At 33.0% G+C, this 58,672-nt stretch overlaps 5 protein-coding genes and 1 long non-coding RNA gene across 6 annotated transcripts in view; all 6 read left to right on the forward strand.

The window, feature by feature from the left end:
* The window catches only part of LOC112744419 (cationic amino acid transporter 9, chloroplastic), a 4,250-nt gene extending 2,414 nt beyond the window's left edge, over positions 1-1,836 (forward strand). Inside the window, exons 5-8 of the mRNA XM_025794040.3 lie at positions 1-135; positions 459-686; positions 1,005-1,094; positions 1,226-1,836. The exon at positions 1-135 is cut by the window's left edge and continues 42 nt beyond it. Of these exons, the coding sequence (XP_025649825.1) occupies positions 1-135; positions 459-686; positions 1,005-1,094; positions 1,226-1,369 (597 nt within the window). The 3' untranslated portion in view covers positions 1,370-1,836. The remainder of the gene's footprint in view (positions 136-458; positions 687-1,004; positions 1,095-1,225) is intronic.
* A 9,328-nt stretch (positions 1,837-11,164) lies between these two features.
* LOC112744420 (putative UDP-rhamnose:rhamnosyltransferase 1) lies at positions 11,165-12,815 on the forward strand. Its single transcript, XM_072215151.1, has one exon. The coding sequence runs from the start codon at positions 11,256-11,258 to the stop codon at positions 12,579-12,581; it is 1,326 nt and encodes a 441-aa protein (XP_072071252.1). The 5' UTR covers positions 11,165-11,255; the 3' UTR covers positions 12,582-12,815.
* Positions 12,816-19,494: 6,679 nt separating this feature from the next.
* LOC112744421 (uncharacterized) lies at positions 19,495-21,213 on the forward strand. The gene is made up of 3 exons (XR_003172786.2): positions 19,495-19,973; positions 20,467-20,673; positions 20,999-21,213. It is a non-coding gene; the product is annotated as an uncharacterized lncRNA (long non-coding RNA).
* Positions 21,214-26,636: 5,423 nt separating this feature from the next.
* On the forward strand, positions 26,637-28,157 carry LOC112744422 (putative UDP-rhamnose:rhamnosyltransferase 1). Its single transcript, XM_025794042.3, has one exon. It carries the CDS (start codon positions 26,778-26,780, stop codon positions 28,101-28,103), a length of 1,326 nt encoding a protein of 441 aa, XP_025649827.1. The 5' UTR covers positions 26,637-26,777; the 3' UTR covers positions 28,104-28,157.
* A 19,801-nt stretch (positions 28,158-47,958) lies between these two features.
* LOC112744423 (putative UDP-rhamnose:rhamnosyltransferase 1) lies at positions 47,959-49,642 on the forward strand. The gene has a single exon (XM_025794043.3). The coding sequence runs from the start codon at positions 48,017-48,019 to the stop codon at positions 49,403-49,405; it is 1,389 nt and encodes a 462-aa protein (XP_025649828.1). The 5' UTR covers positions 47,959-48,016; the 3' UTR covers positions 49,406-49,642.
* Positions 49,643-51,362: 1,720 nt separating this feature from the next.
* LOC112743300 (uncharacterized) lies at positions 51,363-52,679 on the forward strand. The gene is made up of 2 exons (XM_025792517.1): positions 51,363-52,039; positions 52,250-52,679. Exons 1-2 carry the CDS (start codon positions 51,363-51,365, stop codon positions 52,677-52,679), a joined length of 1,107 nt encoding a protein of 368 aa, XP_025648302.1.
* Positions 52,680-58,672: the final 5,993 nt, after the last annotated feature.

Raw genomic sequence — 58,672 nt, forward strand, 5'->3', positions numbered from 1 at the left:
TCGATATTTGCCAGAGTTAACTCCAAACGGCACACTCCTATTCATTCACAGGTCTGGGTTGGATGTGTTGCCAGTGTTTTGGCTGGACTATTGAACGTAACAATGCTTTCACACATTCTCTCTGTTGGTACACTGGTAAGTGTTTCTAATTTGTTGGTCCTGAGAGTGTGAACCAAATCAGTGTATGAATGTTTTGTTAAAGGAAATTTCTTTGGTACAAAGTGAAGTTGGGTAAAGAGGGAATATTGTAATTGAATTTGTGAGAAGAGTGCTATTTTTTTTATTTTTTTCTCCTCCATCGTTAAAAAAACAATTTGCACTCTTCATTGAAAGTTGCTTTGCACCATAGCAACACTTTGTTAAATTGTTACTTATGTCTATAACTAAGGAAAAGTGGAATTTTGCTCAGTGGTCTATGCTAGTTAATACAGTTCATCCCATATTTTCTCTTATTTCAGACTGGCTATTCAGTTGTCTCGGCATGTGTTGTAGTACTTCGCTGGAAAGATAGGACAAATAGTCAATTATCAACTTCAGCTAAGCAGGAGGGTGTAATTTGCCTCGTTGCTATTGCCGCTTGTGGATTTGCTACTGGGCTCTTATTCCGTTATGATGCCTCACCTATTTTTATGATTCTAGCTATACTTGTTGCAGTAGGTGCTTCTGCTGCTCTTCTTATCCGCCAGGTGCTTGTTCTTTTGGAATATTATATTTTATTAATAGTCAGAGACAGTGTTTCGATAAAATTTTATTTTAGTTGTTGGGGGAAAGGAACCTGGAATTATGTGTTGTGTTGTTTCCTGCAAATACAACGAAGTTACAACATAATTTCAGTGGAATGAGTCAAACTCACCAAAAAGAAAAAGCAATGTAACAGTCATGAGTTATACTTCTTGGTCTTCATAACATTAGAAATTGTGAAATTCACTAATGTGTTTGTTGTATTTAGATGTTCTGTTTTTCCTCCCATTAATTCTGTTTTGCTCCATTGTTTTCTATCCCAGGCTTATTCAGATGCGCCAGGATTTTCTTGCCCTGGAGTTCCCCTTCTGCCATGCCTTTGCATCTTTTTTAATATATTCTTATTTGCTCAGGTATGCCTCATGAAACCATGATGTTTCTGAAAAGTCAGTAAAATTAAAATATTACCTCTGTGAAAAGGTTATAGTTGATTATTTTATGTAGTAAAAGTGGCATATAATTGATGCATTTCTTCCATTTACAGTTACATCATGAAGCGTGGGTGAGATTTGTGGTTCTAAGTCTTGTCATGGTTGGTGTTTATGCCATCTATGGCCAGTATCATGCTGATCCCAATGCAGCAGATACCATCATGTATCACCGGGCACCAGAGGATGAAGCTCAATGAGTCTTAGGAGAACTTTGGGTTGGGGCTAATGTTGTATCTATCACTTTCTTTGACTTTTTCCCTCTTGGGATAGATTCTTGGGTGCTCCCAAAAAAACAAAAAAATTTATGGTCCGATCCATTTAGTGTTCGACACTTAGTTTTATAGGTCATTATTGTCTGCAATCATAAGTAGATTTTTTTTTGCAATTGGTGAAGTGTCGAACATGTAACAGAGTGGAGCACCAACTATTTCTTTCTTTTGACTGGGGACGTAACCAATGAATGTAGCAAATCATGAAAGGAATGCCCACTTTATATAAATGATGAATATGTGGGTAAAGTTTGTAATAAGAATCTTCAATGTATAAGGTGCATTTCTAGTCTTCTACTAGTGTTATAATTCAGTCAATGTAACAGTTAGAAAGATTACTCATAAGCTTGTCTCTCTTAATCTGCAATTGAAACATTACTATTTTGGTGGTCAAATATATAGTCATGAACATATGATGATTGAGGAGTTAGAGAAATAATTGAATTAGCAGAAGAGTTGTTTATTTTATTAACAAGAATTTTATTTGTTTGCGCTCTTGTGATTTATTTGAAGAGAGCCACTAATATGCCTTTTGATTAATGGTAATGATGCTCTTGGATGATCACAAGAATGAGTACAAATAAAACATTCAACTAAGTCTGGGTTTTCAGATGCTCTTGCTTTTGTTGATGCATTCTTTGACAAAACTTTTTCAAGATCTCTGCAGGAAACCAGTTATTCCAGTTGGGTTATTGTCCACCCTCACTAGACTTAAAAGAATATATAGCAAGAGTGAGAATTGGATAACACTTCTTGATTGGTTAGACAAAGATGAGAAAATGATCAATGTTTATGCACCATTTGGGAGTGAGGTAGTATTAAGTGAAGATGGTTGACTAAGATACAGGGCCAACGTTAGTGGGTTACGGATAGCATACAAGTTTTTTGGGATTTTAGTTCAAAATGTGCACACATGACTTAATAAAAAGTAATACATATTTATTGAATATCCTTTAAATTCATCAAATTTGTTTTATATTTTTTTTATAGAATGAATTTGAGATAATCTTACATTATGACTATTTCTAATAATTTTTTAATTCCTAAAATTTTATCACAACTTCCATATCTCTCGTATCAAGATTACTGAACAAAAAATATTTAATTTTTCTATTCTTCCAAAATAATACACAATACCTTTATCATTATTAAATTTATTATATGGGTAATTTACTTAAAAAATCAAATAGAGTTTAAAATGATCAGATTGTTCTATATCAGAAAGGACAATATTTTTGTCTTTCCAAATTTTATGTAAACCATTTTTTTAATATTAGTTTTAATAAAAAAAAAAGTATTAAATTAGTTTTTTACGTTAGGGCGTAATTCTGTTTTGGTCTTTAAGGTTTAAAATGTCTTATTTGAATTCAAAAAAGTTTTATTTAGCTTCAATATAGTCTCACCATGAGATCAAAATTAAATAATTAACGGAATATCCTACGTGGCAGCAGTACAAGAATAAGGTCGATAATATGGAGAACAAGTACAAGTTACAGGGGCACAAAATCAACAGTGGATGCATTAATACATTTATTTATCATTTTTCTTACAATTTAAATGAAATATTTTCTATAGAACTAAAGAGAATGATAAATAAATGTTTGATGCATGGAGTACTTGTTCTTAAGATTATCGACCTTGTTCTTGTACTATTGTTATGTAGGACTACATTGAAGCTAAATAAAACTTTTTTGGATTCAAATAAGACACTTTAAACTTTAAGGACCAAAACAGGATTACGCCCAAAATGTAGGAGACTAATTTAGTACTTTACCCTATATATAAAACCTTAAGAGAGACATCGATATATGCTTAAATAGACAATGTGATGGACAATGTGATACACAGTGTGATTATGAATATATTGGTCAGAAAGAAGCTTACCAAATAACTCCCAAAACCATATTCGTGCTGGTCTTCCTTCAAGCATATACTGCTCAAATTCTGACAGATACCCACTCACAGAATCATCATTTATTGGAAGTTCAAATTGGTACACAATATCCTACAATATGATTGTGTACTCTCTAAAAGTCATATAGAAAGTATGGGTCTCTAGATATTATCATTCTATAAATGCACTAACAATTAACAAGAGCCTTATCAAGCTTAAATTAGTATTCGTGAAGTCTAGCGACATAGTACACCTAACAGCCTAAAAGTAAGGGATGATGTGTTTGTGTAATGACATCTTCTACTACCTCCTTATAGTAACAACATATTGACTCATCTATAAAATCAATATCCAACCATGTACATGATTTTAGACTAGTGATTTATTTCATCTTTCTATTTATTTAACATGCACTAACTATACGTGTTACAATCGAACACAACAACAACAACAAACAACAACAACAATAAAGCTTTGTTCCACTAAATGGAGTCAGCTACATGAATTAAATAACATTATTGTGTTCTGTCATGTATCATGTTAACAGATAGACCGTTTACATGTAGATCTCGTTTGACCACCTCATGGATGGTTTTCTTAGGTCTTCCTCTGCCTTTCGCCTCTTGTCCATATCTTCCATCTCATCCACCTTCCTGATTGGATGTTCTATCGGTCTTCTTCTCACATGTTCAAACTACCTGAGACGCGATTCAACTATCTTTTCCATAATAGGTGCTACTCCAACTCTCTCCCTTATATCTTTGTTCCTTATTTTATCCAATCGCGTATGATCATTCATCCATCTCAACATCTTCATCTCTGCCACACTCAGCTTATGCTCGTGCTCCCCTTTAGCCGCCCAACACTCCGTACCATAAAGTATAGCCGATCTTATAGCGGTGCGATAGAATTTACCTTTAATTTTAAAAGCATTTTTTTGTCGCATATAAAACCAGATGCACTCCGCCATTTTGACCAACCTGTTTGGATCCTATGATTTACATCATGTTCAATCTCTCCATTATCCTGTATGATGCACCCAATATACTTAGAACTTTTAACTTTTCGTAAGATGTTTTCTCCAATCTTCACCTCTATATTAGGGTTTTCCCTTCTCAGACCGAACTTACATTCCATATATTCCGTCTTGCTACGGTTTATGCGTAGACCATACATTTCTAGAGCTTCTCTCCATAACTCCAACTTCTCTTCCCTTGACTCTCCCATAAGGACGATATCATCGGTAAAAAGCATGCACCATGGCACAGGCTCTTGGATGTGCTCTGTGAGTACTTTCAAGACTAACGTGAAAATGTATGGACTTAAGGATGATCCCTGGTGTAATCCTATACCAATAGGAAATTCCTCTGTCACACCACCTTGAGTCTTCACACTAGTTGTGGCCCCATCATACATGTCTTTAATTGCATGAATATATACGATCCTTACTCTCTTCTTTTTTAAAACCTTCCATAAGACCTCCCTTGGTACTCTATCATACGCTTTTTCCAAATCAATAAACACCATATGTAGATCCCTTTTATTACTACGATACCTCTCCATCATCCTTCTTAATAAGTATATCGCTTCAGTGGTAGATCTGTCTGGCATAAATCCAAATTGGTTCTCTATTACTTGTGTCTCTTTTCTCAACTTCCGTTCTATCACCCTTTCCCATAACTTCATGGTGTGACTCATAAGCTTGATCCCTCTATAGTTTGCGCAACTTTGTATATCTCCCTTATTCTTGTAGATAGGTACCAATGTGCTCTTTCTCCATTTCATCAGACATCTTCTTTGACCTTAAAATCTCATTAAAAAGTTTGGTTAACTAGTTGATACCTTTTCCTCCTAATTACAATCAAACACAACTGTACAAAATTCTACCTAGCATTAAAAGTTCACAATATCATCACATTTATCATAGTCAAAGCACTAAAAAAAATTTTAAAATTACTAACCTCTTTATTTATATTGTCTGCCACATAAACAATCTCATTTAGTTGGTATTGTTGATCCGAGTAATTCATTGCAATTTTTTAATGTGCGATGCACCCCACTAAACTCTCCAGTTGTCTCAGAAATATAACTCGTTGTCTATGGTTTGAGTTTTCTTCGTTGAAATGACCCAGTAGAAACGCTGTCATCCTCCTGGTTTTATATCTTACCCGCATCCATGAATAAATCGTTGGCATTTCTTGTGTTTTAGCCAAGTTCAATGTAAATAATGGGAATAGCCCATATTTTACATGTTTCACTTAAAACCACAATCTATGCTCTTGCGCATCCACGGATTGTCGCTCTCGACCATGATTTTTTATTACCACATAAATCGTGGTCTCTCCTAATTTGAACAAAGAACAATTTGATCAATTTTTTATGCTATTGGCTAGGGGGTTTATCTTCAACTTAATTAATTTGTACATCTTATTTTTTAATGCATAAAATATTATTTTAGTTTTTAATATTTGGATCAAATTCTAATTTAGTTCTTAATGTTTCACACGTATTATTTTTTCTTAAAATTTTTTAAAGAAATCCAGTGTTGTTTTGCTGGTAAATTTGATACGGATAATTATTAGAATGAGTGACGTAGACGTTAACAATGTTATTAATTAAGTTATATCTTCTTATTTTTATATATTAGAGAAATATAACCAAAACTTTCTTATAATATAACAATTCCTCTTCTCTTAAAAATACTCAAATCTTAGCAATTAATCATCAATGTTCTATAATCAAAGGGAAAGCTTTTACATGGTGATCGTTGGTAGATCGATTTTACTTATATATTAAAATAAAATGTTATTGACTCTTCAATATGTTAATTATTTGTATCAAAGCGTGAGATAATATTAAATCTTTTAAATATTTTTTAGACTAAAATATGATGTTTAAAATGTTAAAAATTAAACTAGAATTTGACTCAAATTCAAAAATATTATTTTCACATCCATTTGAGAAATGACAAAATTAAAAATTGAGGTGAGTGTTATAAATACACTAATTATAGCAATTCTTATCTCTATATTAAAATAGTCAATTTTTTTCTTTTCTACAAATCTGTTAGGAACTAACCATGCTTTGAACTTATCAATAGTTCCTTTAACTTTCAATTTTTTTTTTTTAAAAAATTCATTTAAAACCGATAGCCTTTGAAACTCACTCATTTCCATGCATTGTTCTTTATTAGTTGAGTCCATTTTATCATGTATTGCTTTCTTCTAAAAAGCTGAATCTCGAGACTTTATTACTTCTTCATAGCTCTCAAAATTGCCTTCCATTGGAAGGCATTGGATGCAATACTATCTATTGAGTATTGACTCTCTTATCCTTTTTACAAAGAACATAAAAAAATTTGGTCCATACATCTTATTTTCCTACTCTTACTTTTTTTAGATTCCAAACTTTCTATTGTATTTTCAATCGAATTATTTTTTACATTATCTTTTACTTTTAACTGAATTTTATTTTTGGATTTTAGAGTTAGATTAAATCTATTTTAAAAAAAATATATCTCTTAATTCAATTATTGTATTAACAAAATATAATTCATTATATTTAATAACTACAAATTTATAACGAAAAAATACCTTCGCCAATGAGTTATAACTCAAATGGCATAGTCTCCTCATACTCAATTAAAAGATTGTGGATTCGAGTCTTATATCTTTGGTAAAAAAAAAAAAAACGAAAAAATACTTTTTTTTCTTTTTTTGTCATTTTTTTCTCAAGCAAGCAGACCTTTCATGTGGAGCCGAAATTTAATATTTCAATTTTCAACAACCAGTTATGGAAGGGTATTAAGCCTCTCATTAATGAAGGGAACACTAGAAATCACACTATATAGTATATACTATATACCTATAAAGCAAATAATTAATGTATATTGCCGTCAACCACGAGTTGTATGTGAAAAAATAATGAAGACTTGGTAGAAATATTGTTGTTTAGACAAGTGGACTAGAGAAAGGAAAAAGAAAAGTAGAAATTCACAAAAATAGATGTGTTCCATTTTGGTTCATACAAAAAATGGGACAGAAAACATCTAAAAATTAGTGTGTATCTATTTAAGCGTAAGCGGCAACAGAGTTAGACACGGTGAGTAAATTTGTTATTTGCAAAAAAAAAAAAAAAATGGTAGCTTTTGGTAAATTTCTAAAATACGAAGAGTGAATTAGAAACATTAGAATGATTTAAATTTTTTATTTTAAAAATTATGAATTTTCTGTGGGCGGTTTTAATTTTAAAAAATATAAAAAAAACGAAATTATCTATAAACATGCGTATTGTTAATTAGACACGTGAATTAGAGAAAGGAAAAAAAAAAGATACATTCACATAAAAAGAATAAATTATTATTTTTATTCACAAAAATTTAAAATGTTAACAAAATTAATTTACAAAACAATAAAATTGAAGTTGTATTTATGAAAGATGAATTCTGTACAATAAAATTATCTAAACCCTAAAAAACTATCTAAAACTCCAAATTATCCTTTTTAACCTAACCTAACCGCCTTAATCCCTAATCCTTTACCACCACTAAAATTCTTTCTCTTCAACTCTTATCTACATCTATCGCAACCGCCAATGCCACCATTACTATAACCATCACTATTGTCGCTTCCTTCTCTTTATCACCATCACCATCCTCTCCTTTTCTTCGTCTAGAAGACAAAAGCTCGCCGATGAAATTAGATCTAATGTGGTTGGGTATACCATGGCATAAAATCCTCACTGCTATAGCTGATTTTGCTCGGAAGAACTTCATCAACTGTTGGGAATAAGTAGTATGACCACAATTCAATCAATCACGTGTCAAATAATTTGTTATTGTTATTATATTAAAATGTTAATATAATAACGTCCTTGATTAAATTTAGAGATTTATCATTGTGATAGTGATCACAATATTGAGAGATAAATATTTTATAATTTAATCTAAATTGTTCTTGGTCATAGGATTATTAAAAAGGACATTAATAATCCGGAAAGATCAATATATATATATATATATATATATATAATGGTCTTCATTGGATGAAGATTAATAGATCTCATTTATTAAATTATATATATAGATGGTGCATATAGAGATATAACCATTGAACTGACTCACTTTGAGAATTCCTAATGGTTATAATTACCGTATATTTGTCAATAGGATATTCTCAAGATGAACACAGTAATAGAGTTTCCTTTGACCTGCGACTGTCATAGTAATTAACAATGTATTTATTATACTTTGATTCCGGACACCTAATACCCTAGGGTGCTAGTTGAATGGATATTGGGTATGATTTAAATACTTGTAGAATTAATGATTAGTCAATAAGGAATCCGTCAACTCTCGGTAAAGAGTTTGAGCTCTATGATTATAATGACTGAGATGAATAAAACCTTGGCCAAGGGGATTGAATGAATGAAGAAATGAGTTTCTTAGGTCATTCACAGTTCATTATAATAATGGTAACAAGTTAGAGTTTGACAATTAAACCATACTCTAAGGGTTAACCAAGAGCTGGAAAGATGGAAGGAATTATACTTTGTTCTTCTGAGGTTCTTAGTAAAAATATATTACTTCATACTATCGGGTCGTTGAGGAGTGTTGTTAGACGCCAACCTTGATTAGTAAATTTAGTATGACTAATTTACTACCCGCTTAGTATTGAACCTATGGGGTCACACACTAACGAGTGTTCTAATCTTTGCTGTAGAATTATTTAATTATTAATTTGATTTGATCAAATAAATAATTATATTAATTCAAATGGAATATTATTATATTTTTTGCTAGCACCAAGAATATAATAATAGTATAATAATTGAGAATATTATATGAGATTTGAGAATAATTAGTTATTCTATTTCTAAACTTGAATTCTAAATTTGGATGAGATCCTAACTGATTCTGTTTCAAATTGAGTTATGATATGATTCATAAATTTGAAAGATTCAAGTTTAAAATAACAAGATATGATTTAAATTTGAATTGAGAATCAAATTTAAAATCAGTAACAAATCTCATACTATATATATGTATGCCAAGAGTAGAGGAATGTAAAAAGAGACGAGAATAAAACACAAGGGTTTTATTCCTTTACCTCTACACACATAAATGTATGTGAGCCTGATTCTTGGAGAAGAATTTAATGGCGTGCAAAGAGTTGCAAGAGGTTTCTCAATTTAGATCAGATGTCCATTGGTCAAGGAGTTGACAGCAAAGGTTGGTCTCGGTGTGGATACGTATAGCGCCTTCGTACCATCGAAGGAGAAAAAATATTTTTACTAGCGTACTCAGGTATTTAGATCTGATCTACTATATACTGTATATTATTGGAATAAAGTTTAAGCACAAAATAGATCTTTAAGGATTACTTTATTTTCTTCCGCTGCGTGTTATGAACACATGGTAATCCTTCATCAACAAAAGTGAAGAAGTACCTCTAAAAACTCTTAAAAATATTAAAGTGTTCAAGATACTTGAGCCCTAACTATAAGAAGAAGAGATAGTTTGAGATTAAAGGAGAGCTTTCAGAGGCTATTGAGATGCTTTGGACAGGTCCGACAGTGGTATAGTTGATGCCATTGAGAAATTGGTCGATGCGGGATGGGAGGTGGATAAGGAGGAACTGGCGTTGATGAGGGCTCCCACCCCAATCTCTCTTTCACCGTCGTCCTCTACTCCTTCCGTTATGACAATCCTTTCCTCTCCAACTCTACCCTCCTCCTCCCTCGTATAGCTCTCTACTACAATTTCTTGTCGTTGGAGTCAGCTATGGCCTTGTTTACATCACTGCCGGCCACCATTGTCAGTCCCTCATCATCTGCAATCCTTCTCTCCGTCCCTATTCATTCTCTTACAACCCTGTCACTACCACTCTCTCTACACTGCCACTATTATCGTCTCTTTTGATCCTCTCAATCAAGATTATAAGGATTGTTAGATTCTCTTGCAATCAATGATGAAAATTATCAAATCAAAATAAGCTTTTTAACATTTAGGTCTTTAAGTGTGTTAGTCTTTGATAATTTTATGGAATTAATTGCACTATTTGTAATATTTGTAGTAGGGATAGAGAGGAGGATAAGGAGTGAGGAGAATTAAAATTAGAAAAAGAGTAATTTATAATTTTTAAGTAGTTTTTTTAAGATTTGGATAATTTTGTCGTATGTAACCTATCTTTCATAGGTATAATATCAATTTCATTTTTTTGTGGATAAATTTGTTAACATTAAAAACTTTTATAAGTAAAAATAACCATTTAATTCAAAAAAGATATATCACATCTTGGTTCATATAAGATATGGGCAAAAAAAATCTAAAAATATATTTTTATTTATTTAAGCGCAGACCAATATATATATATATAGAACAAATTTGTGATTTACAAAAAAATGGTAGTTTTTGGTAAATTTCTAAAATATGAGGAGTGAATTGAAAATATAAAAAATAATGTAAAAATAATTTATTTATTTTTTAATCTTCAGAAATATAAATTTGCTATCTAAGATTTTAATTTTTCTTATTTTAAAAACAAATTTTTCAAAGACAAATTTCGTAACTTTTTTATTTCAATTTTTTGGGATAATAGATTCACCGGAGCTGAATTGTTTTTTTTTAATGAAAAGTTAAAAAATACAAAATAGGAGGGCAATCTCATTTTTTTTAGAGAAAAAAGAGGAAGAGGGGAAAACTTACAAGAAAAGAAAAGAATTCCTAAAAAAAAAATTGTACATTATGAGTAATGTTAGATTTAGTTACCAAAAAGACTTTTCCTTCTCCATTTCTTATCCGGTCTTTCTCCATTATTCCTTTGTGAACTTCTTTCCACTGTAAGAAAAATATATATAAGGGTGATCATAAGTTCATAACAACATAACAAATCATATACATTACTCATCATCATTACTACCATGGCTGATGAATCTAAGAACCTTCACATAGTTATGTTTCCATTCCTTGCATTTGGTCACATTCTTCCATTCTACGAGCTTGCAAAACTCATAGCTCAAAAGGGTCACAAAATTTCATTCATTTCCACACCTAGAAACATCAAACGCCTCCCTAAACCGCCACTAAATTTACAACCTTTTTTAGAACTTATAGAACTTCCTTTGCCCCAAGTAGAAAATCTCCCTCAAAATGCAGAATCAACTATGGATATTCCACACCACATGGTACCATATCTCAAGAAGGCTTTTGATGGTCTTGAAGAACCTTTGAGTAAGTTTCTAGAGAGTTGCACACCTCATTGGATCATATATGACTTTGCACCTTATTGGCTACCACCAATTTCCTCTAAGCTTGGCATCTCATGCATAAATCTATGTATTTTTACTGCATTTGTTCAGATTACCACTTTAAATGCCCTTCTAAATCCGAATTCTGCTGAAAAAGAAGTAGCCAAAGGTGTATATGAGTTTCTTACCCTGCAGAATGAGTCAGGGGTTACAGATGCATTTCGAATTCAAGAATCCATTCGAGGTGCTGCTGCGATTTTTATAAGAAGTTGCATGGAGGTTGAAGGTGAGTCTATAAGATATCTTGAAAATCTTTGCAAGAAACCAGTTATTCCAATTGGGTTGTTGCCACCACCTTTACCACAAAATAGTAATCAAGACAATAACAAAGATGAAAATTGGAACACAATTCTTAAGTGGTTAGATGAACAAGAAAAAGAGTCAGTGATTTATGTAGCATTTGGAAGTGAAGTAACACTAAGTGATGAAGAGTTCATTGAGATAAATATGGGATTGCATCTATCTGGTTGTCCATTTTTTTGGGTTCTCAAGAATAAAAAAAATATCCCTAATGAGTCAAATAATAACAAACTTGGAATTATATGGAATGGTTGGGCACCACAGTTAAAAATATTAGCACATAAGTCTATTGGAGGGTTTTTGAGTCATTGTGGTTGGAGTTCCATAATAGAGTCTCTTGAATTTGGTTGTCCACTTATTTTATTGCCCTTCCAAGGTGAGCAAGAGTTGAATTCTATGGTTGTGGAAGGAATGAAAGTAGGGGTAAAAGTGGAAAGAAATGAAGGTGATGGAAAATTCACAAGATATTCCATAGCCAAGGCATTGAGAACTATGATGTTCCAAGAGGAAGGAAAGAGTTGTAAAAGGCATGCAGAGGAGAAGAAGAACAAGATATTTGGGAGCATGGAGATTCAGCAAAAATACATTGATGACTTTGTTGATTATATGCAAATTCATAGACCTATTAAGAATAATTAATTAAATAAAGATCAGCTCTCATTAAGAGATTTTTCTATGCATGTTATCCTTCTGTTTGTGTCATAAAGCATTAGCTATTAAGGTGTGAATTATGTCATGCTTTATTTTTAAGATATAAGGTTTATGTGGAGTTCTAAAATAAGCAAAGTGTATGTATTCTTTTTTTTAACAATGTATGCCAATTTCATATTCTACTCAAATAAAATATTGCGAATATAGTTGATTTTATTGAAATAATACTTGAATATTAGATTAGAATTTAATACTTAAAATATTTGCTTAACATCGATAAATAAATAATACTCTTTTATCATATAAGATACATAGTAGATACACAGTAAATACACAACCCCTTTTTTCTAATTTCTTCTATTTTTAACCATTTTAATCTTTCCTAGCAAGCAGTATAAGTGGAATCCAATGTGATTTAGTTAGTATTTTATTTATTATTAAAATATAACTATTAAAATAATATGTCAAGTTAAGTAGCAGGGATATAAATAATATAAACAAAATAATTTTTTTAATATTAAAAAAAATATTTTCACTTTCTTAAATTTTCTTTTAATAATATGATATAAACCACATGTCTCTTATTAGTAGTAAAAATTGGTGAGGAAAGAAACAATTTTCTAATAAAAAGTAGATAGATAGAGTTGGTTAGCTTAGATTATGTTAAGATTCTAGAATAAATAATAAAAAGAGTTAAACTAGTTATCTCTTTTTATCAATTGTTCAAAATTTAATTAGACAATAAATATAAGTAAGGTTACATGATTAATAAAATTTATTATTTTTAATTAATATTTAACTAATTTTAAATACTAAAACTAAACATTACAAAAAATGAAGTTTATAACGGCAATTTTAATTGTAATAATGATGACGATTTGGACCCTCGTATAACAAAAGACATCGTTATAAAAAATGTCATAAATTTAAGCGTTATTGCGGAAATTGCGAAAGTAAAGTAGTATTAAGTGATGATGAGTTGATTGATATTAAATTAAGTTGGATTGATCTAGTAATTAGCTTCCATTTAAGTAAGTGTCAGTGATTCGAATCTCATTTTGTGCATATAATTATTAGCCACCGACAAATTTTTAAATGGAGTTGAATACCGCAATGAATTAATTTTTGACTTGCTGAATCAAGAAGTACCATAAAAAACAAAAAAAACATGGTAAAAACTCAAGTGAAGCCGACTTCACGTGAAGTTGATATTTGAGAGCCGTTTGATAAAAATTTAGTCAAATCATTCAAATCATCTAACGGTTTTCAAGTATCAATTTCACGTGAAGTCGACTGCGAGTTTCCACCAAAAAACATTATACAACTAAATTGCAGTCTCCAACATCCAAAACTATTATAAACAGGATCTGAAATTTAATTAGAAAGAATATTCAAAATTTAAATTTAACAAAAAAAAATCATTCAATAGAAAGGTCAAACAATCTAATTGTTGAGATGTACAACAGCAGTCAAACTAAGAACAAGTGAACAACATCTCTCACAACAGCTCATTGAACACCGTAGATCTTCATCCAACAGTGTTTAGATATTGCTGAACCACGAGGAATGTAGTTTGGAATGTGAGGGAGAGAGAAACTAATAAACTATTTTTTGCTTTTTCTTTAGTGGTCGACTACTCCGTAAGTTAGACTTGGTTGACAATCTGCTATACTTAAATTGACCAGTGACTATTAAGCAATAGATTTTCTAGAGTTATTATCAATTGTATAATATTGATTTTCAAAACATTTTATAAAATAATATAAAAAAGTAAATTTTTTTTTTAAATATTTATGAGGATTAAGTATAATTTTAATTTCTAAGATTTAGTTTAAAAATTTTATTTGTCTCTAACTTTTTTTTGCATTCAAATTCGTCTCTAAGATTTAACTTAATTTTAAAATTATTTTTCAGACCAAAATATTTTTTTCTAACAGTCCTTCTCCAATAATCTTTTCCACCAAAATATCCAGTTTCTCTTCTTTTTTTTTTTTTCATCCAAAATTTTTGTTTTTGCTTTTACAAACACGGAAATAAATTTAAATAAATTTTTCATTAAGAAAATAAAACATCATCAGTAACATAATGGCGAACAAGGAAACAACAAAAAGAAAGGAGCCGAGGAGGAGCAGAAACGACGACGGCAGCGCGCGACGTCCTCCCTCGCTGATCTGTTGGCGTCAATGTCGAACATTAGCGCAGGAGCAGAAACAGTGACGCAGCGTGCGATGTCCTCCCTTGTCAATCTTCTAGCATCTTCGTTCGCACATGGAAACACTGGTACAGGAGCAGAAACGGCGACGACAGTGCACGACGTCTTCTCTCGCCGGCGTCGTTGCCACCTTCCTCTTCCCCTTTCTCTTCTTCCCTTCCTCCTTCTTCTCCTTTCTCGTGGTTCTCTCTCTCAACTTCAAACACTCGCTTTCTCTTATCTTTTTCTTTTTTATTTTATAGTCTTTTGTTAGGGATAATTTAGTCTATAATTTTAAAATTTAAATAAAAAGAACGATTTAAAACTAAGTTAAATCTTTAGATGAATTTGAATGCAAAAAAAGACTGAGAATAAATAAAATTTTTGATTTAAATCTTAAGAACTAAATTATACTTAACCATATTCATACCAAATAATTATTTTCACTTTCTTAAATTTTATTCTAATAATGACATAAACCACATTTTTCTTACTATTAAAAATAGGTGAAAGAATAATAGAGATAAAGTATGTAATATAATAGGTCAAGATCAAGAAGATCAAGTCACACTTGTTAAGTGACAATTAAGTCTAGCCTATTTTGGTTTCAATTATGTTATTTTTGTTTCAATAGAATTGTGGTAGCTTGCTCTATATATATAGCAGAGTTGCCTCATATATTGTATAACATCCAATTACTTAATGATAGATCAACAATTTAGTTCATCTCTCTGTTTTATTGAACACTCTTTCATGGTATCAAGAGCATATGTGACAGATTCATGGTTTCAATCATCCCTCATCAGAACCCACCCACTTCTTCTTCTTCTTCTTCTTCTTCTTCTTCTTCTTCTTCTTCTTCTTCTTCTTCTTCTTCTTCTTCTTCTTCTTCTTCTTCTTCTTCCCCTTTTATTCAACCCTTTACTACACCTGTTCTTGACAAATTGACTGAAAACACCTTTTGAACTTGGCAGAAGCTTGCCCTTCACGTTATCAATGCTAATAGTCTTGCTGATCATCTTTCTGCTGACAAGATTCCATCACAATTTGAATCTGAATCTGCCAGAGAAGCGGGTACAGAATCAAAGGCTTATACGGCTTGGAAGCAAAAATATGATTACCTTATGACATGGCTCCTTTTTTCTCTGGACCTCACATTCAAGAATCGAATGCTGGATTGCAAGTATGTGCATCAAGCTTGGACAACTATCATTGAATATTTTGCAAAGACCTCCAAGATCAAGATTCAGCAATTGAAGAATGAATTGAAGTCGGTAAAAAAACAAGGTATGACAGCAAATAAGTATCTCAAGAAGATTCGAACAATTGCCGATTCCATGGCATCAATAGGCTACACTCTTTTCCTAGAAGATCACATATCAGCCATTTTAGATGGTCTTAATGAAGACTATGCTTTGTATCTCTCGACAGTAATGGAAAAATCTGAATCCATTACTCTTATTGAAGCTGAAGCACTTCTTCTTGGACATGAAGAAATAATTGAAAGGTTTAAAAAGACTGCTTTGGGAATGATACAAGCACACTATACTCAATCACTATCTTTCCTTCCCAGACCACTGAATACCACAAATTATGCTCCAATAAGAGGTCGAGGAGAAAGAAATTCTAACAGAGGCAGGTTTGCAAATTCTATTTCTAGACCGATTTGTCAAGTCTGTGGAAGGACAGGTCATACTGCACTCTCATGTTTTTACCGCTTTGATAACTAATATCAAGCTCCATATTCTAATGCAAGAACACCAACCCAATCTGAAATCTTGCCACCCCTACTACCTATCACAATCCAAGGGCTTACATGGCTGCTCCATCCATTTTCTCAGATGCAAGCTGGCTTTCTGACACGGGGGAAAGCAATCATGTCACAAATGATGCACACTTTATTTTGACTCTCTCTGAATTTCTTGGTATAGACCAAATCCTTTTAGGTAATGGATCAGGTAGTAGTATCTCTCATGTTGGACACTCATATTTGGTGAATTTAGCTTCAAAGAAACGTTTTATTTTGAATCAACTTTTACTTGTTCCTGAAATTACACAAAATTTAGTGAGTATACACAAGTTTGCCACTGATAATGCATGTTTTTTTAGTTTCATCCTAATGTTTGTTATGTGAAATCTCAAGACACCCAGGAGATTCTTCTACAAGAAGCTCTATATAATGGGGTGTACAAGTTTGATAACATTGCTGTTACAAAATCTACACCTAAGAATAGTCATATATCTTCACCAAATTCTATCTCTTGTATTTCAGTACCTACTGCTTATGCTTTCCAATTAGATACTTATAAGTTATGGCACAAATATTTAGGTCATTGTTCATCCAAGACTGTTATTTTTGTAATGAACAAGTGTAATCTACCTATTTCCTCTGCTTCAATAAAATCTAGTGCTTGTGAACATTGTTGTCAGGCTAAAATGCACTTGTTGCATTTTTAATTAGATGAATTCAATTTTCATGCTCCTTTAGAAATGGTTTACAATGACATTTGGAGCCTGCACCATATACATCTTATCATGGTTTCACACATTATATTTTTTTTATGGATGTTTACACTCGTTATACTTGCATTTTTTTACTTCATACCAAATCACAAGCTTTTCAGGCCTCCCTTCAGTACAAAGCTGAAATGAAAATTTTCACTGGTTTAAAATTGAAACAACTACAGACTGATCATGGCAGGGAGTATCTCTCAAATGCCTTCACACAATATCTAGCTTAAGAAGGTATATCTCATTGCTTCTCATGCCTTTATACTCATCAACAAATGGGAGGGTAGAGAGGAAGCATAGACATGTGACTGAAGTAGACTTGGCACTTTTAGCCACTACCTCAATCCCTTTAATTCACTGGGATGATGCTTTTATTTCTGCAACATATATTATTAATAGACTCCCTTCTCCTAACACTAATAATCTATCCCCATTTGAACTTTTACATCATCATCCACCTGATTACTCCTTTTTTAAGATTTTTTGCTGTGCTGCTTTCCCTTGTATGAAACCTTATAATACTCATAAATTGAATTTTAAATCACAACTCTCTGTATTTTTTGGTTATGCTCCTCATCATAAAGGTTACAAATGTCTAACTAGAGAAAGTAAGGTTATTATTACAAGACATGTCTTATTTGATGAAAACAAATTTTCTTATGCTGAACTTTTTCCACTTTAAAAGCCCTCTTCACCATTTGGTCAGTTTCCTCATACTACTCTCCCTTTGCCTCTTATTTCATTTTCTCCATCCTCTTTAAGTATGACAGAATCCTTGTCATCTTCTTCTGCTAATTCTGTCCTTGAGATTACTACTGCTTTCATTCATAACTCCGAACCTACCACTCCCATTCCAACATCACAAGTCAAATCTGGTCAGCCACACCAATCTCTACATCCTCACAACAACTCCATTACTGACACTATTATTCAATTTGAAAACTTTCCTCTTACCAGAATTTCTTCTAATACCTACCCTATGCAAACTAGATCTAAGTATGGCATATTTAAACCAAAAGCTCTTACTGCCTCACTCTCCACCTCATGTGATCTTATTAATAATATACCCTCATCCGTTGCTACTGCCCTAAAATAGAACACTGAAAGAATGCTATATTGGAAGAATTACTAGCCTTATACAAGACCAACACATGGACACTAGTCAATTCAACACCCACAGATAAGGTTATTGGCTGCCGTTGGATTTTTGCCATCAAAAGACATCCCAATGGCCAAATCAATAAGTATAAGGCTCGTTTGGTGGCCAAAGACAATCGCCAAATTGAGAAAATTGATTATGATCAGACATTTGCTCCTGTGATCAAACCCTCTACAATTCGGGTGGTGCTCTCTTTGGTCCTGAGTTTTTATTGGATAGTCAGGCAGTTAGACTTCAACAATGTTTTTCTGAATGGGAATCTTAAAGAACTTGTCTACATGTCTCAGCCACCAGGCTTCTAGCAGGGTGATTCATCATATGTATGTAAGTTAAATAAGTCTATTTATAGCTTTAAACAAGCTCCTCAAACTTGGTTTTTGAAATTGGCTTCAACTCTTGTTGCTTTTAGTTTCTACAGAACAAGATCAGATCCTTCCTTATTTGTTAAATCTTCAGGTAACATTATTTTTTACATTTAGTTTATGTTGATGATTTTCTTATTACGAGCAATGATAATAGTATCATTCAAACCACCATTACTCAATTGAACAATGCTTTCTCTTTAAAGGATCTTGGAGAATTTAGCTACTTCTTAGGAATAGAAGCTACTAAATTATCTAAAAAGGCAAACATGCTAAATTTTAAAGGAGTTCTTATCCCTATGATTACAAATTTAAAATTCTCTGGTCAAAGAAATGATGAATTTAATAATCCATATTTATATAGGTCTGTAATAGGATCATTGCAATATACAACTCTTATCAAGTCTGAGATCTCCTTTTTTATAAATAAGGTTAGTCAGTATATGCAACCACTGTTGCTCACACACTAGAAATTAGGAATGGCAAAAATTCCCAGCGGGGTGGATACCCGTGGGATTTATCCGTCGGGGGGCGGATATGGAGAAGATTTTGTACCCGCGGGTACAGGGGACGGGGACCCATTTATTATACGGGGCGGGGGCAGGGATAGAGGTCCCGCCCCGTGGGGACCTGTATAATCCCCATATATATAAAAAGACAATAATACCCCTGCCATATATATATATATATATATATATATATATTTCAAAGTGAAGAGGTTGAAAATTCAACCCTAGCCGTCACTCACACTCACTCTGAAGCTCGTTCTCCCTCTCCTTTTCACTCCTCTCCTCTCCTCTCACCACTACCGGTCACCACTGCCGTCCACCATCTCCTACCCCCTCACTGCCGCCAACACGAAGCTCCTACCCTCTTCTCGCGCGTCTGAGTCTCACTATTCATCACGTTCTCAGTCGCAACATTGTCGTCGCATCTGGCCAGCTGAGGAGAACATCGCCATCTCCACCTGACCCAGTCGAGGAGAGCATGTTCGTCGCCACCTGACCCAGCCGAGGCAGTAGCGCCAGCGTTACTACAGAGCCCCTTCGCCAACCTTCGCGTCTTCGCCTCTCCGCGTCATCTCATCTCGCCTTCACGTCTTCGCTTCTTCGCCTTGTCGCCGATTTTCACCGTCAGCTCAGCTACTCTTCCTTTCAGTAAGTTTTGTGAACTACCATCTACCATTTAAATTTATTCAGTTGTGGTTTTAGGGTTCATCTATCATATTATCCCTGTAATTTTAATTTGCTTTGCAAAATTAGTACTGATTTATTTTAATTTTCTATGAAGAATTTGTTAATTTTATTTTGCTTTGAAGAACTTGTTAATTTGCTTTAAAAAAGTTGTTCTGATTTATCTTAATTTACTTTGAAGTACTTGTTAATTTGCTTTGAAGAACTTGTTGTGATTTATCTTAATTTATTTTCAAGAATTTGTTAATTTGATTTTGCTTAGTCATAGTTTGATTATTATGATTTCCTAATTTATTTTTTATTCACAGAAATTAGATTTACTTTTTCAAATAATTATTCAAAAGTTAGTTATTTTGCTGGTGTGGCGATTAATGATTGAATTTCGGTCTAGATTTTGATGACATGATTTTGATTTTAGACTTTTAGCTGATATGTTTGAATTTCTGGTTTTTGATAGAAGGGGAGTTAAAAATGTTATAAGGGAAAAAGCAACGTGGAAACGGATATGGTGTTGAGGGTGCAGAGGATAATTAAGAAGTTGAATATAATTGAGTTACAAGTGTTTTATGGCGGTAACAATGGCGAAGCCTGTGATTTGATAATGAGGGGTTCTCCTTGTATGCAATCATGTGGCATTTATAAAGACACTGAAATGGTTGCTCAGGTAAATCCACTAGCATTCATTATTGAAGAACTTATCCTGATTTATCTTAATTTGCTTTGAAAAACTTGTTAATGTTAATTTATTTTGAAGAATTTGTTAATTTGCTTTAAAGAACTTGTTCTGATTTATTTTAATATACTTTGAACAACTTGTTAATTTTAATTTACTTTGAAGAATACTTGTTTATTATTATAGTATTATTTCTGACTCTGATTATTCCTCATTTTGATTTTGTTCATTACAATCTATATTTCTGTGATTTGATTTTTGTGATTTCTTTGAATTTTTATGAGTCCTATGATTTGTGTTTTTATGTTCCATGTAGGATTTAAATAAATCAGAATTTATCATCACTATCATCACAGGATGAAAGAAGACTTGAGAATTATATTTTTTAGTTTTTGAATATGTTTGGTTGTTTTAATGTTTTACAAATATATTTAGTAGAGATGTTTGTTGCTTATTGTTCATTTAAGTATTTGGAGACAACAAAAAATATGTTTGTAATAACAATTAGGAATGATCTTTAATTTTTTTCTATTTTTCTGTTTTTTTCTTTTTTTTTATGTTTATTATTTTTTATAAAAATCTGCGAATATCCGTGGAGACCCCGATCCCCGGCAAATACGGAGTCCCCATTACCCGTCGCGAGAATGGGGCGAGAACGGGAACAGATTTTGGAGGCGGGGGGCAGGGGGCGGGGAACATGTCCCCGCCCCCATGGAACCCGTGGCCATCCCTACTAGAAATGTGTAAAAAAAATTTTGCGATACTTGGCTGAAAAACTATATTTCTAATTAAAAAGTGGTGAATTCTATGGTGTAGAAAAAAAATTTTCTACATCTATAGATTTGTGTTGTCTTAGTAAATAATTGACAAGTGTCATTCAAACAAGAAAACAAGGTCTATCATTTTAAAAGTGAGATGTAATTTTACAAGACCTTTCTGTTGCATGTGAAAATTTTAATAGTTAGGCTGATTAATTATATTTAAAATTTAAAATGATTAATTATTTTAACATGATAGTATTGTATACTGATTTGTTTTCGTATTTGGATATTACAAGAAGAAATACAAAATGAAAGTTTGAGTTTATAAGTTTATGAACTTATAATACTATGTATATTATTCACTCATTTAATACGTAACATTTATTATTATTGCAGTGAAAAATAAAAATGAATCTTTTCTATTTTTTTCTATTGATATCATTAATTGTTAATTAATATTTTTTTTATATTTTTTTAGTTTTATTTAAAATTACATAATAAAAAATTACACTTTATCATATTTATGTAAAAAAATAAAAAATTTATTCCCCAAGTATAATTACTATTCTTACTAGTGATCCTCCTATGATCATTAACTCCCATATATTTTTAATTTTTATAAAAATTTGTTTATGATGAATTGATTTTATTAATTATTCTCTTAAAAAAGAGTAATTTTTATTATCTTGGATTTTATAAATTTGGAAAAAAAAAGCTGAAAACTAATTTTGATTAGCTACCATTCGTTTAACTTTATTATAAAATAAAGTTAAAGAATCAATTTCCCTTTATTTGAAACAAATTATAGAAAAAAAATGATTGTATTACTATTATTATTCAAAAACATAAAATTTATCTTTATTATTAAAAAAATAAAATTATTATTTTATAAAATACTTATATATATATATATATATATATATATATATATATATATATAAGAATGAGAATGTTATACTAAAATTTAACCGATAAATAAAAAAATTAATTTTTAAATTTTAAGATATTGTTTTATTTTTATATATTTTTTAGTTAAGAATGAAATTAAAATTAACTTGTATAAATATATACTAATGGATATATGTTTCAATAAATTAAAATGGTGTGATAAAATGAAAAAATGTGCTTTAAGATTTATGGAGCAATAACAAAAAAAAAAAAAACTTGACTTTAACCCAAAATGCTTTCTTTTGTGTAAAGACAAAAAAATTCTAACACATTATAATTAATCATGATAAATATAATTATTTAAGCTAAGTATTAAAATTTTTACGTGAAAGAGAGAGAAGGTCTTTATACTTCACTTTTAAAGCTGCATCTCACCTGCAAAACAACTAACTTTGTCTTCTTTTTTCAAGGACACATGTCAATTATTTTTTGTAACAATACAAATTTACATGTGTAGAAATTTTTTTTCTTCTACACCATAAAATTCACGTTAAAAAATAGATAGTTTAGGTTGGTTAGATTAGATTCTAGAATAAATAAAATAAGATAACAATAGTTAAACTAGTTATCTATTGGTTAAATTACACAGTTCATCCTTACACTTTTGGTGAAATTGCAAATTGGTCCTTACACTTTAAAAGTTTGTAATTAGGTCCCTAAAGAGAATTAAAATTTGCAATTTAGTCCCCGCCGTTCAAAAAGTGTTTGATTTAACAGAATATTCTCAGAATATTCTTTATTTTGAACATGTGACCTGCACATATTTGACAACAGGGACCAATTTACAATTTTAGTGAAAGTATGGGGACCAACTGTGTAATTTAATCATTTGGAGTGACCAAAAACTCCATAGGCTATCTGAACCTATCCCGTCCCTCCCCAACTCTCTCACTTTCTAAAACGACACCCGAACCCCACCGCTTTCTATCTCTCACCTCGGTTCACCGTCGCTACGCCGGATCCACCGCATTTGTGCTCACTAGTCGGATCTTGCCTTTTTTCTCCATCTCGCCTCTCTCATCCGACAACTTTTTCTTCTCTTCCAATTCCAATACTGAACACCGACGATAAATGAAAGAGAACAATTCCAATCCCAAGCATGCTCAAAGCGAACAATTTAATGTCTAAAAAAAAATAGCAACAAATCAACACAAAAATAGCAACTCAATTTATTAGTGAATTCGGCGTGGTGACGGAGGCGAGAAGCACGACGATGGTGAGCTGAGGTGAGAGACAGAGAGCGTTGTGGCTGAGGTGCCATTTTGAAAAGTGAGAAAGTGAGAGTGAGAGAGTTGGGGAGGGGTAGGGTAGATTCAGATAGTATAGGAAGTTTTTGGTCATTTTCAAATGGTTAAATTACACGGTTGATCCTCATACTTTCACTAAAATTGCAAATTGGTCCCTATTGCAAACATGTGCAAGTCACATGTTCAAAATATAAAATATTCTGAGAATATTCTGTTAAATAAAATACTTTTTGAAGGGTGGAGATTAAATTATAAATTTTAATTATCTTTAGAAATTCAATTACAAACTTTTAAAGTGTAAAGACCAATTTACAATTTCACCAAAAATATAAGAACTAAGTGTATAATTTAATCTTATCTATTTTTATCAATTAATCAGAATTTAATCGGGGCAATACACTACACATGATATCTTCTAGAAAAGTGGATGTACAGTACGGACGGATATACTTTTTTAATCTTCCCATGCATTCCACGCAAAATGCTCAAAGGCTATGATGCATTAATATTTCTTAAGATACTTTTTCATTCTTTTTAAGAAAAAGAAAGATTATTTAATTTATCCATCCAACAATAATTATATTAAGTATGCACTAAAATTATTTATTAAAATTAATTATAAAATATATATTGATATATAAATATAAATTAAAAATCAATTAAATTATATATATAATAATTAATTTTAATATATAAATAATATTTTTATCAAATAAATATGGATATAAGTACTTTTGTCTCTATTTTAGCAGTGGCGGAGCCTCTTGGAAGGATAGGGCAATAGTCTCTAAATTTCAATTTTTTATAATTATGTATATATACATTTTAATTTAATATTTTAAAATTTTTATTTTAATCGCTATTATTGTAAATTGATTTTTGCCCTTTCCAAAAATTTACCGAACCGGTCAAACTCAAAAAGTTCAATCAAATTCAGAAATACAGAATCAATTGATTTGCTGACATCAGTAATTAGAATAAATGACTATTTGTATCCATGAGAGATGAAAACGTTGACATTTGTATTCATGAAAGTTTGAAACTAATCTTATACCTATGATAGATGCTGTTCATGTGACAAAAGTATTCTGACTTGGATCTGAGCTTGGTTCGTGGGTTTTCGAATCTACGTGGCACTCCCACCCCTCAAAGTCATATATGAGCCAACCATTCACCATCATCATCTTCATCTTTTTCACCATCATCCTCATTCATTACTGTCTCTTCCCAACTACCATAACCTCCATCACCATCACCTCAGCACCGCCACAACCACCTCCCTTCATCACAACCTCCTGCGACAACCCACACCGCCACGTCCCTTTCTCTTCTTCTACCCCTCTTCTCACCTCCGCTGAACTCAAAAACCATAGTGCCAGCTCCTCCTCTCCATTCCTGGGTCTCCTCTCTTCATATTTAATTTTAGTTTCAGAATTCAAAATGTTGTAATAATTGAACTGTAAGGTATTTAATTACCTTTTATTTGCACTTACATGATGCGTAAAAATAAAGTTGTTATATCTAGTATAAAATAAAACTCATTTAAGATAGATATTGACGATTTTGTTCGTCAAAAGATTTTTGTTTCATCGAAAATATCCTTAAGTTTAGTTTTATTTTAATTTTATCTTTAAAATTGTCAAATTATGTTAAAATTACTTCTGAATGTTAATTTCATATACAATTTTAGGGATAATATTAAAAATTTTTAAAGATAATTTTGACAAAAATTAAAAACTTAGAGATAAAATTAAATGAATTGAAAATATTAGGAACGAAATTGAATAAAATTAAATGTTAGTAATATTTTAAAAAAATATCACAAACATTAAAGACAAAAAATATACTTTATTCTTATTTTAAAAGTTAATAAACACATAATTCATAACATCAAGTATGTTATAATTAATGAACACGGGATGACAAGTAGACTACTTTAATTTTGCATTTAAAGTTATTAAATACTTGATTAGTGCATTATCAGGTATAATATCCATATATTCATTATACTATTAAATTATATTATATATTATTAATTTTATAATTAAAATATATTATATATTATTTTTTTAATATGTGATAATTTTAGAATACATACAAACTAAATTCTAGATATAAATATACATAAATATATAATAATTAATTTAAAAATCCATTTTTTTTTCATATAAAACACCTTCACCCACTAACCCACTAATTTTTTTGGATATGCAGATTCTATGTGTGTTGTGCATGGGTGTGAAGGTGGGTGGTGCTAGACATGAATATGGGATAATTCTTTTTGAACTATAAAGTGAAAAAATCGGACTGTGCGATTTCTTTGTTAAAAAAATTTTGAACACAAATCGGATAGTTCGATTTGTGTGGGAGGAAAAATCGGATGGCCAAATTTGTACTTTTAATTTTTTTTTATTTTGAAAACTAAAATCGGATGGTCCGATTTCAATATTAAATTTTTTTAATTGTTTAAAATACAAATCGGATGGTCCGATTTGTGTAATGCAATTTTTTTTAAATTTTTTAAACACAAATCGGACGGTCCGATTTGCTCTTGACACCACAACTATGTAAAGCACCCATATACTCTATAACTGTGTTCTACACCATTCCTCCTTTCATATTTAAATTAAAAAGTGACCCAATCACCATTGTTAGGATTTAAATCCGATTTTAAAGGTAGTCTCAACCCAAATTTATTGTAGTACTACATCACATGCCTCAGTCAGATTTGTGACCCATTTTGAAAGATGGTAAATTGAAGGAGATACACATAGAGGAACATAATAATTCAACTCCATTTATGACAATTGGCTCATACGGAGACACGTAGGTACGCTTGTAGTTTTGCAATTATTGAGGAACAATCATTGTATTAGGCACATGATCACAATTCAAGTTCAAGTGCGAGAATATAAAATTAGAAGACACCATATTTAATTTAAAAAATTTTTAAAATAGTAAATTTAAAAAATTTTTATTTTATAAATTTTTCACTTTTTCTATTTTTTATTTTTTTTATGTGAGACTAATTTGATACAATACTTATTATATCCTCTATATATACAAATGACCACAATAATACTAAACATAAACTCTAGTGTGATTAACTCTTACCAAACAAAAGATCATTATTATCACCATGCTTGACCAACCCAAGAAGCTTCACATTGCTATGTTTCCATGGCTTGCTTTTGGTCACATAATTCCATTCTATGAGCTTGCAAAACTCATAGCTCAAAAGGGTCACAAAGTTTCATTCATTTCCACACCTACAAACATCAAACGCCTCCCTAAACTACCTTCAAATTTGCAACCTTTTTTGGAGTTCATAGAACTTCCATTGCCCCAGGTAGAAAATCTCCCTCAAAATGCAGAATCAACTTTGGATGTTCCACACCACATAGTACCATACCTTAAGAAAGCTTTTGATGGTCTTCAAGGACCTTTGACTAAGTTTCTAGAGAGTTCCACTCCTCATTGGCTCTTATATGACTTTGCACCTTTTTGGTTACCACCAATATGTTCTAACCTTGGTATCTCATGCATTTTCTTTTCTATCTTTTGTGCATTTGTTAAATATTACATTTTGGATTCCGTTCTAATAAGGGCACATAGCAACTCCATTGAAGAAATAGCTAAGCCTGTGTATGACTTCATAAGTCAACAAAATGAATCTGGGGTCACAGATGCATTCAGACTCCAAGAAATTGTCGTCGGAGCCGCCGCCGTCGCTATAAGAAGTTGCACGGAGGTTGAAGGTGAGTCTCTAAAGAATCTTGAACGTGTATGCAAGAAACCAATTATACCGGTTGGATTATTGCCACCTTCACCACAAAGTAATGATGAAGACAAGGATGAAAATTGGCCCAAAATTCTTAAGTGGTTAGATAAACAAGAAAAAGGGTCAGTGATTTATGTAGCATTTGGAAGTGAGGTTAAACTAAGTGATGAAGAATTCAATGAGATAGCTATGGGATTAGAATTATCTAATTGTCCATTTTTTTGGGCTCTAAAACGGAAAAATAGTCCTAATAACGAACCAATGAAGACAAATAATAAACGTGGAATTATATGGAATAATTGGGTACCACAATTAAAAATATTAGCACATAAGTCTATTGGAGGGTTTTTGAGTCATTGTGGTTGGAGTTCCATAATAGAGTCTCTTGAATTTGGTTGTCCACTTATTTTATTGCCCTTCTCAAGGGAGCAAGAGTTGAATGCTATGGTTGCGGAAGGAATAAAAGTAGGGATAAAAGTGGAAAGAAATGAAGATGATGGAAAATTCACAAGATATTCTATAGCCAAGGCATTGAGAACTATGATGTTGGAAGAGGAAGGAAAGAGTTGTAGAAGCCATGCAGAGGAGAAGAAGGTCAAGATATTTGGGAAGAAGGAGCTGCATCAAAAGTACATAGATGACTTTATTGATTTTATGGAAATCCATAGGCCTAACATTAATTAGGGGCTAGCACTCCATTTCTAATATGTCTTAATTAATATATTTTTTCTTCTGTTATTTGTGTTCTATCAATTTTTTATTTAATTTCTGTGTATTTTATTTCAAAAGTTTTTATATTGGTTCGTTATAAGAAATTTTTATGTTAGTTTCACAAAATTTCTGCATTAATTTTAAGAGAGATTTCCGTTATTTAAAAAGAAACAATAACTCTTTAGAAATTTGTTTGTAAAAATACTTGTTTATCTGTTATTTATGTAAAAAAAAATTCAGTATATCTAATATATAAATTAAGTTTTTTTACTTATATAAAATAAAATAAATACTTAATTATTAGATTGTTTCTAAATCAAAATTTAATATATTTGTACATTCTTTTATTCTAGATAGATTGTTGTATGATAAGAATTACATTGTATAAGAGTAGAAGAGAAAGTATGGGAAGCCAATGGAATATTTGTACAATGTGCACAATAAAAGTCTAGGGAGTATTAGAGATATAACCATTAGTGTTACTTTTTCCTATTAGCTTAAGCTTCTGGGATGAGTGGTATCATAATATGGTATTAGAGCTCTAGATCCAAAAGGTCGTTTAGTGAAAATATGGGTTCGAGAACGTTAGTGACATTCAACTTTTTTACTAACGTTCCTTACCCCAAATAAAAGCCACGTTAACTTCAACGTTAGTGGTTTTATGACATGAAATGTTTATTATCCCTAGTACTCGGATGTTCATTTTATAACTCATATAGCTACACATTGTACAAATAAGCCATTGGCTCCTTAACAGGACTTTTATTCATAATATCCATACATCTGGTACGTATTAATGCACTCTAAAAAAAATAATATATTATTCTTTGAAAATTAACTTCTTATTAAAAATAAACAAAAAAAATGAAATAAAACACTCTAAATCTTAAATCTTAATTTTAAATTTGAATCATTAATATAAAATATAATAAATAAAAAATTAAAATTAAATTTATTTAATTAATAAAGAACATATCATTCCTTATTTAATAAAAAATACTATTTAAGAATAAATTTATAAATATAAGTAAATATTAATGTATTTAAAAGAAAATAAAAAATATATTTTTAATATTAATCACTCTTTTATTTAATAAAAATAAATAAATAAAATAACTTTTAGCCCAAAAGATTATCCCACTTCACCAAAATTCGCAAATTACGTAGCGCAGTTTGACTAATCTTTTTAATAATTTTGAACATATAAGTCCTTATCCAATTTTATTGTGGTTCTTGTCATCAATACCCATCCAATTCGGTCAGCACAATACATAATGGATAGCTCATCACCTACGTAGGCATCTTTTGTTCGCCTTTAATATTGGATTCGATGGAAGGATTGCGTTGTCCCAAAACTTATAAAAACAGTGATTGATTTATTTGAGATATTTAATTTTTTTAAAATTCTTTTATCCGTTAAAATAAATACCAGAGATTAAAATGAGTATTTATTCAATTATTTATTTAATTTTGTTATATTGTGTCACGACTTTGAACACACTTCAGCGCTACCATGCTGACACTCGAATTTATTCAGCTTCTTGAACTAAGACCAAGTCATCCTAACCCTCAATACTTAGCAAAAAAGCTAAGAACACAAAAAAACACAAGAGAAAGAAGTTTTGGTGGAAAGAACACTTTATTATTTAAGTGTTTGTTACAAATGACTCACACATGACTCACACCCTCAAACTCTAACCCTCACCTCCATAATGGATTGTTAGAATTAAATCCAATCAACAGTCCAGATTAATCATCCAGAACCTTCATTACAAATATCTATCCTACCATAACTTTCTAAATACTTTTAGATTATTCCATACTACTCTTCATACTTCTATATACATCAAGACTCTTCTAGATTAATCTATGTCCTTCCAGAGTCTTCTAGAACCTTCTAGGATATTCTGGGACCTTCTAGAACGTTCTAGAATGTGTCGGAACCATCTAGAGCATTCTCAAACACTCCAAAAAACTATACAAACACCGTTAAATCTAACCTTCTAAAATTTACCGTGACATTCTCCCCCACCTATTGCACAGACGTCCTCGTCGCGTTTTGTTCATGATAGCGCTCTAGGTGTTCTTGAAATTGCCACAGATCTTCACGAGCTTCCTAGCTAGCTTTAGTTATCGGCAGTGGCGGAGCTTGAAACAAAATTTGGGGGGGGGGGGCAGATAGAAGATAATTGTTAAGATGCTTTTGATATGAACTCCGTTTAAGATAAGTTCATCTCACCTCATCTATCTGATTTGGGTGATATTGCCAAATTTAAAGCCGTTTTTCAGGGTCTTGTTCCAAAAAATTAAGGTCAAACTCATCAGATGCAACTCTTTGAACTTTTGGAGGTTGTATCTCACTTTTTCGTGATTCATTAAAGTAGAAAAACTATCTACAGGTGTTGATATTGTAAAAGTTATATGTTCTCCTTCTTAAATATTAGCCTTCTTCTTAAAAAATGTATCAATTCTTTTATTTTCATGATTATTTTATATAAAAATTTGAATATATATCCTGTAAAATATGTAAAAAAGAAGTTAGAATGATAAATATTAAAATTTATAATATTTATTGAATTTTTTTATCAATTTATACAAATACAATAATATCAATACTTATTGAATATTCTAATATTTTTTATGATATAAAAAATTAAATTAGATAAACAGTAAAATGTAAAATGTAAAATGTAAAATATAAAATGTAAAATAATACTAAATTACATAAATAAAAAATACCTAATTTTTTATATTTGAACTCAAAGGTAGAGAAAGTGTTGCTTATTGAATAGAGAAGAGCTACGAAATACGAATACACTTAGTTAAATCCAAATCTAACATGTTTTAAATATTTAAAACTAAAAATTATTGTGCAATAAAAACAAAAGATGAAGATTGAACTTTGGTATTTTAAGTCATAGCAAAGTATTTGAGCCAATTGAACTAATTTTTTATTTTTTGAAGAAGTATTACTAATTTTTTTACCAAAAGTTTGGGGGGGCCATGGCCCCCTTGTCTTAACTAAGCTCCGCCCCTGGTTATCGGGAGTCCTTTCCACTTGATCAAGTATTGGATACTTGGTGATACTCCTCTTCGTCACACGACGCGATTAGCTAAGATCTCTTTGATTTCTTTATCAAAGGATCTAATCACCACAAGCAGAGCACGACTCGAGTCACCTCTACTCGGTTCATCTTGGTCGATATGGTTTAAGCATACTCACATGGAAGATCGGGTGGATCTTCATAGAGGGAGGGAGTTGTACTTTGTAAGCAATCTCCCCAACACGTCCAATGATCTCAAATAACCATTCGTATTTGCGGATTAAGCCCTTATGAACCTTGCGAAAGGCTTTGAATTATTGTGAAAGAAGATTAATCATTACCTTGTCTCCCACTTGATAGCTTGCATGCCTCGTCTTCTTATCTGCCCATTTTTTCATACTCTTTGCAGCTTTGTTGAGGTAAGAACAAGTGATATTTGCTTGTTCTTCCCATGACTTAATCATATGATAAGCTCCTGGGCTCTTCCCTGAGTAAGAGGAAGAAAGAGAGTGTGGTGTAAGCGGCTGTTGTCCGATCACAGTCTCGAACAGACTCTTCCTTGTAGACTCACTCTTTTGCAGATTGTATGAGAACTGAGCAATGTCTAGGAGTCTTATCCAATCCTTCTGATTAGCTCTTATGAAATGCCTTAAGTAACACTCGAGTAAGGTATTCACTCTCTCAGTCTGCCCATCAGTTTGAGGATGGAAACTTGTTGAGAAAGGAAGCTCCGACCCAAGCAGTTTGAACAACTCTGTCCATAGTCGTCCTGTGAAGCATTGATCTTGATCACTAATAATGCTCTTAGACAATCCCCAGTACTTTCCCACATTCTTGAAGAATAGTTTTGCTGCTTCCTCTATAGTGTAGTCAGTACGGGCAGGTATAAAAGTAGCATACTTTGAAAATCGACCTACTATTACGAGAATAGATCCAAACCCCTCAGACTTCGGTAAGACAGAGATGAAATCTATAGAGACACTTTTCCACAGTCACTCTGATGGAGGCAGAGGTTCTAACAACCTACTTGGTGTCTTGTTTTCAATCTTATCTTGTTGGCACACAAGACAAGTCTTCACATAACTCTCCACTTTGTCTCTCATTTGATGCCAATAATAAGATGATTTAATGAGTGCCAAAGTCCTTCACTGACCTTGGTGACCAGCCCACTTGATGTCATGGCATTCTCTCACTAATTTTTTTCTTAGATTTTCCCATTTAGGGACGTATAGTCTTCTCCCTTTAGTGTAGAGAAGGTCATCTTCTAGCCAAAATCTTTTGGTCTTCCCTTCTCTAGCCAACTCTACCAACTTCTTGGCTAATGGATCATGATGCAACCCTTCTTTGATGGTATGCACCATATCTCCTTCGACCATAGAAATGGCTGCCAACTCAGCCTTGTGGCTCAGCGCATTTGCTACCACATTAGTTTTGCCTGACTTGTATTCAAATTTGAAATCAAACTCAGCTAAGAAATCTTGTCACCTAGCTTATTTAGGGCTTAACTTCTTCTGAGTTTAGAAGTATCTTGTAGCTATATTGTCTGTCTTGACGATGAAGTGTGAACCAAGCAAGTAGTGATGCCAAGTTCTTAGACAATGCACTACCGTGGTTATCTCCTTCTCTTGGATGGTGTATCGCCTCTTTGTATCATTCAACTTGTGACTCTCAAAGGCAATCGGATGTCCTTCTTGCATCAGAACCCCTCCAATAGCATAGTCAGAAGCATCAGTGTGGACTTCAAATACCTTTGAGTAGTCGGGTAGTGCTAGTATCAGTCCTTCTGTGATAGCAGTCTTCAACTCATCAAAGACCTTTTGACACTCCTTTGACCATTTCTAAGAGTGATTCTTCTTGAGAAGATCAGTTAATAGTGTAGTCTTAGCAGAGTATCCCTTGATAAACCTCTGATAGTAATTAGCCAACCCAAGGAATGACCTCAATTCAGATACCTTGTTTGGTGGCTCCCACTCTTTGATAGCCTTCACCTTTCCTTGATCCATACAGAGAGTTCCATCTTTAATGATGTGTCCCAAGAAGTAGACTTCGTCCCTTACAAAGGAACACTTTTCCTTATTCACATATAGGTTATTCTCTCGCAAGATCTTGAACACGGTTCGTAAGTGTTCTACATGTTCCTCCAAGGTATTGCTATAGACAACAATGTTATCCAAGTAGACCACTACAAACCGATCAAGATAAGGTCGAAAGATCTCGTTCATCAAGGTACAGAAGGTTGTAGGAGCATTGGTCAAGCCAAAAAGGCCTCACCAACCACTCATACGATCCATACCTTGTGACACACGTGATCTTAGGCTCATCACCATCGGCAATCCTCACTTGGTTTCTGACCTCAAATCCAGCTTTGAGAACCATTTGGCTCTACCAAGTTGATCAAACAAATCGGCTATCAAAGGTATAGGGTATTTGTTCTTGATGGTTACCTTGTTAAGTGCTCGATAGTCGATGCATAGTCTCAACGAACCATCACGCTTCTTTTGGAACAAGACTGGTGCACCATAAGGTGCCTTCGATGGACGGATGAACCCAGCATCTAGCAAATCCTTGAGTTGCTTCTTTAACTCCTCAAGTTCTAGCGGTGCCATCCTATAAGGTGTTAAGGAAGGCGGCTTTGCTCCTGACTCCAATTCAATCTTGTGGTCCACCTTCCTCCTAGGTGGTAGTTATTTTGGCAACTCGGGAGGCATCACATCCTTATTTTCTTCAAGGACTTCCTTGATTTTGGAAGGAAAGTCTTCTTTTTCAGATATTGACTCCTCTTGTAATAAAGCCAAATATGTAATCTCTCTTCTTAAACCCTTTCTTGAGTTGCATAGCATAAAGCATTGGTAGTCCTCCAGCTTTAGGGATTGTAGGGACTATGCATGGAGACACTTTCTCCATGACGCATACTATGTCGTAGTATAACATAGGTATTATATTTGTCTTCCTTTGCAAATCAAGCTCGATGACTATTTTGAAATCGTCCATGGGTGCTACTGAGAAATTCACAAGGCCTTTCCAAGAACCAAGAGTTATCTCAACCCCTTTTGCTACTCCCTTAAGGGATTCACCCTTGGTATTTATGGGTTTGAACCAACCATTCTTTTTGGTGATCTTCAACTCAAGCCTCTTTGCTTCATCAGGCGTGATGAAATTATGTGTAACACCAGTGTCGATCATAGCCATGACGGGTTTTTCATTGATAAAGGCTTTTACATACATCAAGCCTTTCTTTTCTACAGTGCTTGCCTCATTGCCCTTCACAGCATTCATGAGTTGGATAGATCCAACATACTCTGTTACTTGAGATTGAGCCTCTTGTTTCTCAGCGATAGATGCAAGAGTCCCTAGCTTGGGACAGTCCTTCATTTGGTGTGGTCCCTTGCACACGAAGCATCCTCCTTTGGGCACATAAGTCTTCTTCTTTTCCTCGTACTCTTTCTTCGAAGAGTATTTTCTTTCCTTTTTGGTTGAGAAACTCTTCTCCTTGTCTCCCCCACCTTTAGTAGAACTAGGCTTGGAGGAAGACTTGGGTTTAGAGTCTCCCCTATGATACTCAGTGAGTGATTCGGCCACCACATTGGCTTCATCGACATCCTTAACATTCCTTCTTTGTAGTTCTTGCTTTGTCCAAGGTTGGAGTTCATCAATGAAGAAGAACAATACATCCTCTGATGCTAAGTTGGGGATTTGAAGTGTAAGAGTAGTGAACTCTCTTACATAATCGTTAATCGTACTCTTATGCTTCAACTCCCTCAACTTCTTCCTTACTTCATAAACCACATTCTTAGGAAAGATTTGTCTTTTCAACTCCCTTTTAAAATCTTTCCATGTGGTTATGTTGCAAGTACCCTTTTTCATATCGGCACACTTTCTCCTCCACCATAAAGTAGCATTATCAGAAAGGTAGAGAGCTGCAGTGTATACCTTTATTGCTTCTTCGACCACCCCTTGGCCTTCAAAGTACCTCTCCATTTGCCATAGGAAGTTCTCCACCTCTCAAGCGTCCCTCACGCCCTTGAACTCCTTTGGCTTTGGGAGATCAAATTTTGTCATCTCTCTTATAATGGTTGGTCGAGATTTTGCCTCCTCGAACCAAATTCGAACTTCCACAAATAGCTTCAAGGAATTCCCAAGCTTCTCTTCGATTTGGAGCATGCTTTCTTTGAAAGCATCTAGTTCTCCTAACACGTGACCCTCGAGGGTCTTCTTGTCATGTTCTATCCTTTGGAAGCGCTCATCCATAGAGGATAAAACATTTTTCAACATAGAAACTCTCTCTTCTAAGAAGTTAGAATCCTTACCTCTAGGCTCACTTGAAAAACAGGCATTCTTGCCTCCTTATTGAGAAGGAATAGTGTCCCTTCCTCTTTGAGACTCAACATACTCTATGGTTACACTAGAAGTCATACCCACAAACCACTTGTGCTCCCTCTCGAACCTTGCTTTGATGCCAATTTGTCACGAGCTTGAACACACTCCAACGCTACCGTGCCGGAACTCGGACTTACTCAACCTCTTGAGCTAAGACCAAGTCAATCTAACCCTCAATACTTAGCAAGAAAGCTAAGAACACAAGAGAAAGAAAGCTTTAGTGGAAAGAACACTTTATTACTCAAGTGTTTGTTACAAATGACTCACACATGACTCACACCCTCAAACTCTAACTCTCACCTCCTATTTATAGCCATCCACCTCCTTAATGGATAGTTAGGATTAAATCCAATCAACAGTCCAGAATAATCATCCAGAACCTTTATTACAAATATCTATCATATCATAACTTTCTAAATACTTTTAGATTATTCCATACTACTCTTCATACTTCTATATACATCAAGACTCTTCTAGATTACTCTATGTCCTTCCAGAGTCTTCTAGAACCTTCTAGGGTATTCCGGGACCTTCTAGAACATTCTAGAATGTTTCGGAACCATCTAGAACATTCTCAAATACTCTAAAAAACTATACAAATATCATTAAATCTAACCTTCTAAAATTTACCGTGATAATTGACACTTGTTTTTTTTGATATCCGTTCCTAACTAAGAAGGCACCCATCCAAAGAGCATTTCTAACAAAAATAATACTAACTCATAAACCATTCACTATATTGGAAAAAACAGAATATAAATCCCATCTTTTTTATTTCATTTGATAAAATATTTAATATTGAGATGTAATTTATTATAAGAATGTCAAATATTATTAATTTTTAAATTTTTATAATAAAAATTAAATATTGAGATGTATTTATTTTAAAAAATTTACAATTATATAATATTATTATTATTATTATGAAAAAACAATACTAATATACTTTACATCACCTAACTCCAAAAGAGTGACAATAATTCACATTAGAAATATTATGTTATATATTTGACCATTTCAAATATGGAATTGGATTCCATAAGGGAATGATAGGACCCGCATTTACAAACTTTTTCCTACTTTTATTTATTTATTTATTTATTTTTCAACCATATTACTAGTAAAAAAATACAATCATATAAAAAATAAATTATATTCATATATAATATATAAAAATAAAAAATATACAATAAAAATAAATTAAATAATATATATATTTATATATAATATATAGTATTTAATTTTAAATATGTATATAATACTTAATTTTTTTTTAATTTTTACTGATAACATAGAATATCCATAGATAAGACTAATAACGCTTAAACAAATTGAAAAGATACACAAAAATCAATTATATAAAAAATAGATTTAAATATATTTATTGGGATTTTTTTACATGAGTAAATTAAAATAAATACTATATTACATATAATTCTAAAATAAAAAATTATATTCGCATCCTTTTTAATTATATATAAATTGTGATTTCAAACTACAAATTTAAAATATACTTTAAAAATTTAGTTTGTGAAAGCCAAAAATACTCGATTAATAAAGCGAATAAGTTAGTCTTTATTAAATATGTGTTGAATAATCTACTGGTGTACTATTTGAGCTTATATAAAATGTCAAAAATAGTGGCAGAAAAGTTGATTTCGTTACAGAAAAAAATTCCTATAGAATAAGAAAAAAGGTAAGAATAGTTTGACGTTGATTAAGTGGATAGTGGTTCCAGGCTCCTAAAATGATGGATGGGTTGGAGATGGATAATGCCGTGGTTAAGAATACAACACTCTTCTTCAAGTAGTGGTGGCATTTTTGAAAAGAGGAGTGTCAATTATGAAAGAAGGTTATATTCTCTTGTTATGACTTGAACCCCAATGTGATGTTATCATCTCAGACATTGTCTATTAGAAGGGTTCATGGAAGGTTATCTGTCAGTTGTAGTTCAAGGATCGTAATATGAGAGATAAGAGGATTGCTGTGTTGTCTATGGAGGTGGGTGATGGAAGGATGACTCGCTTCTGGGAAGATGTTTGGTTACAAAGTGGTTCGCTAAAGATGAATTTTTTGAGATTCTTCTCTGTTTCAAAGCAAAGAGGATCTGTCATAGGAGATTGTGGATTTTGAGATGGATTAGAGTGGATTTGAAACTTTCAGTGGAGGCAAAATTGATACCAATGGAAGTTGGAATTAGTGGACCAGTTGCATGAGACTTTAAGGCCTATAAAACTAGAATATGATACGCAAGAGAGAGTTATGTGAAAGTTTGACAAGGAAGACATTTTTTCAACTAACTCTTTTATGCAGTTGGTGCAATGAGAAACACTCCCGAAAAATATCACTAGCTATAGTTTCACCAGAACCATATGAAAATGTTTGGTTCTGCCATAAGTGGAGTTATTTTTTGGTTTGCTTTGATATGAAAAGTGAATACTAAAAAAAGATTGCATAGGTTGAAAATTATTAGTCACCGTGATAATATGTGTGTATTGTGTAAAAAAGACATTGAACATATTTAGCACTTATTTTTTAGTTTGTGAGTTTTCTTGATAGGTATGGTTGAATGACTATCTGACTTTGGGAGGTTGTGGTCTATTTCGAGTTTGCCGAAAGAACATTTTGAGAGTTGAACATATATCGTTAATAGAAAAGAAGAGCATAACAAGTAGTTTATATATTTCTTTGCAGTTATTTAAAATGTTTAGCTAGAGAAAAACGAGTGAATCTTTAATAACAAGAAAGTAGGTGTAGAAAATTTTTTTTATAAATCTGACTAGTCATAAAAAGTGGAGTAATATAGATTTTTTTTTTATTGATGGTATATCACTGGGGATAATTTTTTGTTTATGTTTTGTTATATATATATATATATATATATATAATACGTGACTTAAAATTACGATTTACATAAAAACTTATTACCAAAGTTTATTTTGGCGTTTTTTTTTTTTTTTTTTTGTGGAATATAACCACAACTTTAATGAAAAGGATAGGTTGATTTGTGAATACCACGATAATGGATAAAAAATTGGCATTCTCTTCCACGAGTTATGTTTTCACAAAATCTACGCAAATCATGGATCACATCCGCCATTTACTGTTGAAGCACACACAAATTATAAAGCTTTATATGTACCAACTCTTATATTTTAGTTTTTGGTTTTGTTTTTTTTTATAACAAATCAAAACATCTCAACTTTCCCTCCTTTAATTAATTACCTATAAATATAAAACCTTATTAGGTGTTGATGAATTTTTTTTGGTTGCCTACTAATTTAATTGGTCAATAACTAATTCGTTATAAATTTAATTTGGACTTCATTTAAAGATTTATTGTTGATGAATAAATTATTATATATTTCTGATATTTATTTAAATAGATAAGTAAATTAAATATTCAGCCAATCTAAATTAATTAATTAGACATTAATGAATAGTATATAGGTACCAATATTGAGTATTGACAAATTAATATGCTCACTAAATGTAGGGTTTTATTTTATTTTTATTGCTTTTCTTTTTTCTTTCTTTTTCGAAGATAAATTAGATAATTATATTTTGTGTTCATCCACGATGTTTCAATTTTTTTGTTTTTAAAACTTTTTCCCTTGCTCTACTTCGATTCTTCAACATTTATTATTCTGACTCTGATATCTTTATTTTTATCCTCAAACAAATGCTTTTTTTGTTTTTTACTATTAATGCAGTTGGGTTGATTTTTTTTTATATTATAAGTAGTTGGGTTAAATGTTTCAAGAGATTAAACATGATAGGTACATAGATAATAAAAATTTAATATGTTTTTAACAGAATCAATAAAAATTTAATAATAAAATATTTTTGTCAAACAGATTTCATTTTTTATAAATATAATATTAATATTTAATTTTTTAGTTATTAATTTTGTCCGTGTCTATATTTTTTACGGTAAAAAATAATTATTTATTCGATTAAGTTATTTAAAAAAGAAAAAATAAAATGTTGTGTTTTACTCCTTGAAATACTAATCTGTGGATAATAATTTAGCACAAGAAAACATACACATTTATCAATGGAATTACTGACTGATAATTGTACCTGTATAAAAGAAATTGGCAAAAATTTATTTTGTTCTTTTCTACAGAAATTTGTCAAAATTTTCACTAAAAATTTGACGTCCAAATTTCGTCTCTAAAGTTTGTTGGAAAACACTAAATTTTAGATAAGAATTTGTCTACTTATGAAAGCACAAAAAGTAATTTTTTTATAATGTATACAGTTAAATAGACAATTTTAAAAATATTTCAAATGATAAATATAATGACAGAAATTAAATAATCAAATACTAGAATTTTTATTGTGGAATATTCTTAAAAGAGGGACAAAAAAATTATTGAACTTAACCTAGTAAAATCTTTTACTATCAAAATAATGAGTACACAATGAATCTTCTTAGTAGCACTAGGACTTCTCAACAATCAACTAAAATACATCATCAAAACTGATGAATTAACATAAACCCTCTATAAAACTGGGTATCTCGAATTAGACAAAAAAAAGGCAATACAACTAGCAAGTTATATCTTAATGTTCATTTTTACACCAGAAATAATATACTAAAATTTCATAAAAAATGAAGCAAATTTACCAGTTCAATAGAATCAAAATGGCGTTGCTCTTTTCCCCCCGATTTCTTCATCTCTTCGATGCCGAAAGCCTCTCCTCTTCCTCACAAATTCTTTTTCTTTCTTTCAAATGAGAGACACTAACACTCTTTCCACTTTTTCTTTTTATTACACGGGGTTATAAGTCACTACTTTCTTTTATTTTATTTTATTTTTGTTTTAAAGTGTGGGTCCCACTTGAGTTGGGGATCCACCAATAAAATTTTTTTCACTGACTTAAGTGGGGATAAGTTGTTCTATCAAGCCCATCTTCTCTTTGTAAGAATTCAACTTTTACTGTAAGTAAACTCTTTGTCATCATATTTGAACTATTATCATTAGTATAGATCTTCTTAAGTGCATATGACTTCATCTTAAGCGTTTGACGTATCCAATGATACTTCACTTCTATGTGCTTCAATCAAGAATGAAATGTCAGATTCTTGCTGAGATGGATAGCACTTTGACTGTCACAAAATAACACAAACTTCTCTTGATTAATGCTTAACTCTTGTAAAAATTTCTTCATCTACAAGAGTTCCTTAGAAACTTTAACAACAGTAATTATTCTACCTCTATTGTAGATAAGCAACACATTTCTAAAGTCGAGATTACCACGACACAACTCCTCTTGCAAAAGTCATCATATAACCAGAAGTAGACTTTTTTAAATCAAGATCCCAGCCATATCTACATCTGTGTAACCATACAACACAGGTTGGTCACTTCTAAAGCATAAACAAACTCTGGAAGTACCATTAAGGTATGTGAGAATCCACTTCACTGCTTGCCAGTGTTACTCAGCAGGATTAGAGAGAAATCGACTAACAACTCTAACGACATGAGCAATATCTAGCCTGATACAAACCATAGCATATATCAAACTGCCAACTGCAGATCCATATGAAATCTTCTTCATTTATTTTTTTTCTCACTTGTAAGAAATTATCGCGAACTTATCTTGAAATGACTAGCAAGTCGAGTACTAACAGGTTTGGAATTACTCATACTCAACCTCTCTAAAACTTTCTCAATATACTTTTGCTGAGACAACCACAATTTTTCATTCTTCCTGTCACGAGTGATACTCATGCTAAGAATTTTCTTTGCAGGACCCAAATCCTTCATATAGCAAAGGATTTATCAAATTTTTCTTAAAACTTTCAATCTTCTTAGTGTCATGACCAACAATCAACATGTCATCAACATAAAGCAAGAGAGTTATAAAGTCACCATCAGAGAATTTCTTAACATACACATAATGATCAGAAGAAGTCTTACTATACCCATGACCTTCCATGAAGGAATCAAACTTCGTGTACCATTGTCTTAACGTTTGCTTTAGCCCATATAAGCTCTTCTTCAACTTGCATACAAGATGCTCCTTTTCTTTAACCTCAAAACTCTCTGATTGCTCCATATAAATTTTTTTATCTATGTCACCATGCAGGAATGCAGTCTTCACATTAAGCTGCTCAACCTCTAAATTCAAGCTAGCTGCTAATCTAAGTACAACTTGAATAGATGACATCTTCACAATTAGAGAAAAAATCTCTTCAAAATCAATACTTTTATTTTGCTCAAAGCCTTTCACAACCAACCAAACTTTGTACTTTAGCCGTGAGACATTTTCATTCGCTTTCATTTTGAACACCCATTTATTTTTAAATGCTCTCTTACCCTTCGATAGCATCACCAATTTAAACGTATGATTCTGATGTAAGGATTTTATTTTTTCTTGCATGGCCTTCAATCAATCTTCTTTATGCTCATTACACATAGTTTCCTGGTAGCCCTCAGGCTTTCCAGTCTCAGTGTTCATCACATACTCATGAGGAGAGTATCTCTGACAAGAATGACGCTCTCTAGTAGATCTTCTCAATTCAGGCTCAACTGGTGGTTCAGGTGAAATTTCAATATCTGGTAACACTACATCTGACACCTCAGGTTGAGGTGTAGATTCATCATGCAAATCATCACCATCATTATCAACTTGTACATCTCTCCCATCAACAGGAGGTCTAGTAGAAGGACCAGGTTCATCATCAATAGAATGTCTACACTTATTGTTGGCTTATCTGTCTTCTCAAGGTTTTCAATAGTTCGGTCTTCGAAAAAAATTAGCGACTTCTAATTATTTTCTTACTCACCAAATCCCATAATCTATAACCAAATTCTTCGTGGCCATAACTCATGAAGATACTCTGCTTTGACTTTTCATCAAGTTTGGACCTTTCATCTCTTGGAATGTGAACAAAAGTCATGCACCGAACACTCACAAGTGACTATATATAGGAGACATCTTTCTCTCTCCAAACTTTCTCTGAAACATCACTATTTAGTGGAATTGAAGGAGAAATGTTGATCAGATCTACTACAGTCCTTATCGCTTCATCCCAAAAGGATTCAGGCAACTTCGCATGAGAAAGCATACACCTGACTTTCTATCATTGATAGTACGATTCATTCTCTCTGCAACTCTATTATATTGAGGAGTCTTAAGAACTGTCTTTTTAAACTTGATTCCATGTCCTTTGCAATACTCTTCAAACAGACTCTGTATTCACCACCATTATTTGCTGAAAACATTTCAATTTTTTTCCTACTTTTCTTTTAACACTTGCATAAAAATATTTGAAGATACTGAGCACCTGGTCTTTAGATTTCAAAACAAAAGTCCACACTTTACGAGAATAATCATTAATAAAAATAACAAAATATGATGCACCTCCTAGTGTCTTAGCATCTATAGTGCAAACATCAGTGTGAACTAAATCTAGAATATGTGATCTCCTATGAGATCCAGAACTATAAAATGATACTCTAACATGCTTTCCAACAAAATAATGAGTACAAGTATTTAAAGTTGTACCTTTTATTAGAAGCGAATGCTTCTTGGCTAAAACACCAAGTCATTTCTCGCTCAAGTAACCAAGACGCATATGCCACAAATCAAAAGAGGAATCATCAACTACATTCACCCCTTCTTTACATAACTTTACTTGCAATCGGTAGAGAGTAGTGAGACTATTGTCTTCTTTAGCAATAATAAGAGCTCCTTTGGTAATCTTACATTTTTCACTACTAAAAGAAGTGCAATAACCCTCTTGATCTAATGCCTTCACTGAAATCAGATTGAATTGCATATCTGGCGCATGCCTAACATTCTTTAATTGCAACTTGCATCCCATATTGATTTCAAGCCACACATCACCCATACTAATCCTCACACACCCCTTTATCTCTCAATTTGATCTTGCCAAAATTTCCAGTAATATAAGTGAAAAATTACTCATCGGGGTAATATGACATGAGGCACCAGAGTCTATAATCCAAGTGAAATAATTACAGACAAGATTAACATAATTTTCATCATATGTGATAAGAACATTTTCATAAACAATAGCATCAGTTTCTTTATCACTATCTTTACCTTTATCTTTGTTTCTTCCCCTTGATTATTCTCTTTTCAAGAACCTACAATACCTCTTGATATGTCCCGATTTGTCACAATGGTGACAAATGAACTCCTTTCTTGACTTGTACTTTCCTCTTGACTTGCTTCGACTCTCTGACCTGTCAGAACTGTGAGGTTTTCTACTTTGACTTCTTTCCTATGACTCTGAAACAAGTGTTTCTGACTGGGAGGAGGCATTAATCAAACTTCACTCTCTTCTTCTGCTTTTTTCATTCAACATGCTCTCTTTAACCATTGCTAACACCAACTTTCTTTTTGGAACTAAGTTAGTCAATGTCACAACTAGAACTTTTCAACTATCAGGCAAAGAACTCAGCAACAAGGCTTGTAACTCATCATTTAAAGTGATTTTATTATTTGTTAGTTGGTTCACTATCTCCTAAAAAATGTTCAAGTGCTCCGGTATTGATTTCCCTTCAATATACTTCATATTGACAAACTTCCTAATCAAAAATGCTTTGTTTTGCATATTCTTCCTCTCATATAACTCCTTCAATTTCTTCCACATCTTCTCGGCATTAGTTTCAGTGTCAACATGTGGATACACACTGAGATCAAACTATTGCCTAATCAAAGCAACTGCCTTCTGATTCAACTTCTTCCATTCAGCATCGAATTTGGTACCTTTGGTTTATCTCCCTCCACAGGATTGTACAACTCCTTGCTGTACAACATATCTTTCATGAGGTCTTTTAAATTGAGTAATTTTTTGAATTCAATTTGATCATATTTGGTCTATGAGTATTTTTCTCCATTTAATCAGCATAGAAATAAACAACTAAAACTCTAAATACCACTTTGTTCGGAAAAACTAAGGTTCAGATAAGAACCTATCTAATAGCGAAAGTACCAAAAATAATATTTTCACAACCTGTGCAGTTAAATAGACAACTCTAAAGATACTCCAAGCCAAAAATTATTTATTTTATTTTTTATTTAATAAAAGAGTGATTAATGCTACAAAAATTAACAATTATATATAATTTTTAAATGCATTTTTTATTTTTTTATTTTTTTTGTTATTAACTTTATTTATTTTAGAGTTAATAACTGGATTGGTACCTAAAAGTCGCTAACAAAAACATTCTTAAAAGACACGAAAAACAAATTAATCTTCTAAAGATTTAAAAGTTTGACAAAAATGTCCAAACGTTAATTGAACAAGTTTTCGTAAACGAAAAATACTTACGTGACTAATAGAGTTAATGACTTGACTAATTTCATAGTTACATGACATTATTGATTATTTTAAATAATAATTATTTATGACTTGACTTATGTAATTATTATTTTAAAATAGTCAACAATGCCATGTAACTATAAAGTTAGCTAAGTCATTAACTTTGTTAATAAAGTAAGTGTTTTTCATTAACAGAGACGTAATTAATTAATGTTTGGATTTTTTTGTCAAACTTTTAAATCTTTTGGAGTTAATTTGTCTTTTGTATTTTTTTTGGAGTGTCAACATAAATTTTTGGATACTAATTTGATATTTAACTCTAAAATAAATAAAAATAATTAAAAAAATAAAAAAATAAAGAACATGTATTTAAAAATTATACAATTGTTAATTTTTGTAACATACTAACCACTCTTTTATTTAATAAAAAATAAAATAAAATAAAATAACTTTTGGCTCAACAGACGGTCTCGTCCTGTTGGACCAAAATCTGCGGATTATGTGATACGTGTTTGGCGAATTTTTTAAATAATTTTAGACAAATTTTTATCCAATTTTACTATACGTGTCACTTTTCATTCAATTCAAGTTGCCAACGCAACACATAACGAAAAGCTCATTCACTTAATGATTTAAGTTGAAATCCCGCTAGGGAGCTAATGAAATATTTGTACAATAAGTATAATAAGTTATTTATTTGGCCCAATATAAGTTAAAAAAATAAACATTTAAGATAAAATACTACTAATTTCTCAAACATAATACATCCATATTATCTAGAATAATCATCCGGATACTAAGGATAATAAACATCTGATATCCTACTGAATCGAATATCCCTAAACTCTATTATACACATTGTAGATACTCCATTAGCTCCGTATACTTTCTCTTTAAATTGACCTTCTCTGATAATCTTTAATATTGAACTCGACGAGAAGACGGTGTTGTTCCAAAATTTACAAAAACAGAAATTGATTTAAGATTTTTTTATTTTTTAAGAATCGCTTTACCGTTGACGTTTAATCATTTTGTTACATTGGCACTTTTTTTTTTCTGTATCCTAAAAGTATCTATCAAAGAGAATTTCTAACAAAAAGAATACTTACTCATAAACCGTTCCCTCTATTGGAGGTTGTGATCCGGAATCCAGACTTAACAATTAATAGTAGTTAGAATTATATCACCATGTTGTGTTAAATTAAATTAGTTATCGATAGTGCAGCTAACATATGCAGGGCATGTGCACATAAGAACTTAGTTGTAATTAGCTAGTGTGTGAATAGATATTTACAGGTTAGTTTGCTTGTATATATAAATATGATAAAAAGGAAATGGGCCTCTCTGAGTTTTCACCATTCTCCAATTCTCATTTTCGATTCTCTCCCTTCACACAATGAGCACCATGCTCAAACATCAAAACTCTGCAAGCTGAACAGAGTTTGTTCAGAGGTAACACCGTAACAGAACATAAATCTCATTTTTTTTTATTTGATAAAATATTTAATATTTATTATAAAAATATCAAATATTTTTAATTTTTAAAATTTTAAAATAAAAATTAAATATTGAGATGTAATTTATTTTAAAAAAATTTCAATTGCATAATATGTTTATCATTATGAAAAAAAATACTAGTATACTTTATATCACCTAACCTCAAAAGAGTGACAATAATTCACATTAGAAATAAAATTATATTGCATGTAAATTAAAATCAATCATCAAAGTTAATTATTAGTATAAAATACATATTGAAATATAAATAAATATTAAAAATAAATTAAATTATATATATATTTATATATAAATATATTAGTAATTAATTTTAGTAGCTAATTTTAGTGTATAAATAATATTTTTGTTAAAAATAATTATGTTGTACATTTGGCCGTTTTAAATAAGGGATTGGATTCCATGAGGGAATGATTAGGATCCGCACTTTTAAAGAATATATTTTCGCTATTTCTTTATGAATTGTCTATACTTTAGAGTATTTTGTTATATTATTAGACAATATTATCCATGATTTATTAGGACATCATTTTATTATATGGGAAATTTAGGGGCAACATTTTTAATGAAAAAACCCGACAATTGAAAAATATCAGTTCAAATAGAACGTAACTGAACTTAGATATTTGAAAAGTGAAAAAATTAATAAAATAATAAAATAAAATATCAATTATTATTAAATTTAATTTCTAATTTTTATTTTATGTAAATTTTATTATCTTAATTTAAAAATAATTATTTTTTTTATTACTAATTTATTAATTTTTTTATTTTGGATAATTTTATTATATATATATAATATAATATAATTATATTATATATATATTAAAATTAATTATCAAAATTAATTACTAATATAAAATATATATTAAAAATAATTAAATAAATATATATTTATATATAAATATATAATAATTAATTTTAATATATAAATAATATTTTTATATAAAGTAATGGCACCTAACTCTTTTTTTTTTCAGCCTTCTAGATTCTAGCTATCTAGGACTTATATTGATTTATTTATGGTACAGACGTTTGTAGTTGTTACAATTATTAAGGAACAATCATTATTAAATCAACCGCATGCACTTCATAGTTTAGTGTGCCTAGTTTAATAATAGAAATATAATGTTGCTACTTCTATTTTTCTATTTTGATAATTTTATCCTTTTTATAAATTTATTTAAATATATAATACAAAAAATTAATTATAATAAATATATATTAAAATATAAAATATATTAAAAATAAATTAAATAATATATATTTATATATAAATATAAAATAATTAAATTTAAAAATAATTTTAATATATAAATAATATTTTTTACAAAAAATTATACGTGAGAAATATTATAAAGTCAATTATATTAGATGCAAATCAAAATTAATAATTTAAATTATTTTCACAATTAATGATTACAATTATTTATCAATATAAAATATATATTAAAAATAAATTAAATTATATATATTTATATATAAATATATTATGATTAATTTTAATATATAAATATTATTTTTGATAAGAAATGAAGTTGCACCTCAATTCCCCCCTCTATATATACAAATGACCACAATAATACTAAACATAAACCCTACTGTGATTAACTCTTACCAAATAAAAGATCATTATTATCACCATGGCTGACCAACCCAAAAAGCTTCACATTGCTATGTTTCCATGGCTTGCTTTTGGTCACATAATTCCATACTTTGAGTTAGCAAAACTCATAGCGCAAAAGGGTCACAAAGTTTCATTCATTTCCACACCTACAAACATCAAACGCCTCCCTAAACTACCTTCAAATTTACAACCTTTTGTGGAACTCATAGAACTTCCACTGCCTCATGTAGAAAACCTCCCTCAAAATGCTGAGGCCACTATGGACATTCCACAACACATAGTTCCATACCTCAAGAAAGCCTTTGATGGCCTTCAAGAACCTTTGGCTAAGTTTCTAGAGAGTTCCACTCCTCATTGGCTCATATATGACTTTGCACCTTTTTGGTTGCCCCCAATAACTTCCAAGCTTGGTATCTCATCCATCTTCTTTTCTATCTGCTCTGCATTTGGTATTTCTTTCATAAACAGCTTTGGTCTAAAGTCAAATGATAAACCTTCCTTTGATGATGATCCTTTTAACAAAGTAGTTCTTCAACACTATGAGGACAAAACAATGTCCGAAGACCACAATGAAGAGAATGAATCTGGTGTTTCAGATATATTCAGACTCCATCAAGTACTTGGTGGTGTTGATGTTGTAGCTGTAAGAACTTGTATGGAGATTGAAGCTGAATCCATAAGATCTCTTCAAAACCAATGCAGGAAACCGGTTATTCCAGTTGGGTTATTGCCACCTTCATTATACTTATTCAGTAGTGAAGTTAGTAAAGATGATGAAGATTGGAACACAATACTTAAGTGGTTGGATGAACAAGAAGAAAGGTCAGTGATTTATGTAGCATTTGGAAGTGAAGTGGCACTAAATGATGAAGAATTCACTGAGATAGCTATGGGATTAGAGCTATCTGGCTTTCCCTTTTTCTGGGTTCTGAAGAAGCAAAAGAGTAGTCCAGATGTAAGTAGTTCAATGGAGACAAAACGTGGGATTATATGGACTAATTGGGTTCCACAGTTAAAGATATTAGCACACAAATCTGTTGGAGGATTCTTGAGTCATTCTGGTTGGGGTTCTGTGATTGAGTCTCTTCAATTTGGATGTCCACTTATCATGTTACCTTTTCAAAATGAACAAGGGTTAGTTGCAAGGCTTATGGAAGAGAAAATGGTGGGAATAAAGGTTCCAAGAAACGAACATGATGGAAAGTTCACTAGAGATTCATTGGCTAAGGCATTGAGATCAGTGATGATGTTGGAAGAAGATAAAGGAAAGATTATTTATAGGAATCATGCTGAAAAAATGAGCAAGATCTTTGGGGACAAAGAGTTACACCAAAAGTACACAGACGAGTTTGTTGATTATATGGAAATTCATAGTCCCTCATCAAAGATTAGTATGTTAGATTGAACATTATTGCAAACTTGTATTGATAAAATGTCTAAAGCTTTTTAGAGTTTCAGAGTGTTGTAATAATTGAAGGGTAGGTAATTTAATTACCTTTTATTTGCACTTACATGACGTGTTGATGCTGGTGCAATAATCACGGTCTGGTCTTTGTTATTTTATTTTATTTTATTTCTCATAATCAAATGTACCTCCATGATGCATACTTATCTTTAAATATCCCATCTTCTACTCCAACAATTCTATCATTCAACACAGCACATCACTAAACTAAAGGAGAGAAAAAGAACAGAACATCCAATATAACACATCACTGAACCCTATCTTTATGAACAGTTAGTGTAACCTACATTAAAACTAAAATCATTGACATGCAATAACAAACCCGAATCTATCAAATAGTTGAGGTGGGGAGACAACAAATAGCGAGTATCCTCGAGCAAGACTCTGAATCATGATGAAGGTGAGACACACCCTCAATAGATATAGCAATCGCAAGATCTGCTCTCCACCAGCGCAAGTTCAATAGGAAGAACACTGCGTTACTGATTCATGAAAACATTTTGGAGAGTGAATGTGTTCTTCTTTAACGTTAAAAGTGATGAAGGGAGATGAAATGCTTTTGTGGGAATGAGATATAGGAAACAACACCAGAGGGGCAATATTGTCTTTAAAAAAAACTGTGACCGAAAAAGAAGTTTTTTTTTTTTTTTGGTGACTAGGAAAAAAAAAGAAAAAAAAAAAGATTTTAAAATCAAATTGAACTTTAGAATGAATTTAAACTCAAATTTTGGGGACAAATTTGATTTTTAGGTTAAACATTCAGAATCAAAATCATACTTAGTAGTTAATCCTATTATCCTAATAATAATAATAATAACAATAATAATAATAATAATAATAATAATAAAATTCTCTAAAAATTTGAAAATTTAAAAATCGGGATATAACTTTTCAAGATAAAAAATGATAAAATTTTCACAAATAACCAAAATTGTTTTTTATTTATCTAAATTAAGCTAGTAAATAAAATAGTACCATGAAAATCATTGCAGTAAAAATTGAACCGACTTATATGGGCGAATCAAAAAATTGGTTATCCGACTTTTAAACCGGTTCGAGTTGGTACAAAAATCGGACAAGTGCAAAACTGGGGACTATCAATTTGACCTAGGCAATTTTCATCAAATTGGTGAACCATCGAGTTTCAAAAACTTGGACCGGTTCATTATTATTATTTTTTTTTTGTCAAAAACATCCTGAAATACGATGTCTTTTTTATTTCTTTTAAAGAAAAAAGATAAAAGAAAAACTCTAATTAGACAAGTAAATTCCTATAATGGTCCCTAAAATTTATGCGATTACCCAACGTAGTCTTCGAAATTTCGATTTCACCATTATAGTTCCTGTATTGTACCCAAAGATCTCGGCCAATCCGAGCTATATCTCGACGCAACGGTTACATTCTAACAGCTCACGCACCAAAATCTCAGAACCAGCTCGCACGCCAATATATCGGACTAGCCCACTTACCAAAGATCTCGGACCTCACTGACAGTTAAGCTACGCGCTGAATCTATAAATGCGAGGAAGAGAGTTGGAAAACACAGAATACAAAAAACACTTCTGCCCAAGAAGAATATCTCGCCCCAAAGTTCATTCCGAAATTATCTATCTCTGATCTTATATACTCGTTTCTTATCTGGTTTATTCTCTTATTAACTTGAGCGTCGGAGTCCCTTTTGCAGGTACCACGCTCGGGTTCGAGTTCACAATGATATCGTCAGCTCAGGCAGGTTTGCTGAACAATAAGACCGATGTATAGCTCAGACACAGTATCCTTGCAAGAACATTTGGCGCCCACCGTGGGGCCGGCGTAAATCCCCCCTCTCGAAGATACAACTACTTTCAGCTCACCCATATCTGCCGCACATTTCTCTTTCTTTGCAGGAAAAGAACCATGACGGATCATTCGGAAACTCAACCTCCCCGAACTAGTGCCGATCTCACGGCCGCAAATGCCGCACTCCTGGCAGAAAATCAGCGGATGGCTGAACTGTTGGCAACAATGCAAAACAACGGGGATCGGAAGGTCGATAGTAAAAGGACAAACGCTGAACAGCACGAAGAGCATCAGTCAGAGTCCAATGTTAAGACAGGAGAAACTCCCCCCAAGCCTGGGAGGCGACGAGCTAACCCATTCTCCGAAGAAATAATGAGCTACAAAATGCCCCAGAACTTTACACTCCCAATGACCCTGACACCATACAAGGGGATCGGGGACCCAAAAGTCCATGTCACTAAGTTCGAGTCCATGATGTTTCTCAACAGTGACTGCGACCCCATTATATGCCGATATTTTCCTACTTTCCTAGATGGAGCTGCCTTACTGTGGTTTTCTAATTTGTCTGCAGGGTCCATAACCAGCTTTGACGAATTCGCCAAGATGTTCATCAATCACTTCGTAGCATCAAAAATCTATGTGAGAGACTCCGATTATCTCAGCACGATCAAGCAAGGCCCGCATGAAAGTCTCAAGGATTACATGATGCGCTTCACCATGGCGGCCATGGATATCCCTGACTTAAACTCAGAAGTACAATTGCATGCTATCAAAAGTGGCCTCCGGCCAGGGAAGTCCTAGGAAGCCATAGCTGTGGCCAAACCGAAGACACTGGAGGAATTCCGAGACAAAGCCACTGGACAAATTGAAATAGAAGAGCTACGCAAAACGCGAAGGAATGAAAGACCACCATCACAAAAAGACGATGACAAGCCGAATAGGTCTATTATTAAAGATCATAGAAAATCTTTTAAACTAACTCCAAGATTTGATTCGTATACCAGGTTCAACACGAGAAGAGAAGACATAATAAAGGATATATTACACAACAGGCTCATAAAGCCACCAGTCAAAGCGGGAACATACCAAGATCAAAAGTACGTAGACAAAGGGAAGCATTGCGCCTTCCACCAGAAATTCGGTCACACCACAGACGAGTGTGTGGCAGCTAAGGACCTATTGGAGAGATTGGCGAGACAGGGGATACTAGACAAGTACATCGGCTCCAGGAACCAGAAGGAAACAGCTGAAGCGAGCAAGCCGAAGTATACCTCGGAACGCAGAGACAAAGGAACATGGCGAGATCCAGTGGAAACCCCTACCTCTAAAGGAGTCATAAACTACATCTCAGGAGGTCTCGCGGGAGGAGGAATAACAAACACATCAAGGAGACGAAGCTACAGAGCCATGATGACAATGGAAGGAACTCAATAGAACTCTCCAACGCCAATCTCCTCGGCCATTGTCAATTTCGGCGCTTCCAATTTCAAATCAAGAATACCGAATCTAGACGACCTAGTGGTAATTTCAGTAAGCATGGGAGGACTGACTGTGAGAAAAGTGCTGCTCGATCCAAGAAGTAGCGCCGATGTCTTGTTAGACTCCACATTCAGGAAGATGCAGTTAAGCGACAAGTCGCTACAACCCTCAGGGGGAGAACTGGCAGGTTTTTCAGGCAAAAGAGTCCCCATATCAGGTTACATCTGGTTGAGAACGACATTAGGAGAACCCCCAAACTCCAAAACACTGGACATTCAATTCCTAGTAGTTGATTGTGCTAGCTCTTACAATATCATTTTGGGACGTCCATCCCTTAACTCTTTTGGAGCCATTGTTTCCACCATTCACTTGTGTGTCAAGTTTCCTTTGCAGGACAACAGAATAGCAACAGTCCACGCCGACCACAAGGAAGCCAGACAATGCTACAATGCGAGCTTACAGAAGGTTGCAAAAGAAGCCATCCCGAGGATCAATTCGGTGTACAACTCGGAGCATATCCCACGCCTGACCGAGATGGATCCTAGAGACGACCACAGTCGCCCTTATCCATCGGATGATCTTGAAAAGGTAGAATTACACACAGATAATCAGTATACTAACATTGGATCAGCTTTTTCTACAGAAACAAAGCAACATTTGAAGAGCATCTTGAAAGCTAATGCCGACCTATTTGCTTGGACCCCGGCTGACATGCCAGGGATCGACCCGAACTTTATCTGCCACAAACTGGTAGTCAACCCAAATGCCCGACCTGTACGACAGAAAAAATGCAATTTGGGAACTGAAAGAAGAAACGCAGCAGCAACAGAAATACAGAAACTACTCGATGCAGGCTTCATTAGAGAAGTCCGATTTTCCTCGTGGCTAGCAAATGTGGTTATGGTCAGGAAAAACTCAGGAAAATGGCGAATGTGTGTGGATTTCACAGATTTGAACAAAGCTTACCCAAAAGACTCATACCCATTGTCGAACATTGACAGACTTGTGGACGATACCTCAGGTTACCAAGTGCTAAGCTTCATGGACGCTTACTCTGGATATAATCAAATCCAGATGCACCCAAACAATGAGGATAAGACCACATTCATAACCGACCAAGGTAATTTTTGTTATAAAATGATGCCTTTCGAACTAAAAAATGCAGGTGCCACCTATCAGAGACTAATGGACAAAATATTCAAGAAACAAATCGGAAGAAACATCGAGATATATGTTGATGACATGGTCGTCAAGTCAAGCTCAGAAGAACAGCATGAAGCCGACTTAAAGGAAGTTTTTCAACAACTCCGAACACACAACATGAGATTAAATCCGGAAAAGTGTGCATTTGGTGTGAAGAAAGGAAAATTCCTTGGTTTCTTGTTAACAAACCGAGGCATAGAGGCCAATCTGGATAAGTGCCGAGCAATCCTAAATATGCAATCACCAAAGACGATTAAAGAGGTACAACGATTAACAGGATGCCTAGCCGCCTTGTCAAGATTCTTACCAGGTGCAGCAACAAGATCCTATCATTTCTTCAAAACCATGAAAAAGTCAGAAAAATTTATCTGGACGGACGATTGCGAAAAAGCACTTTCTGAATTTAAGCAGATCCTGGGGTCACCGCCCATATTGTGGAAACCAGAGCAAGGTAAGCCACTATTACTGTTCCTTTCAATTTCGGCTAACACCGTTAGTTCTGTACTTGTAACAGAAGCAAGGAAAGAGCAACACCCAGTATACTTTGTAAGCAAAGTCCTGCAAGATGCCGAATTAAGATATCCAACAATAGAAAAATTGGCGTTCGGTTTAATAATCACAGCTCGGCGCCTGAGGCATTATTTCCAAACGCATCCGATTATAGTTCGTACTAGTCACCCCCTACGTCAAATATTATCGAAACCAGAATTAGCAGGACGAATGACAAAATGGGCAATTAAACTTTCTGAATTCGACATCTCATATCAGTCACGAGGATCGCCCAAAGCCCAAATATTAGCCGACTTCGTAATAGAGTTCACAGACAAAGGAGAACACCCAAGAAAATGGGACTTATACGTGGACGGTGCATCGAACGAAAATGGATGCGGAGCAGGAATCCTCCTAAAAGACGACGAGGGTGTCCAGGCCAAACTATCAGTCAAATTCCTCTTTCAGGCAACAAACAACTAAGCCGAGTACGAGGCCTTAGTAGCAGGTTTAAGACTGGCCATAGAAGTGGGAATCTTCAACCTAACGGTACACTGCGACTCATTACTCGTAGTGCAATAGGTAAACGGCCAATTTCAGGTACGAGATACACTCTTAGAAAAATATTTAAATTCGGTTAAAGCCCTAATGAAATCTTTTCAACATTTCAAAATATTGCACATATCTAGAGACCAAAATTATCGGGCCGACATTTTATCAAAATTAGCCACACATAGAATAACTGATCAAACAGATAAGCTCCGCCATATTACACTAACGGAGCCGAGTTTAGCCACGAGATCTGTTTTGAGTATTTCACAGGAAAGGGAAGACTGGCGAAGAACGTTCATTGCATACTTAAAGAATGGAGAAATATCAGAAGACAAAAACTCAAGAACATTCAGATACAAAGCAAGCCAATACACCCTATTGGGGACTGAACTATACAAACGGGGAATCTCCCGACCCCTTCTGAAATGTCTTGGACCAACAAAAGCAGAAACCGCAGTGAACGAGTTACATGACGGAATCTGCGGAAACCACACTGGAAGTAGGAGCCTAGTCACAAGAATTCTCCGAGCCGGCTATTACTGGCCGACGATAAGAAAAGATTGCAGAGATAAGGTACAACACTGTGACGCATGCCAAAGATGCGCACCACTTATCCACAACCCAGCCGAACTCCTGCACACATCAAACGTCAGCTGGCCGTTTCATAAGTGGGGGATGGATATACTGGGCCCATTCTCTATCTCAACAGAACAGGTAAAATTCTTACTCGTAGTTATCGATTACTTCACAAAGTGGGTCGAAGCATAGCCTCTCGCAAAAATCACAGCCGAAAAGGTACAAAATTTCATATGGAAGTCGATAATATGCAGATTTGGTTTGCCTAGGGAAATTGTATCCGATAATGGTAGGCAATTCACAGATAGGAAAATTGCATCATATCTTACAGACTTACATATTAAACATCATTTTTCTTCTGTCGAGCACCCACAAACCAATGGGCTCGCAGAAGCGGCTAACAAAGTTATCTTGCAGGCATTAAAAAAGAAACTAACAGATACTAAAGGACGATGGGCCGAACTTATACCAGAAGTATTGTGGAGTTATAACACAACACCTCACACAACAACAAATGAGAGCCCATTCAGACTAGTGTACGGTGCAGAATGCATGATACCTGTCGAGATCAGCCGAGGATCAAGTCGAACCGAATACTTCAACGAACAAAACAATTCAGATGATCGAGCGACCAAGCTTGACTTAATAGACGAGGAGCGAAACCTCGCCGAACTAAGACAACGAGCAATGCAAGCAAAAATAAGCAAGCATTATAATAAAAGAGTCAGACCGAGAATATTACAAGAAGGAGACTTGGTCCTACGATAAATGGAGGAAGTCCAAAAACTACCAGGGCAGAGAAAACTAGCCGCCAATTGAGAAGGCCCTTTCCGAATCTCCAAAGTCATAGGAAAGGGAGCGTACAGTTTGGAAACATTAGAAGGGACACATATTCCTAATACTTGGAATATTTCGTCCCTAAAACTTTACTACAGTTGAATCCTTTCTTTGATGTAAATATGAGCTGGCCAAGTACTCTTTTTCCTGATCACGAGGTTTTTCCCTAAGGAGGGTTTACTCGGACAGGTTTTAACAAGGCCAACCATCTCATATATCAAGCAGTTCAATAAAATTGTCAGCCTATACACATCTTCAAACAATATTGAAAGCACATCAACCACAATTTTTGCAAACCGACCTCATAAAGTCGGATACGTCAAATGAAACTTAAACAAAAAGTAATATCAAATATTCACAAAGGCAGCTAGCACACGAGCTAGACCAAATATCCACAAACAAAAAATGCGGACAACAAAGTCGGGAACAAAATTCAAAATATTCTGATTTAAACAGAAAAACAACAACACAACATAAAAACCTTCATCAAGGAGGAGGAACACTCTCAGCCTGGTCCTCAACACCTTCATCATCAGCAAGGTGGCCGTTAATAATAATCTTTGCAACATTGAGCTTCCCAACATCGAAGTTCGGGGAGAACAATGAAACTTGACTGACAGCACGATCAAATCCGGCCACAAACATGTCCATCTTTTCTTCCTCAAGCTCATTTAAACGAGCAGTCATTTCACCTTTAACTTTATCATTTTCCTTGAAATCAGCCTGGAGCAGCCTAATTCGTTCCTGAAGACGTCCCATTTCGCCTTCTTTCTCTTCCTTCAGTAATCTGATCTGTTCCTTCAGATCCACCACTTCATCTTCTCTCTCTTTCATCTTAGAGGTAACATCAACAACAACCTTTTCCTTTTCTTTCAATAAACGTTCAAAAGATGCAGCTTTTTCAATTACAACCTGCCGCTCCGAACTCAACAGCTCGGTCGTGCGGCCAACGCACAGTAACCGAGAAGCAACAATCTGCATAAAATGCAACTTTTAGCATAACTGCAAATTAACAAGGATAAAAAGAACGTCGGCAGAAAATATACCTGGATAAACTTGCCCATTCCCTCAAGTCCTACCAGACGAGTAAGTGCCATATCCCCAGGATACTAGGAAACACGATCTGTAAGCTCAGCTAGGGGGAACTGGTCGCTCCACAGTGAATGCGGATTGGCACCAGGCAAGAAACCATGCAGCCGACGCTGCCGATCAAAAACAAACTTCACAGCAGCGCTCTGATCACCCTCGGAAATCACCTCTAATGAATTCTCCGATGCAGTCTTTCTTCTTTTTGGAGAAGGAGGAGCCTGAGCAGCAAAGAATGCGGCATCCCCATCCGTCTCCTTCACAACCCCAGATACACTACCATCTTTCTCCCCTTTTTTCTTCAAATACGCCTGAAATTTGGCAGGATTCAAATTGGGCACCTTGCTACCTGCAACCAAAAAAAAAATCAGCAAACATATAACAGAACGACATGAACACTTACAAAAAACAAGAGTACCTATATACAATTTTAGTCCTTCAAAATCATTTTCTGCATCATATTTCAATAAATCAGGAATAGGCAAATACTCCCCAGCAGCGAAATTTTCAATCAGAAACTCCAACAAACAGTCCTCTTCCTCGCTCATTTCATCAGCCTCAAGGATTTGTAACGGCTCCGAACACCAGTACAAAGGAAACTTCTCTATCATTTCTTCATCAAGGAAAAAAGGGTACACGGTCTCTAAAGCACGGATTTTTACAAACATAGACTTAAAATTTTTAAACGAAGACTTGTATAGCAGAAAGAGGGAACGACCGGGAAAACTACTCAGAAAAACCCAAAGTCCTTTTCGAACCCCTTTAGATTGAAACAGAGAAAAGAAAACATTTAGTGAAGGAGGAAAACTCAAAAAATCCATCAAAACCTCAAACGCGCGCAGAAACGCCCACGAATTTGGATGTAACTGGGACGGAGCGCAGTTTAGCTGAATCAAAACCTTACATTCAAAATCTGAAAAAGGAAGCCTCACATGCAGCTGAGTTAAACATGGAATGTACATGTAGAAGTAACCCCAGTCCCCTCTCCTCTCGCAAACCCTATCTTCACTAGAACAATGGAGAAACTCGAAGCTAATATCAGAACCAGGCCTAACAAACCTTGCGGGCTCTAAAACCTAAATCGATTCCCAATTACAGTAGGACGAAGCCCGAGTTTTTACGTCATCATGAACCCAATGATAAGGGTTCTCCTTATCATCCTCAACAACTTTCAACTTTTCTTTCTCTCTAACCATTTTCAGCAA

This window comes from Arachis hypogaea, chromosome 14 (assembly GCF_003086295.3).
Source record: "Arachis hypogaea cultivar Tifrunner chromosome 14, arahy.Tifrunner.gnm2.J5K5, whole genome shotgun sequence".
Lineage (NCBI taxonomy): Eukaryota > Viridiplantae > Streptophyta > Magnoliopsida > Fabales > Fabaceae > Arachis > Arachis hypogaea.

Coding starts and splice junctions, on each gene's coding strand:
- LOC112744420 (XM_072215151.1), top strand. CDS start 11,256: ATGGCTGATGAATCTAAGAACCTTCACATAGTTATGTTTCCATTCCTT.
- LOC112744422 (XM_025794042.3), top strand. CDS start 26,778: ATGCTTGACCAACCCAAGAAGCTTCACATTGCTATGTTTCCATGGCTT.
- LOC112743300 (XM_025792517.1), top strand. CDS start 51,363: ATGACGGATCATTCGGAAACTCAACCTCCCCGAACTAGTGCCGATCTC. Junction 52,040..52,249: donor AGTGGCCTCCGGCCAGGGAA/GTCCTAGGAAGC, acceptor TTCGTATACCAG/GTTCAACACGAGAAGAGAAG.
- LOC112744423 (XM_025794043.3), top strand. CDS start 48,017: ATGGCTGACCAACCCAAAAAGCTTCACATTGCTATGTTTCCATGGCTT.